At 38.1% G+C, this 60,106-nt stretch overlaps 1 protein-coding gene across 8 annotated transcripts; it reads right to left on the bottom strand.

Moving 5' to 3' along the window:
• Positions 1-7,499: 7,499 nt before the first annotated feature.
• On the bottom strand, positions 7,500-33,733 carry LOC131156298 (uncharacterized). 8 transcript variants are annotated; one of them, XM_058109858.1, is made up of 6 exons: positions 33,129-33,671; positions 31,863-32,003; positions 31,591-31,671; positions 31,337-31,452; positions 24,004-24,071; positions 7,500-7,749 (listed from the first exon to the last, which is right to left on the bottom strand). In XM_058109858.1, the coding sequence occupies exons 1-6, from the start codon at positions 33,445-33,447 to the stop codon at positions 7,737-7,739; spliced, it is 738 nt and encodes a 245-aa protein (XP_057965841.1). In that variant the 5' UTR covers positions 33,448-33,671; the 3' UTR covers positions 7,500-7,736. The 8 variants fall into 8 exon arrangements, with proteins under 8 accessions (XP_057965841.1, XP_057965842.1, XP_057965845.1 ...); XM_058109859.1 differs by lacking the exon at positions 24,004-24,071; XM_058109861.1 differs by lacking the exons at positions 7,500-7,749; positions 24,004-24,071 and adding an exon at positions 30,788-31,064 and having other exon boundaries at positions 33,129-33,733.
• Positions 33,734-60,106: the final 26,373 nt, after the last annotated feature.

Raw genomic sequence — 60,106 nt, 5'->3', positions numbered from 1 at the left:
CTAATAGATTGTGCTACTTTGAACTCCACATGGCCTTAAATGCTTAATCAAATTAAAGCATACATGGAATTTCTAAATGGGGCTTAACAATATGACATATAATGATTAAAATTGTTTTATAAAATTAAGTTCAAACCTTACGTTCAAATTTCATTCAAGCTATTTATTTACTTGTTGTGCATGCATTGAAATCTCCATCCTAGTTCATACAAGCCTCTACATTTGAAATAAACAATCCATACCCCATTCAAGCCATCATTCAACTTTAAAGATACGAAAGTGAGTAAGAACCTGAGATTCTAGAGCTTAAATGTTGTGTTCTTTGCTTCTAGTAATGTGAGTCCTCTTTAAGATTTTCTTCTTTTCTCTTCTTCTACTTGTTCTTCTTGCTCTTCTTTTCCTTTTTCTTATTCTTCATGTTCTTCTTGCTCTTCTTTTCCTTCTTCTCAAAGCTTCATGTCTAATCTTCCAATGGTGGTAAAGGATTTTAGCGTAGAGAGAGAGAGAGAGAGAGGTTGTAGCTTATACGTAGATCTCTCACTTCCCAAAATAAGCTCCACCTTGGAACTTGCCTCCAATACTCTTAAATAGGGTTCCCCTTCCCATTTTATTTAATTTTTATTTTCAATAATTCTTGCAACTAGTTGGAGGGAATCTCCAAATTAGCAATTATTTTTCCATTATTTTGTGTTTCTTTTGAGTGAAATAAAAAAATGAGATGATGCTATATGGAAAAGTGGGTTAGATGGAATATACTTAGGGTTGGGGGGGGGGGATATGGTGTGGTTGAGTGTATGAGAGCTTGAGTATGAGCTCTAGGGAATAATTGGGTGCATACACATGCATTTTAGTGCAAGTTTGTGTGGTTAATTAGTTAAATAAGAGGTTAATAAAGTGTGATTTAAGGACTTTTGGGCGATGAAATGTGCAAAAAATGAATCGAGTGAAATTAGGGATAACATGTGAAATTCTATATGAAATTGTATGATTTAATGTGAATTGTGGGTGTGTAGTGTGTGAAAAATGTGTGAACTGAGACAAATATGTTGTTAACTTGCATTCAATGCTCGAGCTTGGTATCAAATTGAGTTTGAAATGCGGATTTGGTTTAGGGTTTTTTTGGGGGGAGGGGGGGATTCAAGATTCAATTGAACTCAATTTGAAAAATTGAAGTTCAATTGGGTCTTAATTTTCAAAATCAAGGTTCAAATTGACCCTAATTTTGCAATCAAATGGTCAATTAAGCCCTAATTGTGAAAATTGAGGTTCAATTGGGTTACAATTTAAAGTTTAGAACTTAATTGAGTCTTAATTTGGAAAATTGAATCAAATTCAATGAAAGTGAAGTTGAGCATTTGATGTTTGTATGAATTTGTTATGTTTTGAGTTCTATGTGAGCTTTTATGATTGAAATTTGAATATGTAGTACATGTTATGCAGGTGAAAATGTCATGAAGATGGATTTCATTAATTTTGTGTTGATTTTGTGGTGTTTAGATAGAATATGTATGCTTTGAATTTTGAAAATGGCTTTTGAGAAGGTGAAGGCGTAGCATGTGCACACAGTGGAGAACAACATCCCTTTGTTTTGTTTTTTTGTTTTTTTGTTTTTTTTTTTTTTTTTTTGAGGAAAAAGTGGGAGGATGAATGAAAAGAATGAAGCATTAAGCATGACTGAGTATGGAAAGGCTCTAAAAGAAGCTGAGAAGCCACTAAAAACATAGGCAAACAAGTGGAAATTAGAAGAGAAAAAGGATGTTTTTGTATTTTAGTGCTTAAGGGAAAACATTTTTTGCTTTCTAATCATTTAAGACTTAAACAACAATAGAAAAGGGAATTATGAAAGTTTTTATTCAATCGTAAAGAAACTAACCTACTAGAAAATAAAATGATGCAAAACGCAAAGAAAGAGCAATGAAAATGGTTGAGTCCTTATTTAAAGAAATAGAGCTCAATCCTAAAAGGTGCCTCTGAGAGCTTAAAGTAGGCCCAGATAAAATTTGATGTTTACACACGGTTTATATTTGTTACCATGTTGATGACCCATGCCAGAGGACATTTGTATGAGTTTTGCCAAGGGGCATTGTGTTGAATATCATTATAGGGTATGAGGTTATGATGACTAAGGCAAAAAAACAAAGGTCGAGTAAAAAGAAGAGAAAGAAAGATTTCCGAGGGGAATCTTCTCAAATGGAGGATGCCCTTGTAGTGGAGTGCCAACCCCTACCTCAGGTGAATCCGTCCGTGTCTGGTTTTTCAGGAGGGCACATCTTTCATGAGCCTACGCTTTCTGGTCCTACCCTACGTCATGCGGTGCACGTTGAGGACCTATTAGAGGCCAAGATGTCACAACCTAATCATCTGTCTGCCACACCATTCAGCATACTTCCTACCAGGTACCTTTGTTAGTTTTGCCTACGAACTTGTTTTTTCTGCTCGTCAATTTGCGCTAACTTTGCATTGTTTTCAGCTAGCGACTATGTTTTTGGCACAAGAAGAAAAGGTAGCTGAGATGTACCGGATCAACCTTACGTGTATGTGACTGAGAATACTTTAAAAAATGGCTTTTGGGGGTACACTAGTTATGTGTCCCACTACCCCTTGTATCCTGTTGGCTTCCAAGTGAGCAACCGTAAAGAGCACTTAGAGGTAGGATTTTGACATAGTCTAGGGATGCCTTAGGCTTTCGGGTGGGATTTAGAGCCCCACAGACGATCTATTTGGGAATGGGGTTAGATGAGTCTCTCTGGCAAAGAGGCTTGGAATTATCAAATAAAAACCCAAATAGTATAAATTGAGCTCACTCTTAAAATATTGAACATAATCAGGCCTTTAATTAAAATTATAATCTTTAATGCATAAATTTAAATGTCTAATAACACAACTTTGACGCGTAATCAGCACTCCAAGAGGAGATAGTGAAGATTCGAAACGGGAAAATCCCTACTGTTGCTGTTGCTGCCGTTAGTGCCGCAGTATCAGAATATCGAAACTCCAAGAAATTCATGATCAATACTTCTAAGACTTATCGCGCAAGCTTCCGGAGGTTCCAAGTGTAGGACAAGATGATGCATCCTGACCTTCTCTCTGATTGGCGTATGCTCGTACGGCTATGGCAACGAGAGCCCAGAATCAGGGGAGGAGATGGACGAGACTGAAGAGCTTGAGGAAGAGGAGGTTGGAGAAGGAAGTAAAGCTGATGACTAGAAAGTTCAGCTCATCATTTTATTACTTTTGATATTGTACTTTGGCTTTCCCAGCTTTTTAACTCAATTGTACAACTTATGCGAAATGGAATTTTAAGGGTAGTACTTCTTTAACATATCAGAATTCCACGTGTTTTTTTTTATCTCCCTTCCCTGTAAGTCTTTTAAGGTGTATGCTCCCGACTTGATTTTTGATGCAATTTGGTATGGTCCCTCCTAATTGGGCTTTAGCTTGCTTAAACCGAGTTCTGCGGGGTTGTTTCGCACCTTCTTGAGGATCAGATCCCCTATGTTAAATGTTCATGCCTTAACTTGAGTATTGTAATACCTGGTCACCTTTTGTTGGTATGCCGCGACTCTTGTCTGTGCTTGGTCCTGTCTTTCCTCCAAAAGATCTAATTCCACTCTTAATTCTTCATTATTGCTCAGCTCGTCAAAATGTTGCCTCCGCCAAGAGGGGATTCCAACTTTTGTAGGGATGACTGCCTCTACTCCAAAGGTGAGCACGAAGGGGGTTTTCCCTGTAGCTACTCGTCGGGTTGTGTGGTATGCCCAAATAATTAGTGGAAGTTCTTCTACCTATTTTTCGTGTGAAGCCTCGAGCCGCGTTCTTAGATCGTGCAGTATTGTCTGGTTCATGTTCTCCATATGTTCGTTACTTTGCGGATGTGCAACAGATGCGAATAGAAGTTTTATGCCCAAGTCAGCACAAAATTTTTTGAAACGGTTGTTGTCGAACTGTCTCCCATGGTCTGTGATTATAGCCTAGGGGATGCCAAACCTACAGACCACCTAAGTCCACACGAGTTTGGTGATGTTGCGCTATGTTATATAAGCCTAGACTTCTACTTCTACCCACTTAGTGAAATAGTCAATAGCTACCAATAAAAATTTTCTTTGTCTTATCGCTTAAGGCAATGGTCCGAGGATATCAAGTCCCCATTGGGAGAAGGGACAAGGACTCGTCAGGGGGAAGAGAAAACTGGCCGACAGGTGTGGTATTCCAACACACCTCTGAGACCTATCGCACTGTTTAACCTTGAATGTGTCTTTCCTTATGGTGGGCCAATAGAACCCTTGCTGCAAAGCCTTGTGGGCTAAGGCTCTACTGGCGAGGTGGTTTCCTCATATCATTTTGTGAATCTCCTTTAGCACGTGTTCTCCTTCTTCGTTACCTAAGCTTCGCAAATATGGCAACGTAAGGGATCACCTATACAACTCTTGGTTTATGAGTGTATACCTGGCTGCCTTCCTTCTTATCTTCATGGAGTGCTTCTTATCATCTGGTAAGGATCCGTCTCGGAGGTAATGTATTAAGGGGGTTCTCCATTCTCCTTCGTTAACTTCCACCACTGCCAAATTAACACCGACCTCCTCATAAGAAGGCTTCTCAACTTTTTCTAAGTAAATGGCGCTCTTCCAATTTGGCTTTGAGGCTGAAGCAAATCTTGCCAATGCATCAGCTTTTGCATTCTCCACTCGTGGTATGTGCTCTATAGAAAATTGAGCGAATGTTTTGATGTACTTTTGTGCTTTTGCTAGATATTGCATCATCTTCTAATCCTTTGCCTCAAATTCTCCCTTTACTTATTCAACCACCAATTGAGAAACGCTCGAAACATGAAGTTGAGCTACCCCGAGCGACTCTGCTAGGCGTAGACCTGCCAGCAAGGCTTCATATTCTACATCATTGTTAGTTGTTGTGAACTCCAACCTTAATGCATACAGCATTTTCGAACCGTCTAGTGCCATAAGGATTAACCCTGCTCCTTCTCCGACCCTATTTGACGACTCGTCCATGTGTAGTATCTAAGCCTTTGGCTCCTCTGTTCTTTCGTAGGTTTGTTATACCATGAAATCAGCCAGCACCTGAGCTTTGATAGCAGGCCTCCGCTTGTAATCTATATTGAATTCTCCTCGCTCGACTGACCACCTCATCATTCTCCCCAAGGTCTCTGGCCGTTGGAGGATCTATCTCAGCGGTAAGTTGGTCAGCACAATTATCTTGTATGGTCTTAACTTTCATGCCGCACAGATAATGGAAAAGGCTGCCTTTTTCGCTGTGGTGTAATTTATCTCAGCCCCGCCTAGCACTTTGTTGGTGCAATAGATGGACTTGTGTTGCCTTCCCTCTTCTATAACCAGGATCGAGTTGACCGTGAGTGGAGTTGAGGCCACATACAAGTAAAGGTCTTCTCCTGCTTTCGCCTTTGTTAACAGTGGGGGGGGGGGAACCAAGGTATTGCTTAAGTTGTTCAAAAGCATTACCTTATTCCTCCCCCTACTCAAATCCTCCTTTTTTTGCAACACATTGAAAAAGGGTAGGCTCTTATCTCCCAAACAGGATATAAACCTACTGAGCGAGGAAATTCTTTCAGTTAAGACCTAGATCTCCTTCTTTCTTTGGGGAGCCTTCATTTCCAATAGCGCCCGTATCTTGTCAGGGTTAATTTCTATCCCCTTGTGTGTCACTATGAAACCTAGAAACTTTCCTACAAAGACACTAAACACACATTTAGAAGAGTTTAACTTCATTTGGTACCTGCGCAGCAACTCGAACGCCCCCTTTAAATCTTTGCAATGCTCTTCCGCTTTTAGGCTTTTCATAAGCATGTCGTCAACGTATGCCTCCATTTTTTTTCCCAGTAGATCTTTAAATATCCTATTTACCAGGCTCTGGTACATTGCCCCCCCCCCCCTCCCCAATTTTTCAACCCAAAGGGCATCACCTTGTAATAGTAGAGCCCCCTTTCCGTGATGAACGACGTTTTTTCCTCATCTCCTAGGTACATTGGGATTTGGTTGTATCCCGAATATGCATCCTTGAAACTCAAGAGCTTGTGTCCAAATTTCGATTCTACCAGCTGGCCGATACAGGGAAGGGGGAAGCTATCTTTTGGAAATGCTTTGTTCAAATCCATGAAGTTAATATAGGTTCGCCACTTTCCATTTGGCTTCTTTACCAAGACCACATTGCTTAGCCATTTTTGATAGTTGACTTCCCTGACAAATTTGGCCTTTACTAGTTTTTTCACCTCTTCATCTATCACCTTGACCCACTCCAATGTGAAGCTCCTCTTCTTCTGTTCCATAGGCTTATGGTTAGAGCCTACGTGCAACCTGTGCTCCATTATCGCAAACTCAATCCCTAGCATGTCGTTGGCTAACCAAGAAAAGACATTTGCAAACTCACTCAATGGTCGACTCAGCTCTTTTTTCAAAGTGTCTGATAAGCGACTCTCAATTTGTACACACTTCTCTTGATTGCCATTTATGGGAATGTTCATAAGGTTTTCGTCAAGCGTGCGGTTTTGTGGATATTCTTCCCCTACCTCTAGGTCTTCGACAATTAGGGCCTCCTGTGCCTCATTCTTGCCTTTCAATGCCATTACATAGCAATTTCGGGCTGCCATCTGATCTCCTTTAATCATCCCAGATTCGTGGGGGGTAGGGAATTTTACCTTTAAGTGATAAAATCCAACCAATGAGGTGGAGATAGGTTTCAGGTGTTCTTTACCGATTTTCATCTCTTGGAGCACCGACCAGAATATTATATTGGTCGAGCTCCCGTTGTGTATCAGCATTTGTCTTACCTTGTAGTTGGCCACCAGTAGCGACACCACCAAAGCATCGTCATGAGGCTATTGCACTCCCTCCTCATCTTCACTGTTGAAGGTGATAGTATCTTCTTACTTCTGTTTCTTGTTGTTCAGCTCCCTTCCCTCTATTAAAAGAACCTATTTGGCATATCTTTTTCAAGCACCACCATTATCGGTTCCACCAAAGATCACGACAATTTTTCCGACGATCTGCTTTTCCTTCTCTTCTACATCAGGCTTTTTCTATTCACAAACTTCCATTTGGCGATCCCATTTTTTCATGAACCCTGACAGATGCCCTCTTTTAATCAAGGCCTTAATTTCATTTTTGAGGTGAATGCACTACTTCGTATCGTGCCCGTGATCCCGGTGGAACTAATAGAACTTCAACATATTTCGCTTATACAAGGGTGTTCACATAGGCTCGGGCCATGAAACATATCCCTTCCCTCTTATGCGCATTAGCACGTTGGTTCGAGGTGCGTTTAAGGGAGTATAAGATTTAAACTTACAGGTATGTCTCAATCCCCTATAGCTGCTTTGTGGCTTGCTGCTCTTGTAACGACCTGCTGCTTAAATCATTTTTTTTTTTCATAACATATATATATATATATATATATATATATATATATATAACATAAATACCATCTGTCTGAAATACTACTAAAAATATCCCAGGCTCAAAGGAACACTGAGGAAAACTTTATATGTCATACACCCCTAAGTAGCGGCATACAAAAAGTTGTAAACTGTCAAATACACAATTACCAAAAAACTATAATACTCTGAAGTATATTTACAATACAAAGTACCCAGTGACAACATCCCAAATACCTGGAATCTATCCCAAAACAAGGGCACAAAAAATACACCTACCCTTCTAGTAAGGGCAGCACAAGAAAACCTCTACCCACGAACCTGATTTGCTCGCCTAACTGGATCTCCTGAAAAATAGTAAGTCACTGAGATGAGACAATGCTCAGTAATAGGAAATATGCTATCACTAGTGTGTGGCGGCTGAGTTACATATTTAACATACTAAAATAGTACTGATACTGTAAAACGAGTAAGCTGATATACTGTACAAAACACTTGTAAAGCAATTTAAAATATAACTGTGTATCTGAGTTACTATCTGTACATACTGCTAATATGATAATATAACTGCTACTGTGTAATATATCTGTACATAAGAATTTCTGTTATACCCTGGGATTCTGTATATCATGATATAACCCCTCATAATAGGGTTGTGCGGCCCGTAGGCTGGACTTACTTTGGTTGGCCTACTAGGCAAGTCAATTTATATCTATAACATCTGCCAATCTAGCTCACTGCAATCTCTCCGAGCAATCTCCAAATCTAACATCGTCTAACCGGCCACCTCAACCCAGCTCACTGAGGAAACTACAATCTCTTCTGACACGGTTAAACAGAATCCGCATAGTATGTGAGTTATGTGGTTGCACTCTATCTGTAATAGCAACGATATCGTGCTCTGTTGTGTATATATATATATATCTGTCTGTAATTTCCACAGGGATCTGATACTGTGTAATACTATATATATAAATATATATTTATCTTACTGTTTTAACATGATTTCAAAACAACCATAACACTATAAATCTGAACTGAAATATCGGTAATATCTGCATTATCTATCTGAAATATCTGTAATGTATGTCTGTAATATCTATCGGCAATATTTGTAATATCTACCGGCAATATCTGTAATATCTTTCTAAAATATCTGTAATATATGTCTGAGTGTTATGGTTTAGAAATCATGTTACTCTGAGAAATACTATAAATATTACTTTCTGCTAATAAACTGTATCATTGGGTATGTGTAAAATTTCATAATCAACATATTAAACTATAATAAACTTAGGTCACACAACTGTGTAATAAAAATTTCATGCTTCATATCTGTAATTTCTCTAAAATAATAATACTCATGATATTCTGAAAAATAAACCGATCATCATGCTTGTAAATATACATACATAATCTGCCATTAAACATTCTAAAAATGCCCTAACATAGCATATTTCTCTTACCTGATTTCTGAAAAACTCCTACTGTATTCTAACTCTACACCTGCAGGGTTCCCCACTCAACACCCTGAAAACAACATCTCTCAAAACAAAATATCAGTATTTCTTCATATACTACATTTCTTATAACTGTGGGAAACACAAATATTGTGTAAAATGCCTTATCCTAAGATTGGAACGAAATTCAAACCAGCCCCACCAACGATCCGCTCCGGCAAACTTGAAGAGAACTTCCCAGGAGCGTCGTGGTGGCATCAGATCGTTGAATCGACAAGAATTCGGCCTGAAAACTTAGAGAGAAGGTGAGAGAGACGAACAAGAGAGAGAGAGAGAGAGAGAGAGAGAGGGGGGGAATTTTGCGTGAGAATTTCAGCTGAAAAATGAAATTCAGGCTATTTATACACTGGTCTTTGTCGACGAGGTCAAGTACAACGTTCGTCGATGATGCCTTCCCCTCATTGCCAAAATTCAGAGTTCAGAAAATAACCTCTCGGTATCTTCTTGTTGACGAGACACCTCCCCGTCGACAAGACCCTCATATGTGCTCGTCGACGAATCCCCTGTTTTCATCGACGAGACCTTGTTTAATTTCCTAATTTTAATTATTTTCCTCTCTTTTCCTATTATTAAATTATGAAAATTATCCGGGTCTCTGCGTTCTCCCCTCCTTATAAAATTTCGTCTTCAAAATTTACTATTCGTACCAAACCTTATTCTCCGAAGAAAAATTATCTACTTATTTTATTATTTATCCTCACTTATGGTAGAGGAACATCGTGATTACATTTTAAGTTCTAGGAGATTACATATAACACTAAAAGACTACTTACTAACTAAATTAATATATGTACTTGCAAAAGAAACATTACTTAACTACTTACACTTTACCTGATTATCACTAAACCTCTTGGAATAATTGCGGGTATTTCTGTCTTATTTGTTCCTCAAGCTCCCAAGAAGCTTCCTCTATAGCATAATTCCTACACAAAACTTTTACTAACTGAATTTCTTTGGTATGCAATTCTTGTGTCTTTCTATCTAAGATCTATACTATCTTTAAGTTCTATTTCTGCATAACAGATCATGTGGGATGGATCTGGGACATACTTCCTCAACATAACTACATGGAATACGTCGTGTATTTTAAACAAAACTGGCGGCGAGGCTAACTTGTAGGCAACTGGCCCCACTCTCTCTAGTATCTCAAAAAGGTCAATATACCTAGGGCTCAACTTACCCTTCTTTCCAAATCTCATAACCCCTCTCGGAGGAGCTACCTTCAAGAATACATGATCTCCCACGTCAAACTCTAATTCCTAGCAGCGAGTGTCTGCATAGCTTTTCTGCCGACTCTGTGCAGTACTGATTCTTTCTTTAATTAGTCGGACCTTATCATACGCCTGCTGTACTATCTCTAGACCCAAGACTCACCTCTCACCTACTACATCCCAAAAAAGAGGAGAACAACATCTCCTACCATACAATGCCTCGTAGAGTGTCATACCGATACTAGCCTGATAGCTGTTGTTATAAGTAAATTCAACTAGTGGCATAAACTGAGTCTAGCTACCCCCAAAATCTAGCACGCACGCACGAAGCATATTTTCTAATGTTTGGATCGTCCTCTCAGTCTGACCATCTGTCTGGGGATGGAAACCAGTGTTGAATGCTAAATATGTACCCACAGCCTCGTAAAAACTCTTCCAAATCGTGAAGTAAACCAAAGATCTCGGTTTGAAACTATGGATACTGGTACACCATGGACACGAACTATTTCCTGAACATATATTTCTGCCAACCTGTCCATGGAGTAACCGACTTTAATCGAGATGAAATGAGCGGTCTTCGTTAGACGATCAATAACCACCCATATTGCATTCAGTCCCTGTCGTACTGGTGATAACCTAGTAATAAAATCCATAGAGACGTGATCCCATTTCCACTACGGAATGAAGAGTGACTGCAACTACCCTACTGGTCTCTGATGCTCAACCTTAACCTGCTGGCACGTCAAACATTGCTATACGAATTCGACAATTTCTCTTTTCATTCAACTCCATCAGAAATACTTTCGCAAATCCTTATACATTTTAGTACTACCAGGATGGACGGTGTATAGTGATCTGTGAGCTTCCTCTAAAATTGTTCTTCTAATATCTTCATCTGCCGGCACACACAATCTGGTGTGAAATCTCAGAACTCCATCATCAGAGATATTGAAATCCTCTCCCTGACCATCCCGTACTCTGGCTATTACCTTTAATAACTCTACGTCATCACCCTGAGTGGCTTTAATCCTATCATATAGTGTAGGCTGAACAACTAGGCTGACAACAAATTTTTATGGATCATCCTCTACCAACTCCACACCAAGTCTCTCCAGATCCATCAGGATCAGGTACTGAACCTCCATAGCTGCCAGTGCTGGACCCACTAACTTCCTACTCCGAGCATCTGCCACCATGTTCACTTTCCCCAGGTGGTAACTAATATGACGTCAGAGGTTGAATACATGGCCGACCATCGCTGGTGTCCATATTTCAAGCTTGCAAGTAAAAAATATTTCAACGGTGATGAGCGGGGAAAAGTTGCACTTCCCACCATATAGATAATCGCCTTCCAATCTTGAGGGCAGACAGCACGTATGCAGGCGAGCCTCCAAATCAGCAAGCCAGATAAGTTTTCCGGAGGCTTTAAGCGATCTTGACAGATACGCGATAACCTGGTCCAGCGGCATCCAAGAGCACCCAGCCCTTAGGGACACATCATTATGATTACAAACCAATCCTCCCTGATGGATACACGCCACACTAGGCAGTACCAAACTCTAGTTCACTCGCGACAAAGCTCGCTCACTAGATCTTCACAAGGCATCAGTCCAAGTGATGTCACATGGGGGGCCGCATAAGTCGCGTCAACGTGCCGAAGAAATCGTGAAAAAAAACTCTCCAACAGTAATCACCGCGATAAAACCGGCGAACCCTAGAAACTTCGAACTTCGGGAGCAGTTCCTTTCCGGGCCGTACCCAGGACCGACGGCCCGCGGCGGACACCTGGGGTCAACTAAAGTAAACTAATGATACCCCAGAATTAATCAGGACCCTCATGAAGACAGGGAGTTCGGCGACGAGGAATAACCTAGGACCTCATCACAAGAAGACCGAGATGGGGGTGGTTGGAAGTCCGGAAATTTGGCGATATGAGGGTGTAAGTTCGTCGACGACGTTCTTCAAAGACTCGTCAACAATCCGTGGCAGAAATTGAGACCCGGATAATTTTCAAAATTTGCACCGCAAACACTCGCGCCTCGCTCCTCTCTCTCAGCTCTCTCGCTCAAACGTCGTACACTCCGGCGATGGCGGCGAATCCCAGCCCCGGCGCTCGGATCGACGATCTGAAACCACCACGAGACTCCGGGAAGGTCTCAAGTGTGGAGACCGGGCAGAGCGGTGGGGGATTATGTGAAATTCATCCCAAACTCAAGTAAACCTTGTTATTCAAAGGACGGCTCGACTGTGAGAAAATGGGGTTGCAGAAAATACTGATGTTTTGTTTTCTGGGGAATGTCGTTTTTAGGGTGTTGAGTGGAGAACCCTGCGAATATAGGGTCAGAGTATAGTAGGGACTTTTCAGAGATAAGGTAAGGGAAATATACTATACTAGGAGATTTGATTATTTAACAGAAATTTTACATATATATATATATATATATATATATATAAGCTATTATGTAATTTTACAGAATATGAGTTTTTTTAAAAGTATGCGTGACCTGAGTACATATTACCGATATAGAGTTTTATACAGTTTTTTTTCTAGTATATCAAGTCATACAACATGTACAAATAAAGTCAAATATTATACAAACAGATGTATGTATATCTCCATATTCAGTTTGTAATTCAAGAATACGCGATAAATAATATTAACTAAAGATACAGATGTTTATTCAAAGCGAAAGTAATAGAAGTAGTTGTAGAGAAATTATGGGTTCCTCAGGCAGAACACTCAAAGTATATAGACAAAGTATGATATATAAGATTATACAATATAGCATCAAGAGGCTACAGTAGTCAAATACTACATTATTGTACAGTACAGCAAAGTATAGTGTTGATGGTTATTTTTGAAAACCGGACAAAACAGCCTCAAATAATATACATATAGATATTATCGCTAGGGAATCTGGGATATTAAAGATCCCCGTGAAAAATTACATACAGATACAGTTTACAGAACGGTAACTCATGCTTATACAGGTAGAGTGCAACCACATATCCCAGATAGTGTGTGGGTGCCTCAAACCATGGCTTGGGACAGAGGATGTACTTCCCTATTTGTGGGTGACGGGTGCGACTTCTTGACGAGTGTAGCACTATCCCTGTGCTTAGATGAGCAATTTTGGCTGGCCGGAGTAAGTGAGAGTTATTGACTTACCGGGATGGCCGACCAGAGTACTCCCCTGCCTACGGCCCACAACTCTGGCATGAGAGGTCAAATCATGACATACAGAGTGCCAGGAAAGGGATACAATTGTATGGTATATGTATATATGTTTTATAGACAGTTGTTAAATATAATATTTTGATTTGCGTATGAATGAATAGAAAGGCAGATGATACGTTATATTTAAAACTACTATAATGAATATCTTTGTTGTACTATTGTGTCAATTATACAGGTTTAAATGAGTATGACTATGCAACGTGGGTTGCCACACACTAGTAATAGCGATTCCATTACTAAACGTCGTCTCACACCCCATTACCTAACATGTTGGTAGGGGGAAACCATCTAACGAGCAGATCAAGCTAGAGGTTACTCGGGGGCTCCTGCGTAGTGGTTAGGGTGAGTTTTGGGCAATAATTTGGTGTTTGGGGTAGTTGAAACTGGGAAGATGATGGAATATATAGCTAGGGTTGAAAATACGAATTCGTATGTGTATATGCGTCAAGAGGTGCAAGGAATTTATTGTCTTTCGTCTGTGCGAGGATGGGCGTTATGGATCATGGAAACAAGGCCCGAGTGTCGCGGTAGGGCCCGAGATACGAGCAAGGGGATCAGAACAATATATGAAAAAAATGACGTAAATTTGAGGTCGTTACATTTTGGTATTTGGGAGCCTAGTTGCTAGGGTCGGTAGACTTAAGTGCACGGGAACAAACCACAATATATGAACGATTTGAGGTTTTACATGTGATCTGAACAAGATTTTCTCGACATCGGTCTGTGATTTTCCTGGAGGACATTGTAAAAGGCCAGTAGTAAATATCAACGAGGCATGTGGTTAGATTGCAGGATTTGATTTGGTCAGGAACATGAGGTATATGTTAATCAAAGAATCTGAATGTAGTTGAAATAAAATCAGGTTGGTTTGTAATGGAAAATAGGATTTCTGAAATGGTGTTCTGTTATAAGTAGAAGATGGACCCCGAGCAATAGCACTCACGCTAGAAGGGACGGTGTACTGAGCCGTCTACTAGGAGGGCGGAGTTAGATGTTTGCTACGTAGTGTGGCTCAGCAGTTTAGGCTGAGATAGGGCAAGCTCTAGAGATAAGAGGTCCATCTCCAATTCCAGGATGTACCATAGAGAAATTTTTGCGATGAACCCGTCGGTGCGTTCTCTAAAGCAGCTGACCCGGGCACTTGCAGTCAGTATTGGTTTGAGGAAGGTGAGAAGATCTGACATACATCACTGCACCGATGAGCAAAGAGTTTTATATGCCATGTATAGATTCGTGGGGGAGGCCAAAAGACGATGGGCAGCCACCAGATTGTTGGAGGAGCAGATGGTGATTCCAATATCGATGACTAGGGCTCGATTTAGGGACGTATTCTTTGATAGATACTATCTTGCCTCAGTTAGAGAGGCTTGGGTAAAGGAATTTTTGTGTCTGTCCCAGGGGTCATTGACAGTCCAGCAGCACGCGGCAAAATTTTCGAGCTCTCGTGTTTCTACTCGTATATCGTCACTGATGAAATAAAGAAGGCCAGAATGTTCGAGAGAAACCTGAGGCGAGATATTTACAGGTAGGTGGTGGTACTGAGCGTCCAAGATTTTACAAAGTTGGTTGATAGGACCATTATAGCAAAAGAGAGTCTACTAAAAGAGACTGAGACACAGAGTCAGAAGAAGAGGACCACACCCTCGAGTTTTCAGGTGAGTCCCAGCCAAGGCCCTTGGAGAGGTGGTAGATCTGGCAGAGGTTAGAGACAGATGATAGAGCAAAGTGGATTTCAGGGTGGTCAGCCCCCCACCATTTGTACCAAATGTAAACGGAGACATCCTGGTGAGTGTCGATAGGGAGGGAATGTTTGCCATGGCTACGGGTATGGCTCGATCCTGTCAAATGCCACCAGGTTATGTGTCGACTCCTAGACCATTTCGGGGTGAATACCAGGCACCCCACGGAGGTCAGCGGAGGAACACTGCGCCGACGAGGATTTTTGCGTTGACACCGGATGACGCTGAGACGGCTAGAGACATAGTTGCAGGTATTCTTATCGCTTTACCATATAAAGTTATTGTTTTATTTGATACAGGTGCCACACATTCCTTTATATCGGCGGGTATATGAAAATATAGAGACACAGCCATTAGATGTAGAACTGTTGTGGGTACGCCGATGGGATCTATGGTAAGATGCAGGAGGGTACTTCGGAATTTTCCAGTAAGTATTCAAGAGATAGTACTACCAACTGATCTAGTGGTCCTAGATATGCAGGGGTTTGATGTGATACTGGGCATGAACTAGTTAGCTATACATCACGCTAGCATTGATTTCCATTAGAAAGAAATGATTTTCAGACCCCCTAGCGAGCAAGAATACAGATTTATGGGATCATGCGTACGTGCCTCGCCACAGCTGGTGTCGGCTATTCAGGTGAGGAGACTGCTACAAGGTGGTTTCTAGGGGTATGTTACATATATAAAGGAATCTTTGAAGGAAGAACTAAAACAAACTAATATATCAGTAGTGCGTAAATTTCCAGATGTCTTTCCGAAGGAATTGCCTGGCTTGCCACCATACCGAGAGATTGAGTTTACTCTAGATCTGTTGCTAGGGTCAGCACCGGTATCTAAAGCACCATACCGTATAGCTCCAGTCGAGTTGAAAGAATTGAAAGAACAGTTATAGGAATTGTTGGATAAAGGTTTCATCAGGCCCAGTGTATCGCCCTGGGGAGCGCCAGTTCTATTCGTGAAAAAAAAAAGGACGGGACCATGAGGTTGTGTATCGATTATAAGGAGATAAATAAACTGACAGTCAAGAATAAATATCCTCTCCCTAGAATCGACGATTTATTTGATCAACTCCAGGGGACCCGGGTTTACTCTAAAATTGATCTGCGATCAGGTTATCATCAAGTGAAAGTTAAAGTAGAAGATATTTCGAAGATCGCATTCTGAACCAGATATGAGCACTATGAGTTCTTAGTGATGCCATTTGAGTTGATTAACACACCAGCAGTATTCATGGATTTAATGAATTGGGTGTTCCATCAATATTTGGACTAGTTTGTGATTGTGTTTATTGATGATATACTGGTCTACTCGAGAAGTTGTGAGGAGCACAAGTATCATTTAAGGCTGATGTTGCAGATGTTGAGAGAGAGAAAATTGTATGCAAAATTAAAGAAATGTGAGTTCTAGTTAAGGCAAGTTAATTTTCTCGGCCATGTGGTCTCTGAGGCAGGTATATCCGTTGATTTGAGTAAAATAGAGGCAATGGTGAATTGGGAAAGACCAGGCAATGTTCAGGAGGTCAGGAGTTTTCTGGGATTAGCAAGTTATTACCAGCGTTTCGTAGATGGCTTCTCTAGATTATCGGGTTCATTAACATGACTTACAAGGAAAAAACATGAAGTTTGATTGGACCATTGATTGTGAACAGAGTTTTCAGAAGTTAAAGTGACGGTTAGTTTCAACTCCGGTACTAGCTATACCATCAGGGGAGGACGATTTTGTGATATATAGTGATGCGTCCCTAAAGGGACTTTGGTGCGTATTGATGTAGCACGGCAAAGTTATTGCGTATGCGTCTAGACAACTTAAAAGAGTATGAGAAGAACTATCCCGTGCATGATATGGAGTTAGCTGCTATGGTGTACGTACTTAAGATCTGGAGGCATTACCTATATGGTGGAAAGTGTGAGATTTTCAAGGATCATAAGAACCTAAAATATTTCTTTACCCAGAAAGAACTGAATATGAAGCAAAGAATGTGGTTTGAACTCATTAAAGATTATGACAACACCATTAGTTACCACCCAGGGAAAGCAAATGTGGTAGCTAATGCTCTGAGCAGGAAATCCGGGGGATCGGCACTGGCAGTCATGGAGATTCAGCACCCAATTTTGATGGATTTCGAAAGGCTCAGCATAGAGTTAGTGGAGGATAGTCTTTAGGCATTTATTACCAATCTAGTGGTACAGTCTGCACTATATGAGAAAATTAAGACAACTCAGAGTGATGACGCAGAATTGGCAAAGGTGATGGCTAGAGTGCAGGATGGTCAGGAAGAGGGGTTCAACATATCAAATGATGGAGCCCTGTGGTTCCGTATTAGGCTATGTGTTCCTGCAAATACTGAGATCAAGAGAACTATATTGGAGGAGGTTCACAGATCCCTATACACGATTCATCCCGACAGTACTAAAATGTACAGGGATTTGCGAAAGTATTTCTGGTGGAGTGGAATAAAGAGGGAGATAGTTGAATTTGTGTAGCAGTGCTTGACGTGCCAGTAGGTTAAAGTTGAGCACCAGAAACCGGCAGGATAGTTGCAACCATTGTTCATTCCAGAGTGAAAATGGGATCACATTTCGATGGATTTTGTTACGGGATTACCACTAGTGCGACATGGGTTGAATGCAATTTGGGTGGTTGTTGATCGTCTAACAAAGACCACTCATTTCATCCCCATTAAAGTTGGTTACTCCATGGACAGATTGGCAGAAATATATGTTCAGGAGATAGTTCGTATCCATGGGGTACCAATATTCATAGTCTCCGACCAAAACCCTTGAATTACTTCGTGGTTTTGGAAAAGTTTTCAAAAGGCTATGGGTACACAGTTAGCATTTAGCACTGCTTTCTACCCTCAGACAGATGGTCATAGTGAGAGGACGATTCAGACACTAGAAGATATGTTTCGTGCTTGTGTGCTTGACTTTGGAGGTAGATGGACTCAGTTTATGTCATTAGTCGAATTTGCTTACAAAAACAGCTATCAAGCTAGTATCGGCATGGCACCCTACGAGGCATTGTATGGTAGAAGATGTCGTTCTCCTCTCTTCTGGGATGAAGTAGGTGAAAGGCAAGTGTTGGGTCCAGAGATTATACAGGAGGCGTGTGATAAGGTCCGACTAATTAAAGAAAGAATCAACACCGCGCAGAGTCGGTAGAAAAGCTATGCAGACACTCGCCGCCGAGAGTTAGAATTCAATGTGGGAGATCGAGTATTTTTTAAGATAACTTCTCTGAAAGGAGTTATGAGATTTGGGAAGAATGGCAAGTTGAGCCCTAAGTATATTGGCCCTTTTGAGATACTAGAGAGAGTTGGGTCAGTTGCCTATAGGCTAACTTTACCACCAACTCTGACTAGAATTCATGACGTGTTTCATGTTACTATGTTAAGAAAATACGTCTCAGATCCTTCACACATAATCAGCTATGCAGAAATAGAACTTAAAGATTCACTAGCTTATGAGTTAGTACTAATACAGATTTTAGATTGGAAGACACAAAAACTGCACACGAAAGAAATTCAGCTATTGAAGGTTTTGTGGAAGAATCATACTATAAATGAAGCTTCATGAGAACTTGAGGATGAAATAAGACAGAAATACTCACAATTGTTCCAAAAGGTTTAGTGTTAACAGGTGAAGTATAAGTAGTTAGATAAAGTTTCTTTTGCAGGTATATGTAATGATTTAACTAGTAGGTAGTCTTTTAATTTTATGTGTAATCTCCCAGAACATAGTATGTAACCACAGCATTCCTTTGCCATAAGTGAGAGTGAGTAATAAAATAAGTAGACCATTTATCGCTTGGGATGATAAATTATATAGATGATGTTCAACATGAATAATAAATTTCGAGGACGAAATTTTATAATGAGAGAAGAATGTAATACCCTGAGAAATTAATCAGGACCTCGTCGACGAAAACAAGGGATTCGTCGACGAGGATACATAAGGACCTCGTCAACGAGGCAAAACCGAGGCGGGGGTTTTTGGAAGTCTGAAATTCGTCGACAATAGGTGCAGGTTCGTCGATGAACTTTCTTCAAAACTCGTCGACGAGATGACGTGTCTCGTTGATGAATCCAAGGCTATAAATAGTGAAGATTCGGATTAATTTGCAGAATTTGGCGCAGCAAACACACTCTCTCTCTCTCTCTCCAACGTCTTCCACTCCTTCTCTCTTCGATCTCGGCCCCGTTTCTCACCGGATTGACGATCTGAAGCCACCACGACGCTACTGGGGAAGTTCTCTGCAAGTCTGTCGGGGCGAATCATTAGTGGAGATGATTTGAAATTCATCCCAAACTCAAGGTAAGGCATTTTATTCAAAATATGTTTTCCCTATAGTTATAAGAAATGTTGTATGCAGAAAAATACTGATGTTTTGTTCCGAAAAATGTCGTTTTTTAGATGTTGAGTGAAGAATCCTGCGGATATAGGGTCAGAGTACAGTAGGGACTTATCAGAGATAAGGGAAGGGAAATATGCTATGCTAGAAGATTTGATTATTTAACAAAAATTTTACATATATATATATATATATATATATATATGTGTGTGTGTGTGTGTGTGTGTGTGTGTGTGTGTGTGTGTGTGTGTGTGAGTGTGTGTGTGTGTCTGTCAGTTATTATGTAATTTTACAGAATATGAGTTTTTTTTAAAGTATGTGTAGCCTAAGTACATATTACCTGATATTGAGTTTTATACAGTTTTTTTTTTTTCAGTATATCAAGTCATACAGCATGTATAAATACAGTTAGATATTATACAGACAGATGTATGTATATATACAGTTTTTATTCAGAGAATTACACAGATAGATAAATATATAACTATATACAGATGTTTATTCAGATCAGTAAGTATAGTGTTTATAGAAAGTTATGTTTTCCTAAATGTCATAGCACTCAGAGTATACAGACAGAGTATATATACAAACTATACAGTATAGCATGAAGATGCTACAGTTATTCAGATATTACAGTATTTACAGTACAGAATTATAGTGTTATGGTTATTTTGAAAACATGACGAAAACAGCAAATATATATATATATATATATATATATATGTACTTATATAGTATCAGATCCCTGTGAAAAAATTACAGACAGATACAGTTTACAGAACACGGTACTATTGCTATATACAGATAGAGTGCAACCACATATCTTAGATAGTGTGTGGGTACCGTCAAACCGTGCTCGAAGAGGATGCAGCTCCCTAGTTTGAGTTGAGGGGGCTGATTTGACAAGGTAGCAGTCAATCCCGTGCTTAGGAGAGGATACAGTTTGACAGGGCTGAGGTAGTGTAGAGTATATTGACTTACCTAGAGGGCCGACCAGAGTAAGTCCCGCCTACGAGCCGCACAACCCTGTCATGAGGGGTCAAATCACGACATACAGAGTCCCAGGGAAAGAGTACAATTATGTATATGTATACAGTTTTACAGCATTTATTAAATATAGTATGTTATTAGCACTATGAATGATAGAAAGTCCAAATGATACAGTTATATTTTAAACTACTATAAATGAGATATATGTGTTTTACTATTTTGTCAAATTATACAGTTTTAAATAGTATGACTATGCAACTTGGTTGCCACACACTAGTAATAGCGTATTTCCACTTACTAAGCGTCGCCTCACCCCATTACCTTAACATTTTCTAGGTGAACCAGTTAGGTAACCAAATCAAGCTCACAGATAGAGTTTACTCGTTTACCCTGATTGTAGGGTGAGTTTGTGTAAGAATTTTGTATTTTGGGGTAGTTGAAACTAGGAAGAGATGTAATATATAGTTATGGTTTGAAAATACTGAATTCTGGTATTATTGTATGATATGTATAGGTGTATGATTTATGTTTTAGTTGCGTAGGTATGGTCATTATGTACAGGAACACCCTAGTGCCTCTTTAGGGCCTGAGATTACATAGAAAGGGTATCAGAATAGTATATGTTAAAAAAAATGACATAGAATTTGAGGTCGTTACAGATACACCTGCCTCAAAGATCACATGGCCAAGAAAAAAAATCTACCTTAGTCAGAATTCACATTTCTTGAACTTTGCGTACAACTTTCTCCCTCTCAACGTTTGCAATACCAGTCTCAAATGATGCTCGTGCTCCTCAAAACTCCTCAAATGGATCAGTATATCATCAATAAATACAACCACAAACACTGGTCCAAATACTAATGGAACACTCGATTCATTAAATCCATAAATATTGCTAGTGCGTTAGTCAATCCAAATGGCATCACTAGGAACTTGTAATGCCCATATCTCATCCGAAATATCGTCTTTGAGATGTCTTCTGCCCTAACTTTCACCTAATGATACCCAGACTGAATGTCAATTTTAGAATAAACCTAGGTCCCTTGAAGTTGATCAAACAAGTTGTCGATCCTGAGAAGAGGATATTTATTCTTAACTGTCAGTTTATTATCTCTCTGTAATCTATACACATCATCATGCTCTCATCTTTCTTTTTCACAAATAGAATTGGTGTTCCCCAAGGTGACATGCTGGGCCTGATAAAGCCTTTATCTAGCAATTCCTGCAGTTGATCTTTTAGTTCTTTTAACTCAGTTAGGGTCATCCGGTAAGGTGCTTTAGATACTGGCACTAACCCCAGTAGAAGATCCACAGTAAATTCAACTTCACAGTCTGATGGTAAACTAGGTAATTCTTCTGAAAATACATCTGAGAATTCTCTGACCACAGGGATATTAGTTTGTTTCAATTCTTCTTTTGGCAATTCCTTTATGTAGGCAACAAATCCCTAGCAGCCTTCTTTAATCAGTTTCCTTACCTGAATTGCTAACGCAAGCTGTGGTAAAGAACGGACACGTGAACCAAGAAACTTGTATTCTTGCTCACCTGGAGGTCTGAAAATCACTTCTTTCAAATGATTATCAATACTAGCATGGTTAATTGCCAACCAATCTATACCCATAATTATATCAAACCCCTGCATATCTAACATCACAAGATCGGCTAACAATACCTTTCCCTGAATAATCACTAGAAAGCTCCTAAGTACCCTTCTACATCTCACCACTATTCCATTTGGTGTAGTTATAGCCAACCCAACATCCAACAATCGTACCATTTAGCATACACCGATGAAATAAAAGAGTGGCTGGTGCCTGTATCAAATAAAATAACAGTTTTGTATGAAAAAACAGTAAGGGTACCTGAAACTACGTCTCCAACTGCCTCAGCATCTCCCGATGTCAACGCATAAATTCTAGCCAGTGCAGTGTTCCTCTGCTGGTCTCCACGGGGCGCCTGATAACCACCCCAATACGGTCTGGAAGCTAGTTCCTGGACTGGCAATCCCTCACACAACCAAGATCTGTGCCCAGGTCTCCCACAACAGTAGCAGATCTCCTCTCCCATTATACATTCACTTGGATGTCTCCGGCAACATCTAGTATAGGTAGGAATAGCTCGTCCACCCTGGGATCCACCGCGGCCCGTCATCTGTCCCTAACCACCTCCATATCGATCTCCTCTTCATGGCCCTCAGCTGGAACTCGCTTGATAACCCTAAGGTGCGAACCTCTTCCTCTGACTCTGTGCCACAGCGCCTCTCTGCAAACCACTCTTAATAATAGCCACTCTATCCACCACCTCTACAAATTTCTAAGCCCAAAAGCCGATGACTTGCTCAAATAAATTCTGTCTCAAGCTTTCTTCAAACTTTCTTGCTTTCTTTTCTTCATCTGGTGCCAAGTGTGGGGCGAAACGGGACAACTCAATAAACCGTGCAGCATACTACGACACTATCATCTTCCCCTAAACTAAGTGCAGAAATTTTGCTACCTTTGCGCTTCGAACAATAGCAAGAAAATATCGGTCGAAGAATAATTTCTTGAATCTATTCCATGACACTGGCACTGGATCCGACCTCTGTTCCTCAATCAACCACACGATCTCCACCATTGCTTTGCCTCTCTTGTCAGTTTAAATGACGCAAATGATACCTTCTGCTCATCTATACATGCCAACACTGCCAAGATCTCTTCAACGTCCTGAACCTAGTTTTCAGCTATGATCAGGTCAAGTCCTCCAACAAAAGACGGAGGCTTCATCCGCGTAAACTGCTCAATCGTGCAGCCACGCTCTCCCCCGCTCTTAGCCATCTCAGTCATCACCTACTGGGTGACGCTGCGCAATACTACATCTGTATCTCCACTTCCCACACTGGAGGGTCCTGGTCTATCATCTCCCACATTTGTACCACTGCTCCCTAGATCTATCCTAAAAATACATAAAACACCATTTCAAAATCCTATCTCTCGTACAGATCTAATTTATTCCGTTCAACTAAAATTTCAAACTCTCTATTAACAATCTCCCATGTTCCTAACCCAAAATTCAATCCTACAACCTAAATACATGACTCGTCAATAGTTTACTATGACTTTCCTAGAATCGTCACCCTAGGAAAAACACAGAAATCACCACGAAAATCATGTATCTAGACCACAGAACAAATCTCAAATTCTTCTCCTATATTCTAGTATTGTTCCCGCTGCATTCTAGAGTCTACAGAATCTAGCAACCTAAACTCTAATACCAAATTGTAACGACCTGCTGCTTAAATTTTTTTTTTTTTTCATAACATATATATAAAACATAAATACCATATGTTTGAAATACTACTGAAAATATCTCAGGCTCAAAGGAGCACTGAGAAAAACTCTGTATGTCATACACCCCTAAGCAGCGGTATACAAAAAATTGTAAACTATCAAATACACAATTACCAGAAAACTATAATATTCTGAAGTATATTTACAATACAAAGAACCCAGTGATAGCTTCCCAAAAACCTGGGATCTACCCCAAAACACTGGCGCACCAAAAATACACCTACCCTTCCAGCAAAAGCAGTGCAAGACAACCTCTACCTGCGAGTCTAATCTGTTCGCCTAACTGGATCTCCTGAAAAATAGTAAGTCACTGAGATGAGGCAACACTCAGTAAGAGAAAATATACTATCACTAGTGTGTGGCGACTAAGTTACATATTTAACATACTGAAATAGTACTGATACTGTAAAACGAGTAAGCTGATATACTGTACAAAACACTTGTAAAGCAGTTTAAAATATAACTATGTATCTGAGTTACTATCTGTACATACTGCTAATATGAAAATATAACTACTATTATGTGATATATCTGTACATAGGAACTTCTGTTATACCCTGTGATTATGTATATCATGATATAACCCTTCATGATAGGGTTGTGCGGCCCGTAAGCTGGACTTACTCTGGTTGGCCTACCAGGCAAGTCAATCTATATTTGTAACATCCGCCAATCTAACCCACTGCAATATCTCTGGGCAATCTCCAAATCTAACATAGTCTAACCAACCACCTCAACCCAGCTCGCTGGGGGAGACAACAATCTCTCCTAACACGGTTAGATGAAATCCACATACTATCTGAGTTATATGGTTGCACTCTATCTGTAATAGCAACGGTATCGTGCTCTGCTGTATATATATTTGTCTGTAATTTCCACAGGGATTTAATACTGTGTAATACTATATATGTAAATATATATTTATCTTGTTATTTTAACATGATTTCAAAACAACCATAACACTATAAATCTGAACTAAAATATCTGTAATATCTTTCTGTAATATTTGTATTATCTATCTGAAATATCTGTAATGTATGTCTGTAATATCTATCTGAAATATCTATAATATCTGTCTAAAATATCTGTAATATCTGCCTGAGTGTTATGGTTTAAAAATCATGTTACTCTGAGAAATACTATAAATATTACTTTCTGTAAATAAACTATATCACTGGGTATGTGTAAAATTTCATAATCAACATATTAAACTATAATAAACTCAGGCCACACAACTTTGTAATAAAAATCTCATGCTTCATATCTATAATTTCTCTGAAATAATAATACTTATGACATTCTGTAAAATAAACTGATCATCATGCTTGTAAATATACATACATAATCTGTTATTAAACATTTTAACAATGCCCTAGTATAGCATATTTCCCTTAAATGATTTCTGAAAAACCCCTACTGTATTCTGGCTCTACACCTGCAGGGTTCCCCACTCAACACCCTGAAAATAACATCTCCCAAAACAAAATATCAGTATTTCTTCGTATATTACATTTCTTATAACTGTGGGAAAAGCAAATATTGTGTAAAATGTCTTACCCTGAAATTGGGACAAAATTCAAACCAACCCCACCAATGATTCGCTCCGGCAGACTTGAAAAAAACTTCCTTAGGAGCGTCGTGGTGGCCTCGAATCGTTGAACCGGTAAGAATCCGGCCCAAAAACTTAGAGAGAAGGTGAGAGAGACAAATAGGAGAGAGAGAGAGAGAGAGAGAGAGAGAGAGAGAGAGAGAGAGAGAGAGAGATAGAGAGAGGGGGGGAATTTCGTGCGAGAATTTCAGTTGAAAAATAAAGTTCAGGCTGTTTATACACTGGCCTCGTCGACGAGGTCAAGTAGGACGTTCGTCGACGATGCATTCCCCTCGTCGCCGAAATTTAGAGCTCAGAAAATAACCTGTAGTGATCCTAAAAAAATTAATTAATTAATTAATTATTATTATTATTAATGGAATAATATAATATAATATTATAATAATATATGTTATGTTGATAAGAAGCAAATCAATCCTGAGATTAAAATCTCAAGATTGACAAATAGAGAGTCGCCGCCTCCCCCTCTGCGCAGTTTCCCTTCTTCATCTCCTCGTCTCTTTTCTCCCACTCTCCTCCATTTCGTCTCCGTTATCCGGCCGATCAAAAATCTGAAAATACCGTTGGGTTCTGCTCGTCGCCATCGACATTTCTACTGGAACGAATCTATCGTGGTAGCAGCGTAGGCATATCTCCTAGGTAAGGTCAAATCTCAAACTTACCTCAATTTCTCTTAAACTATAAGCCCCATTAACGAACGAAAATTTTCAGGAGACTCGTGGGGAGATTCTCTACAATCTAACTGGAGCGAGTTTTCGAATTGGAGTTCCGGGGTACCAATCCTAAATCAGGGGTAAGTTTAATAATTTAGACTTTTATTATGATATTTAGGGTATTCAGAACTTAGGGAAATTTTAGAGAAAGTTGCTCTAGGGATTGTGACGAATAATATAGTAAATTTTGAATTTCATGGCTCAGGGATTTTTTAACGCCTGGAGCGTATGCCGGGGTATTAGCGGGTTTTTTTAGAAATCAGGTAAGGGAATTAAGTTAAGTTAAGTCAGTAATTTTATAAAATTTGAATCCATTTAACTATTATGTTTATATATATATATATTTATTTATTTATTCATTTGGAAATTTAAAGGCTATTTTGAAAACCAGTCGTTCGAAATGGGTTTTACAAACGTAAGATATATGGTATGATATTTTTGAATAAAATGAACGGTGGAAAGTTTGTTTATTTATATGGATATGTTAAAATGTAGAAAATTATGTGGCAGATGATTTAATTTGTATGGATTATTGTATATCTGAATTTAGGATTTTGAAATACTGGAATTATTGTGAAAAATACTGAAAATGCTTGTGGAAATACTGGAACTGTTTATGAAATGCACGGGTTTGAACTAACGGCCAATGGTCGGGCATCGTTTGATTGGCCAAGGGCCGGAATTATTATTTGACGGTCGAGGGCCGAGTTTTAATTGATGGCTATATGCCGAATTGTATTTTTGGTTGGGAGCCGGATTTTTGGAATAACAGGAAATATATGTGAATTGATATTTTAAATGGTATTTTCTATTATCTAAATTACATGATATGTTTTAGGAACCCTGGGGACCAGTGTAGTGTGAACACGGTACCGTTACTAGAGATTTGTTATGTGACCGTGTGCGCCCACACCTATGCTGAGAGGTGTAGGGTGGCCTTGTCCGATTTGCCTACGTGAGGAGAATGCCCCCCTCGGTGAGGGCAATCGGACCAGCAATTGGAGCTGCGTGTACCCGCGGAGTATGTTAGCGAAGAGTATTGATGACTTCTATCTGGGTGGATCCCTCAGGACATTAGTCCAGCCTTCGGGCCACACAACCCATGCCATGGGGATGTAAATGGCGTGTTTGTCACAGGGAGTGTCTTATATGCATAATTTTTAATTTATGTATATACGGTTAATTAATAAGATAACTTCAAGAGCTTACTGAGAAAGGTGAGTGTCCTAGTAGTAGTAATGGTACTAGAGTAGAGAGAAGCTACTTGTATAGGCGGGTAATCTTCCCTATCCTCGGCTAATGGTGTGTGTGTGTGTGTGTGTGTGTGTGTGTGTAAATTAAGAATATTTTCATAAATGTGTTTATTTACTTAGTGAACTGGTTATTTTCTATACACTAAATACATGTTGGTCACACACTAATATTAACTTAGTCTTTCCCTTACTGAACTATGCTTCACCCCTACTTTACAAACTATCTTTTCAGGAAATCTTAGAGATCGAGTCTAGCAGACTAGAGGAACCGAGCTAGAAGTGTAAATTTATGTAGGTAGTGTGTAAATAGAGATTTTATTTTTGTTTAGTTTTATGGGATATAATTATGTGAAAATGGATATATTTGTGTATAAAGCTAGTTAGAACTCTGGTAATGTAATTTGAGGATTTTATATTTTATTTCCGCTACATATGTGTGTTTTATATTTGATGAATAAGGTATCAGGTACACTGACATCACTAAAGTAGCACTCCGAACCCACGTGGCGAGTCGGGGTCGTTACATAACCTTTCGGTATCTTCTCGTCAATGAGACACGTCCCCATCGACGAGACCCTGTTTAATTTCCCAATTTTAATTCTTGTCCTCTCCTTTTCCTATTATTAAATTATGAAAATTATTCGGGTCTCAATAGCTCTCCTGTCTTTTCCCAGCTCCAGAAGATTCACCGGTATCTCTGGCACCCTTTCTTTTCAACTTGGCCCGGTCTCTCCTTATATCCATTACTTTCTCCAAGTTGATATATTTTTGTACCCTAACCATCAGTTCCCCCTTGTCAGCTGAAGGCTCCTTCCTCGCCAAGTATAGGAAGTCTCCAGATTAGAGGGTCGTGGTTAGGGCCGCCAGCGCAACCCTGTGATCCAGATTGCGGATCTCCAGGGTTGCTGTCGCGAAGCAGTGTATAAACTTTTTCAGCGTCTCCCGTTCTCCTTGAACCAAACTCATAAGATGATCCGAGGTTTTGGCGATCCTTTGACAGCTGATGAAATAGCCAGTAAACTGCTACTCCGTCTCAGAGAAGGAGCTGATCGATCTAGGCTTCTGGGTCTGGCACCACGCCCTTGCATTACCTTTAAGAGTGGCAGAAAATATACAGCACATGATTGCATCGAGTGCGCCCTGCAATTGCATCAATACTTTGAAGGAATCTAGGTGATCAACTAGGTCAGTCAAGCCTTCATACCTTTCAAAATTTGGCATTTTGAACTTGTTGGCCAGCGGAACCTCCATCACTTCTTTGGTGAAAGGTGGATCCACTGAATTTAATGAGGTTTCTCTATAAAAGGGGTTGGTTCAACCCTCTTTCATCATTTTTTTTTTTATTTGGTCTATCTGTTTTATTCTCTCCTCTAACTCATTCGATCGTCGCTCATTGACTCCCATATTGTTCGCGTCCTCCACCTTCTTTGTGGGGTTGGTTTTCCATTGCTCTCCTTTGGGTTTTCTACTTTCTCCTGTGAGTCAGGATCAACCGGCTGTTAGCAGGGGACAAGTTCTCTATGACTCTTTTGTTGTAAGAGCATGTTGAACATGTCCTCCATCTTCTTCTGGGAGACTTCCATTCTCCTTTGGAAGATAAGGAATTCCTCCCTTATAACTTCTGAACAGTCTCCGAACATAGAGTGAACAAACTGGGTGATTGATCACCCGCAGTAGGGTCGGACCTGAAATTGGTGGTTGTTGCCATGATTCAAGAATTGAGATCGAAAATAAAATGTAACACCTCTCATAAGCGTTCCCACAGATGACGCCAATTGTTGCAAAATAAAAAATCGAAGGACCTCTGATGAACCTTCCAATCTCGATCGCCTAAAAAAGAAAGAAATGAGTGGCTTGGAGAACCCGAGGTGTACTCCGAGGGATCACTCTGATGCCTAAGTAAGGGATTGCTCTTGAGAAATTGTAAGCAACAGTAAATTTGGGTTAGAATGAGATACCTTTGCCTCTCCGCGATCCCCCCTTTTATAGTGGCGAAATTTGACTTTTGGGAGATCTATCATTATAGCACTTAGCATGGATCACTCCGGCCATTACAACATCAGCGCGGATCTCTCTAGTCATTATTGGGTTGGAGCTAATTGCTCTGTCCGAGCAATTGACTTGGGTAATGATCGCTCTCATCAATGCTGGGGCTTAACTTCATTTTACTTTGAGGTTGATATATTTAGGGCATATCACATACAAACAAAGATATTGTTTTCAAATAATTGATCACAAATTAGAAGGGTTCATCACTTTGGTAGAGTGAGGTTGAACCAAGATTAGTATTTTGTCATTTTAATTTTGCTTCAATACGTTTCTTAACTTTTAGCAATTTTTGGAGACCATAACTTTGAAACTTCCTACTCTATTAATTAGAGAATCTTGCTTCTTATCCATCACACATACTTTGCTTTGAATGTCTTTTATATATATATATATATAAAAGACATTCAAAGCAAAGTATGTGTGATGGAATTATAAGAGATGGTCTAGTAGGTGTAGATGGCATAATGGTAGATTACTAGTTAAGTTCTTTTCTTTTTTTTTATCAAATCCAAATCAAACTTAACAAACCTAGAGTCATGAGAGAATGAACATTATAAATGTAAGGTTGTATTGAAGTAACTCTAAAAGTCAACCTTCATTTTCACAAGCATCCTATTGATCAAATGTCTACAACAATGAGAAAGATTTCTTGTTAATAACAAATACTATATGATTCAACATAAAGATTAGAAGATTAATTCGCCTTCTTTTAACAATTCCCTCAGGTTTGATTTTTGATAATCCAAATATAACTTTCCTGCCCTCTTTAAAATTCCCCAAAGATTGAACTCCAATATATTAGGGACCTCAAATACATTTGCAAATGTCTTTTGCCTCAACGTCCATATGCACACAACAAATATAAGATCATATAGATGCTTCAAGTAATCCTACTCGTTCCAAATTAGATTAAAACAGATGTACAAACAAAGAGATTGATTCATGATAAATGTCACGACTTTCACCCAACCTTGAGCTTCAAGTTGCTCCTTCAAACCAAAGCCTTTTCAAAGAAACCAAAATCCACAATCCACAGTTGAAATGCATCCTTACAAGAAAAGATACCCAAAAATTTTAATCCTTCACTAAGGGTAAATAATAATCAGCTTCTATACCTTTTAAAGTAGAAGCAGGAAACCTTGAAGTCATCTCATCACCGTCTGAGAAATTACTCTCAACAAGCTATTCTTCCCCACTTTGGGAGCATAAGATTGAATAGGAGTTTTAGTTGGATACTCATCTGTCTACCTAAGCATTGATCTGGAAGTTCCATAGTTACCGTCTTTCGCTGCGTTGAAAATCCTTCCCCTAAAAATATACTCAGCTAACTTTACAATTTTGAATCGGCCTTGGGAAACAATGAGGAAAAGAGGAAGAGCTTGAATTGCATCCAAAGAGATTCATATATTTCAACCATTTTGCATTTTTCAACTTAATAACCTTTTTTCCCTTTTCAAAGGGCAAACTATCATCACAAACATATCATCATACTTTTTCCAAGGGCACAGTTTCATGCCACAGAGGGGATCATAAGTCAAAACTGCGCCCTAGCCATGACCATCTCCTCATCTCTCATCCGTCACTTTTTCACCCAGATGACTGCATGGGAACCACGCCTTCAAGATTGAGCTGCAAAGGGCCCTCATTACTTCCTTTCAAATCTGGAATCAATTAACCCCGCAAAATTAATGCATCTTCATAAATAAAGTGTTTTAAGGTAAAACAAGAGACCTGGTAAGCCTTTTGGGAATTAAGAACTACATCATCGGTTGCCAAAACCATAACATTGTGTTTGCCACCATGAATTTTGGGCCTTGCATTTAAATTTGTGTGAATTTGAACAAAACTAAATATGATTTTGTAATCAATTTTGTCCAAATACATGTAATTTTAAATTCATAGTCCAAACTCCCAAACATTAGGTATTGCTTACTCTCATCGAAGTAGTACCGGTGTTTGTCTCGTCTATTCTCAACCTCTTGCTCAGGTTTATGCCTTCCAGCCATTGCTTTCTTTTTAGGCCACTATGGTTACCCCCGTCTTCAAATCCTAAAAGAAACCACAAATTAAGTCGCCATTTTTCTGAAAGTAGGAGTGTTTTACTTCCAGAAACAATAACTAATGCAACACAAAATTCATGCTTTAGAAAACAATGGTGTCTGAAAAGACAAAAGAACCAAATGATACCCAAGTTGGCTGTTTCAATGAGCCCATTTGGTGTGATTTGATGAGAACTCGAGCAAGACAAATTAGAAGGTAGGCAGGTATCTGTGATGGAGAGGATGAGAGTGTTACAGTTCGCTAATAAATTCAGTTCATGGTCTGCATAACATGAAGGAACTAAATGAAATGAAATTATTCTTTTGTTCTTTATAATTTTACCTATTTGCCATACAAGTTTTCACTTCCAATCTATTCCATTTCAGTATAGCTAGCAAAGTCAAGAGTAAAGATACTACCTGAATTGCCTTCCCGCAGTTTCTTCTTCCTGAGCAAGTTGGTTTCTTCAGGATCTGGTTTTCCATCAGTACTGAAATTCTCAAGTTCAATAATGCTATGAATATGGATCCCAGAATCAGCATCTGCAGAATCATGTGCTCCTGCACAATCACAACCTAGACACATCAACAATAATACTGTCACAAGAAACACACCATTTTTTTTTTTTGGTAAGGTCAGAAACACCCCACTTTCCCATGTCTGAGCCATGTATATCTAAGGTCTCGGATTTTGCGATAAGAGATGAGTCACATTATGATATTATTCCGATAGATAAGTCGAATAACCAATGGGTTTGGCACCATTATTTCAAAATATTAAAAAATAAATAAAAAATAAAGCATCATACAAATATACAAAATCTCTGAAGAAAAATTAAATTAACTGTAATCATTTTACTCAATTAAAATGATAAGATGAATTTTAAAAAAAAATTAAAATAAAAATGTGCATGAAGCTTTAAAAAAAATTAATTATAAAAGCTACTTACAAAATATTTTTATTATTTTTCAATCTTCATGAATAATAAAATTAAGATGAATTTTGAAATACAATAAATAAGTAAAATAATATTCATAATTTCTATCTCTATTATGTTGTACTTTTATTATTTTAATTACATTTTTTTAATTATTATTTGATTCGAAGAAAAATAAATAATTATTTAATCCAAATTTTAATTTATTTTGATTTTAAAAATATTAACTAACCAAGTTGTCGAGTTTTCGATTTTTTTTTTTTTGGTTTCAATTTTTAATTTTCAGTGATACCAAATAACCCAGAATTATTTCTTTCCCCAATCATTCCGAGGAACCAAAATGCTGGTTATATTCAAAACATCAATTTCGAATACCCTTTTATATTTTCTCGGCAACCATAATATAAAACAAGTCTTTTTCTATTTTTTTGGGGTCTTGTCCTAAACTTTCTCGGCAGTCGGCATAGAAATTAAGGTGGTTCAATCTATCTCCCGGGTCTCAAAGCAATACAAAAACTCAAAAAATTCCAACTCCTCATCCATGTTTTCCTTCAATCCTCAGGAACCCAACAAGTTAGCCCCGCATCACACAAATTCACAGTCTAACCATTATCTATTTTAATTAATTTCCCACACTTTACTTTCCCGGCGGCCAAACAGAGAAAGCACGGCAAATTAAAGATCGAAAATATATATATATAAAAGAAACTAACATAAAAAGGGGAGGGACAGGCACAGAGAGACTTACGTTTACAACCAGGCTTGCAGAGCTTGCCGTCAACGATGAGGGGGTGGGAGTGATGGGCGCCGGTGGAGAGGCCGCGGCGGGAGAAGAAGGAGAGGAGGGAGTTCCAGGTGACGGAGGAGGCGAAGAGGTCGGCCCCTCTGCTGACGAAGTGGCCGTTCAGCTTCAGGGTTGCGGGGTCCAGCCCAAAGGTGCGGGCTATGGAGCCAAGGTCCAGCCTTTCCTCATCCCACGCCGCCAACGTCGCCGCCTTTGACGCCGCCGGGCACAATAGCTTCACTATTCTCCACCGCCTGCTGCTTTCTCTTCTCTCCCCAGACATCTACTACTCTCTCTCTCTCTCTCTACATGGCCAGATGCACGCAGTGGCTTATGTGGATCTATGGGGGCTTCTGAGTTCTGAGTAGTATTATTTAGGTTCCAACGATCTCTGGAAGTTTCATAAGGCTTCTACAATCTCTAATGGGACTATTGAAAGAGGCATTAAGGTTCAGCAGACGATCGACCGGGGCAGCGACAGATGTGATTTTGGGTTCAGGTTGGCTTAGGGGTTTCGGTTCGGTTGTCTGGCTGGTTCATTCAATAATGATTTTCGATTTTCTTTTTTCTTTTTCTTTTTTTATCTGCTTAGGAGTCGGAACATTTTACATCGTTGCTAGTTTACGAAAACAAAAATCTAAAATGAAAATTGTAAGTAAAAATAAAAATTAACAATATGTTTCGATACTATTTTCAAAATATAGAAACATGTTATAATATAACATATAATTATTTTTGATTAGGCTCGTTCATGGTTTGGTTTCCCAAATCGAATCTAAGCAAGATCGAAGGGTTCGATTCAGTTTTTTTTTTTTTTTGTGAACCGAAACTAATTCAAACCCTTCAGTTAATCAATGATCTGGTTAATCCACAGTTCAATTGGATTGTACTATTCAAATTAATTTTCAAATTATTATAATTTTTTAAAAGAAAAATGAGATATTTTACTTAGGTTCTGATTTAATGTATGGATGTAGGTACACTTTATTTAATTTATATTTGTGCATATTATTTTATAACTTTAAGATATAAATAATATATATTGTAAATAAATACATATATTGATTTAGTTCGAGTTCTTCATAAAAATCAAACAAACAATCAGTCAGTCAAAATTTCAATTTAATTCAAATCGATTCTTAAATATTTTTGAACAATGCTAATGATAATTAGTTTACTTAACACTACAAGAACCATAAAAAAATGTGTTTTTCTCATATTTAATTTCATGCTTCAAAAGGAGCCCCCCGGGGGGGTTCACCTTTTTTTATCATTTAAGCTGTTGTTTTTCCCTTGCTTCCTTACTCTTGCCTATTTTTGTCTTCCTCCATCTCAATTCATAAAATTATTTCCAAATATTTTTTACCCTACTCCTTTGTTTAGGAAAATATTAAATTTTTAATTAAAAAAATAACACAACTATATAACTGTGAGGGAACTAATCACAGAAATATATTAAAGTAAAATCAACTTTTAGATAGTCAGCTTCATTGCGTAACCTGATTATCCAAAAGTCAATTTCTTTAAAGCATGCATGGTTGTTTGGCTATTATACATGTATAAATCGACTTTTGTTATAGAAACCCGAAAAATTATAGTAATTAAATAATAAAAGGAATAAGAGAAAAAGAATTTTAAAAAGGGATTGAGCAGGGTCTCGTCGACGAGTGCAGAGTGCTCATCGACGAACAGGCTTCTTGGACTCGTCGACATGGACGCGTGTCACGTGGATGAGAATTTACCGAGAGGGCTATTTGAAATTCGTCGACGAGGAGTAAGTGTTCGTCGACAAACTTCCTTCATGGACTTGTCGACGAAGTGACGTGTCTTGTCGACGAATCCGTGTTTTATAAATATCCTAAGCTCAAGATTTCAACGAAAAATTTTGCATGCAAGTCTCTCTCTCTCTCTCTCTCTCTCTCTCTCTCTCTCTCTCTCTTTAAGTTTTGCCTCTTCCTCCTTCTCTCTTCATTTCCGTCTTCGTCCTTCACCAGCTCGACGATCGGAAGGTGCCACGCTACTCTTGGGAAGATTCTCTTCAAGTCTACTGGAGTAGTTCGTTGGTTATGCCAACTTGGGCACCATTCCAAAGTCTGGATAAGTTGGGTATTTTAAGTTTTATAAGGTATTTGGTATTTATGGATTGAGGAAAATGCTTTAGATAGAATAATACTGAAATTTAGTTGGGGAAAATGTAATTTCAGGGTGTTGAGTTGGGGATCACATGGGTAGGTTTGGAATATTTTGTGAGCTTCTCAGTAAGCCAAGTAAGGGGATAAATTAAGTCAGCCTTTTTCATGAAATTATTTATTATTATACAACATTTATTTTCAGGAAAATATGTTTGACCTAGAACTATGTTTCGAAATACTATTGTTGAATAGGGAAATTATTTAATACATTTTATATGGAAATATGATTTCACAGTAAATTATGAGTTTATAAGGCTATGTACATTTGTGTGGCATGAGTATTACATTTTCATGAAATTATGTTATATTGAAATATTATGATTTTTCCAAGATAAGTATGTTATGACAGTTTCAGGAAAACCCTAAAAATAGTACCGAAACTATGGTTTTAAAAAATTATGACAAACAGTGCAAAAATTTATGATTATTACGTTACGAATTATACCGCCGTAAATGCTGTGATTTTTACGTTATGAATTATACCGGCATAAATGCCGTGATTTTTACGTTATGAATTATGCAGGCATTGACGTCGTGATTATGTATAATATGTAAGAAATTATGAAAAATGTTTATGTTATGTTTACCCTGAAATATGAAACTGTTATGTTCAATATCATGAAATGTATTATATGTTATCACAACCCGAATAGCTTAGTTTAGTTTTACGAAACACGGTACCGTAGCTGTATGTTTACGTTTACGTTTATGTTTATATTAGTGCTACCACACATCTTATGTAAAGTGTGGGAGATGGCAGTCGATGTAATTTTATGAGAGTGTCGTAGTTCCCCTAGTAGTCTGGCATAGGTGGAACATGTTAGAATTGGTGCAACCCCAAGAGGGGGGTGAATTGGATATTTAAAAATTATCGCCTAAGTCAATCGGTTTAACAACATTATTACACAACCTAGGGTTAGTCTATGCAATCAATAAATAAACATACACGTGCTAATAAAGTAAAGTACGGAAAAAGCAAACGATACACGCGATATGTTATCGAGGTTTGGCCAAAGTGCCTACGTCCCCGCCTTGGCTACACCAACACAACGATTTCACTATGGCTCACTTAAACGAGTGGAGCAGCACCTAATACAACACGTCTTACTAGGGTGACGCACCTAGCTTTCCTAATCGGGTCTAAGCCAGTCCGGGACTATTACACAAGGTTAGTCTCCCTCTTTAGGCCCACGCCTAGAATACAACAAATGATATGAATTTTTTGTACACAGAAATATGCTTCTTCACAAGCAGATATGTACACCAGAATAGCTCAAGCAATAATACAAGTGTTGAAATTGGTGTATTCCCAATAAGGGGGTGAATTGAAATTTTAAAATTTATTCCTAAGTTTAGCCAATCTAACAGCAGTATATTTGCAACATAGGGTCTGTCTATACAATTCCAAATGCGCAAATAAATAAAATGTGCAGAAATTAAACCATGCGCAGCATTCACAATATAACATACACGTGTAGTAAATAAATTGCAGAATTATAAAGAACACGCACAATATGTTATCGGGGTTTGGCCAATACTGCCTACGTCCCCGCCTCTAGCTCGCAAGTCCGAGGATTCCACTAATGCTCACTTAACAGGTGGAGCGGCATCGGTTACAACCAGGTCGATTCAAGGGGCTGACCTCAACCAACACGCCTTACCAAGAAGGCGCACCTAACTTTCCTAATCGGGTCTAAGCCAGTCCGGGACTATTTACCAGGGCTAGTCTCCCTCTTCAAGCCCAAGAGCACCGATCGATTGGATGCAAGGTTCGGTTGACCAAGTGACAAAGTTCAGTTGACCGAGAGAAATTTGAATTGAGAGTTTGGTCTACCGGTCTAAGTGTCCCAAGGGCAATTTTTCCATTTCCGTGCGGTTCGGTCGACCAGGTATTTTGAACTATGAAGTTCGGTCGACCAAGAAATTGGATTCTCCCTTGTGGTGGTTCGATCGACAAGAGTGTTGCCCGTATAAATTTGATCGGTCGATCAAGGAGTCAAAGGTTGACCTGGTGGGAGTTCAGTCGACCAAGTTGTGTGAACTAGGCAAGGTACGGTTGACCGAGCTATGGTCAAAATGTTGATCGCTGACCGGTTCGGTCGACCGAGTGATTTACACTATGAAAGTTCGGTCGACCAAACATGCATTTTTAATACATTTCGGTTCTAATCCCTTTGTATATAAACCCTATTCATATGATGATTAAATTTAAAAAGATATGGCATATTTTTATAAATTATAGGGACTCCTAAGGTCAGTCTAGGCCTTTTTTAGGACACTGAAAAAATCCGGCATTGGCCAACTTGTATAAGGTCATTTGATTTTCAAGTGATGTGTAGGGATCTAGTGTAACGACCTGCTTAATTTACTACATAATCAACCATATTAATTATCATTAACTTAAAACATAACAAAGTCAACCCGAACCCGTGGGTAACGGGAACACGCCTGTTATATACAACGGAAACCTAAGCAGCAGTAAACATAAATTTCATCCACCCAACTATATAACACAATATATCAGAGTTACTAGCATTCCACCATGTTTCTGTAAATGTATATATATACAATCCTCAAAAACACCAAATGATAAAACTTGGATCTTACATCAAAACCCTACTAACCCTAGCACAAAAGACTCACCCTCCTAACTGGGTAGTACAGCCGCCCCAACGGCATGGGGCTCGGTCCACTTGTCTTTCTGGGTTCCCTGAAATGGTTTAAGTTAGGGTAAGACACCTCTCAGTAAGAGAAATAAACTAAATACAATTTTGTGGCAACATGAATATTTGCATGTTATAATAAATATACAGTACATGTCTCATGCTTGAAAATACTGATAATATCATAACTGAGTAAACATACAGATTCATAGGGTTACTAAAACATATTGTATTTTACTATTCATAAAATCATCTTATATAACTAGTAATTCTGAAATTTACCCATAATGAATAGCTAACTGATGTCATGTATTACCCCCCATGACGGGTTGTGCAGTCTGAAGGTGGGACCCAACAATGGCTGGTCAACCACTGCCGAGTCAAAAATGTTTATAAGTATGATAGAATCGCCACACCCTGGTCTGGACTGCCAGGTGGACGTCTACAACTCTACACTGAAAGTTACATCGACTATCCATCTCCCACCCCCTCTACTGGCAAAGGCAGTTAGCATAAGTCTGAACTGACATGAACTGTATAGCTACGGTACAGTGCTCCTGATAATTGATCTGAACTATCATCTAGATTCTGATAACATATAGTACATGATAATATATTGTTTTAACATAAATAGATTGATAGCATTTTTGAATTCTGTAATGACATAAATAATTACGGCCTTGCACCGAATACAATCATAATTGCAGCCTTGCATCGAAAACATGCATAACTACAGCCTTGCTCTGGCTATCAATCACGGCCTTGCGCCGAATATATCATACATACTGATCTGAATAAATGTATTGTTTATCATATATTCTGAAATATCATGTTATTCCTGAAAATAATTGAAACATGTTTTTTCTGTAAAATTGGCTTAACATAATACAATATGCGTAAAATAATATTCATGTCACACAATACTGAATAAAATCATGAATTCTATTCTAAAATCACATTTTATGACATTTCATACTTAAAAATATATATTCCTGTGAAACAGCAGTATTTCCCAAATTTTCATTTTCACAAATATATTCATATATAATACATGCTTTCTGAAAATTAATATGTTATTAAATAATAATGATTTTCATGGAAAATTACTGCTTTAGTTTATTCCCTTACCTGACTACTGGAAAGTCTCTATAATGACTAGGCCTACACCCGCAAGGTTCCCCATTCAACACTCTAAAAATAACATCTCCCTGAACAAAACTTCAGTATTTCTTCGAGTACTACATTTTCTACAACTGTAGGAAAGTCATACACTAAATAAAAAGTCTTACCCTGAATTTGGGACAAAGTCCAAGTTAGCCCCACCAACGATCCACTTCACCAGACTTGAAGAGAAACTTCCCACAAGTGTCGTGGCGGCCTTGGATCATCGAACTGGTAAGAGACCGCCCCAAAATCTTAGAGAGAAGGGAGAGGGGACGAACAGGAGAGAGAGAGAGAGAGAGAGAGAGAGAGAGAGAGAGAGAGAGAGAGAGAGAGAGAGTCTGTTTTGTTTGAGAATTCTACGCTGAATTCCGAGTAGCACTCGTCAACGAGACACGTCACCTCGTCGACGAGGCCACGAAGGAAATTCGTCGACAAATTCTTATTCATCATCAATGAAATTCAGAATTGAAAAATAGCCCTTGGTATCTACTCGTCGACGAGACGCATGTCCTTGTTGACAATCCCATCAAGCGTGTTCGTCCTTGTTGACGAGACCCCTGTTGAATTCCAATTATAATTTATTTTCTTTTCTCCTTCTATTATTTAATTAATATAATTCACTGGATCTCTACATTCTCCCCTCCTTATAAAAATTTCGTCCTCAAAATTTACTATCCATATGATTCACTATCCCCTAAAGGCAAACAGTCTACTTATTTTATTACTTACCCTCACTTATAACGGAGGAATACCGTGATTACATTCAGACTTCTGGGAGATTACATATATAAAATAAAATTCTCCCAAAACCAAAATACTACTCACTAACTAAACTACTACATATACTGACTAACATGCAAAAGAAACATTACATAATTACTTACACTTAACCTGATTATAACTAAACCCATGGAACAATTGCGAGTATTTTTGTCTTATCTGTTCCTTAAGTTCCAAAGAAGTTTCTTCTATTGCGTGATTCCTTCACATGACTTTTACTAGAGAAATCTTCTTATTACGTAATTCTTGTTCTTTCCTGTCCAAAATCTGTACTGATACCTCTTTATAAACTAGTGAATCATTGAACTCTAATTCACCATAACTGATTACGTGAGAAGGATCTGGGATGTATTTCCTCAACATAGAAACAAGGAATACCTTATGTATCCTGGACAACACAGGTGGTAAAGCTAACCTCTAGGCAATTGGCCCACTTTCTCTAGAATATCAAACGGGCCAATGAACCTAGGTCTAAGTTTACATTTCCTTCAAAATATCATAACCCCTTTTAATGGAGCTATTTTCAAAAACGCATAATCACCAATATCAAATTCCAATTTCCTGCAGCAATTATAGGCATAACTTTTCTGTCGGCTCTAAGCTGCATTGATTCTATCTCTGATGAATCTCTAATGAACCGAACCTTATCATACGCTTGTTGCACTAATTCTGATCCCACAACTCTCCGTTCACCCATCTCATCCCAATATAGAGGAGAATGACATCTTTTACTGTAAAGTACCTCAAACGGTGTCATGCCAATGCTGGCTTGATAACTATTATTGTACGCAAACTCCACCAGTGGCATGAACTGTGTCCAACTACCCTCAAAGTCCAACACGCATGCTCGAATCATATCTTCTAATATCTAAATCGTCCTTTATGTCTGCCCGTCTGATTGAATATTTTATATTTTATCTAAGTGCTGAATATCTTAAAACTTGAGTTGTGCTTCTAAAATAATACTTGCATTGTGCTTAAGATAATTTTAAAGAAAATGCATATTCTTAGGGGGAGCCATTTCACTTTAAAGTCATACGGCTCTAAGAAAATTAAATGTATTTTGTTAGTGCAACTACCGTGTCATTTACCACTTCCTGAGTGGTTGTCTCATTTTCCCGAGATTCTCCATATTTCCTTTCAAATTCATCCTAGATTTCCTGTGCACTCTTACATGCCACAATTTCACAAAAATATTAGAATCTAAAGCACAGTATAATACCTCCACGGCATAAGAATAAATTTATATCATTTTCATTACCTCGCATACAAATTCCATTCACAATCACATGCCAGGCCCTCCAATTCATAGATTTTATGAAAACACTTATTCTAATTTTCCAGTGGATGAAATTTTCACCACAAAATATAGGAGGGCGAGTAGGTGACTATCTCTCACCAAATGGGGATACACTGTAACGACCCCGGCCCGCCACGTGGGCCCGGAGTGCTACTTTAGTGACGTCAATGTACCTGATACCTTATTCATCAAATATAAAACACACAAACACAGCTGAAATAAAATATAAAATCCTTAAATTACATTACCAGAGTTCTAACTATCTTTATACAAAAGTATCTATTTTCATATAACAACATCCCATAAAACTAAACAAAATTAAAATCTCTATCTACACACTACCTACATAAATTTACACCACTAGCCTGGCTCCTCTAGCCGGCTAGACCCGATCTCTAGGATTCCTTGAAAAAACAGTTTGTAAAGTAGGGGTGAGGCACAGCTCAGTAAAGGAAAGACTAAGTTAATGTCAATGTGCGGCCAGTATGCATTTAGTGTACAGAAAATAACTAGTTCACCAAGCAGTTAAACACATTTATGAAAACATTCTTATTTCACACTCACACACACAATTAGCCGAGGATAGGGAAGATTACATACCTATACAAGTAACTTCCCTCTGCTCTAGTACCATTACTGCTACCAAGGGCACTCACCTTCCTCAGTAAGCCCTTGAAATTAACTTATTAATTAACCGTAGTCACATAAATTAACAGATATGCATATAAGACATTCACTGTGACAAACACGCCATTTACATCCCCATGGCACGGGTTGTGTGGCTCGAAGGCTAGACTAATGTCCTAGGGGATCCACCCAGACAGTAGTCATCCATACTCTCCGCTAACATACTCTGCGGGTACACGCGACTACAACTTCTAGTCTGATTGCCCTCACCCAAGGGTGCATTCTCCTCACGTAGGCAAATCGGACAAGGCCACCCTACACCTCTCAGCACAGGTGTGGGCGCACACGGTCACATAACAAATCTCTAGCAACGGTATCATGCTCACACTACACTGGTCCCCAGGGTTCCTAAAGCATACCATGTAATTTAAATAATAGAAAATATCATTTAATACATTAATTCACATATATTTCCTGTTATTCCAAAAACCCGGCCCCCGGCCAAAAATACAATCCGGCATATAGCCATCAATTAAAACTCGGCTCTCGGCCGTCAAATAATAATCTTGGCTCTTGGCCAATCAAACAATACTCGGCCACTAGCCGTTAGTTCAAACCCCTGTATTTCATAAACAGATCTAGTATTTTCACAAGCATTTCTAGTATTTTTCACAACAATTCCAGTATTTCAAAATCTCAAATCCAGATATACAATAATCCATACAAATTAAATCATCTGCCACACAATTTTCCACATTCTAACATATTTATATAAATAAACAAGCTTTCCACCATTCATTTTATTAAAAAATATCATACAGTATATCCTACGTTGTAAAACCTATTTCGAACTGTTGGTTCTCAAAATAGTATTTAAATTCTCAAATGAATAAATAAATAAGTATATTAATTTAATTGGTTCAAATTAAATAAAATTCTTGACTTAACTTAATCCCCTTACCTGATTCCTTCAAAAAGTCCACTAGCACCCCAGCCTATGGCCCAGGCGTTGAAAAACCCCTAAAATCCGGAAATTCAAATTTCACCATATTATCCATCATAATTTTTAGAGTAACTTTCCCTAAAATTTCCCTAAATTCTAAATGCCCTAAATAGCCCAATAAAATCCTAAATTATCAAACTTACCCCCGATTTAGGATTGGTACCCCAGAGCTCCAATTCGAAAACTCGCTCTAGTTAGGTTGTAGAGAATCTCCCCACGAGTCTCCTGAAAATTTTCGTTCATTAATGGGGCTTATAATTTAAGAGAAATTGAGGTAATTTTGAGATTTGACCTTACCCCGGGAGATATGCCTACGTCGCTCCTACGACATATCCGCTCCAGAAGAAATGTCGGTGGCGGCGAGTAGAGTCCAACGGTATTTTTGAAATTTTGATTGGCCAAATAACGGAGACGGAATGAAGGAGAGTGGGAGAGAGGGAACGAGGAGCTGCGTGAACTGAGAAAGAAACAAAGAAGAAGAAGAAGAAGAAGAAGAAGAAGAAGAAGAAGAAGAAATAATATAAAAAAAAACAATCAGTTTCCTAATCCTTCAGGAAACTGATATATATATATATATATATTATATTATATTATATTATTTAATTAATAATAATATATTAATTAATTAATATTATTTTATTATTATTATTTTTAATTAATTTAAATTTTATTTTTATTTTTATTTTTTTTATTACTACATTCTCCCATCCTTACAAAAATTTCGTCCTCCAAATTTGTTTACTATTACCAATTATCTCCTTAATTCACGATCCTTGTCTATAGAAGAGTCGGTAGCCACCCACATAGTGGCCCCGTCCCACGTTTATTAACTACCCACACTTATGGCGGAGGAATACTGTGGTTACAATACTACCTTTGGGAATTTTAATAATCACAACAAATTTTTTTTCCAAAGATTATTCATAACTAAAACTATACACAACTAACCACACAACTTACTTTAATCCCTCTATATACAACCATACCTTTACTCGTCTGGCACTAACCCTCGTTGAACAGTTATGGGTATGTAGTGACCCGAAAAATAATAGCATTTTAATAATAATAAAGAGGGAGAGAAAATTGATACAGAAACAAAAGGAGGCAGTAGACTTTGTCGACGAATATAAGGTTTCGTCCACGAAGGTTTAAAGGATTTCGTCAACGAATACAGGGTTTCGTCGACGAGAAAATACCGAGAAACGGTTCGGACTATTCTGAATTTTGTCGACAAATTTACTAAAAGACTCGTCGACGAGGTGACGTGTCTCGTCGACGAATCTGACCCTATAAGTAGGAAAAGCTAGGATTTTTAGCATAATTTCCGGCTTCTCTCTCTCTCTACGTCACTCTCTCCCTTCTCTCTTCGTTTTCGGCCCCGCCAAAAGCCGGATCGACGATCCGAAGCCACCATGACGCTCCCGACGAAGTTCTCTACAAATCTGCTTTAGTGGATCGTTGGGGAAACAAAGTTGGATTTCATCCCAAATTCAGGGTAAGGCCTTTTAGCCTATTTTCAGCCTTATGGCAGTTATAAGAAATGATGTAGGTGATGAAATACTGATATTTAGTTCTTGAAAATATTATTTTCAGAGTGTTTTGTAGGAGGCCATGCGGGTGTTAGGCTAGTATTTCATAAGGGGCTTTTTAATAATCAGGTAAAAGAAATATGCTATGTTAGGAACTTTTAAAATACTATACAGTTTATTTAATGATGAAAATTATGTATTACAGTATCATGTGGCTTTTGAATATGAATATAGTACGAATATAAGTTTTACAATATTTCAGTATCCTGATTTTACGATATTTTAGTACCATGATTTTATGGATTTTAGTACCATGATTTTATGAATCTCAGTACCATGATTACACGAATATCAATATTATGATTATACAGTTTCAGTATTATGATTATGCAGTTTCAGTGTTATGATTATACAATTCTCAGTATTACGACATATGAATTACAGTACAATTATGCAACATCATGGTTATTTCAGTACCTCAGAATCATGGTAAATCATATAGATATATATATATATATATATATATATATATATATATATATAGAAATATATTATATGATATCAGACCCTGTTGGACTTGCAGCTACAGAGCACGGTACCGTTGCTACAGATACTATGTTACTTTATGAGTGCAACCACCTATCTAGATAATACGTGGAAAGGTCGTTCACCTAGGCCCTTGAAGAGGTTAGGCTCCCTATCCAGATATGGGTTGAGGTGGGCAGATCGACTTATGGAGTATAGTGATTTATTCCTGGTTGGCTAGCTAGGGTAAATCCAGCCTACGGGCCACACAACCCTTTCATGAGGGGGTAAGTCATGACACACAGATAGCCACAGGGAACACTTTCAGTTATTATTACGTATGTATAGATTTGTAGAAACAGGGAACATACTTACTTATACTAGAAGTATTTTGAATAATAAACTCCAATACTGTCATGTTAAGCAATAGGGACAGGGGTGGTGAATGTTATTACTTATACCGTACTTACATATTCAGTTATACATGTTTACATGAAAACAGATTCCATGATATATAGTAGCTCATTTGCCACACACTAGCAATAGCATATTTCTTCTTACTGAACGTTGGCTCATCCCAGTATTGAATTATTTTTCAGGTGATCCAGGTAGGCAAGCAGATCAAGCTCGCAGGTAGAAAGGCTTCTGTGGTGCCCTGTCAGAGAGTGAGTACATTTTTGGGAATGATTTTGTATACCCTAGCTAGTTGAGGGTGCTTTGGGAACAGAGATATGTGTGTATTTTTGGGAAACATGTAGCACTCTGGTATTGTGTGGTATGGTATTGTATATATTTACATATGGATATGTTTATTCAGTTTCTGCTTCTTACTGCTTAGGTTAATGAATGGGTTTACCCCCCCCAGTATGGTATTAGAGTATGTAAAGTATATATATATCAGTTTATTAAGCAGGTCGTTACAGGGTACTTCTGGCATATTTTTGTTTCTAACTCCCAAGAAGCCTCCTCAACTGCATGATTTCACCACAGCACCTTCACTAATGGAATATCCTTAGTACGTAGTTCCTATATTTTCCGATCCAAAATCTGAACTGGTACCTCCTCGTGTGCCAGAGTATCCCTGATCTCCAACAATTCGTAACTAATCACATGCGAGGGGTGTGGAACGTACCTCCTCAACATGGACACGTGAAACACGTCGTGTATCCTAGACAGCGCTGGGGGTAGTGCTATCCTATACGCCGCCAAACCAATCCTCTCCATAATCTCAAACAGTCCAATGTATCTAGGGCTCAGCTTGCCCTTTTTTCCATACCTCATCACTCCCTTCATCGGAGCAATCCTCAAGAAAATCATATCACCTACTTCAAATTCTAGTTCCCGTCGGCGAGTATCCGCATAACTCTTCTGCCGACTCTGGGCTGCCCTGATCCTTTCCCTGATAAGTTCGACCTTTGCAGAGGCTTGCTGAACAAGCTCTGGTCCCAAAATCTGCCGCTCGCCTACTTCATCCTAGTACAACAGAGATCTGCACTGGAGACTATACAAAGCCTCATATGGTGCCATTCCAATGCTAGCTTGGTGACTGTTATTGTATGCAAACTCGACCAACGGTAGATATCGGATCCAACTGCCCCCAAAATCTAACACCTATGCCCGTAGCATATCCTCAAGAATCTGAATGGTTCGTTCAGACTGTCCATTCGTCTGAGGGTGAAATGCAGTACTAAAAGTGAGTTGAGAACCCAACACTCCCTACAAACTCTTCCAGAAACGGGAAGTAAACCCCGGATCCCGATCTGAAACGATGGACACGACCACGCCATGTATTCTAACTATCTCCTGAACATAGAGCTCTACCAGCTTATCCATAGAATAACTAGTTCTAACCGGAATGAAATGGGCAGTCTTCGTCAATTTGTCAACCACTACCCATATGGCATTCTGCCCTTGCAACGCTGAAGGCAATCCTGATACAAAGTCTATCGAGATATGCTCCCACTTCCATGTAGGGATGTCCAGTGGTTGAAGTGGTCCTGCTGGCCTCTAGTGTTCTACCTTCACCTGCTGACATGTCAAGCACTGTCGCACAAATGTAGCAATTTTCCTCTTCATGTTACTCCACCAGAATGTTTCATGCAAGTCTCTATACATCTTCGTGCTACCTAGGTGAACGGTATAGAGAGAACGGTGAGCTTCCCCCAGAATCGTCCTCTTTATCTCTGCATCGTCTGGCACACACAATCAAGTGTGAAATCTGAGAACTCCATCCTCAACAACATTAAAGTCTGTGTGCTGCTCATCCTTTATCTTCTCTACAACCTCCATCAACTCTGCATCTTTCAACTGAGCTGTTATGATTCTTTCCCGTAAAGTCGGTTGAACCACCAGACTTGAAATGAGCGCCTGATGATTCCCTTCTACTAATTCTACACCCAACCTCTCCAAGTCCATCACGATATGATGAGAAGCCACAACTGCTGAGGCTTACATACCTCTAGATTTTGGCTCAATGCATCGACTACCACGTTCGCTTTCCTGGGTAATAGCTAATGGTGCAATCGTAATCCTTTATCAACTTGAGCCATCTGCGCTGCCTCATATTCAACTCCTTCTAGGTGAAGAAGTACTTGAGGCTCTTATTGTCAATAAAGATCTCGCATCTTACACCATAAAGGTAGTGTCTCCAGATCTTCAATGCAAACACCACCGCTACAAGCTCCAAGTCGTGCGTAGGATAGTTCTTTTCGTACTCTTTCAGCCGATGAGACGCATATGCAATGACTTTCCCCTGCTGCATTAGAACACAACCAAGTCCCTTTTGTGATGCGTCACTATAAATTACAAACCCACCCTCACCTAATGAAAGGGTTAACACTGGGGCAGTGACTAGACGATGCTCTAATTCCTGAAAGCTCTGCTCACATTCGTCGGTCCAATCAAACTTCACATTCTTTCTCGTGAGTTGTGTCGAAGACCCTGATAATCTGGAGAACCCCTCAACAAATCGGCAGTAGTATCCGGCAAGACCTAAAAAACTTTTAACTTCCTGCACGTTCTTCAGCCTTGCCCAGCCAACTACAACCTCCACTTTGCTCGGATCCACTGAAATCCCTTCCTTGGATACCACATGACCCATAAATGCAACCTACTCTAGCCAGAATTCACATTTCTTAAGTTTAGCAAATAACTTTTTTTCCCTGAGCAGCTGAAGTACTAGTCTCAGATGAGCTTCATGCTCCTCAAGGCTCCTCGAGTAAACCAAAATATCATTTATGAACACAATAACAAACTGGTCTAAGTACTCATGGAATACCTCATTCATCAAATCCATAAATACCGCTGGAACATTCGTCAACCCGAACGACATAACCAAGAACTCGTAATGGCCGTACCGAGTTCGAAAGGCAGTCTTCGATACATCATCTGATCTAACCTTCACCCGATGATATCCAGATCGTAGATCAATTTTAGAGAAAATATGCGTACCCTGAAACTAATCAAATAGGTTGTCAATTCGGGGTAATGGATACTTGTTCTTCACCATTACTTTATTAATCTCTCGGTAGTCGATGCACATCCTCATCGACCCGTCCTTCTTCTTCACAAACAACACCGGTGCACCCCATGGCGATACACTCGATCTGATAAACCCCCCGTCTAGAAGCTCCTTTAGTTGCTCCTTTAGCTTCTTTAGTTCAGCTGGAGCCATTCTGTATGGGCTTTTAGAGATTGGTGTTGTCCCTAGAATCAACTCTATTGTAAATTCCATCTCCCAATCATGAAGCAACCCCGGTAAATCTTCTGAAAAAAAATATCAGAGAACTCCCTTATCACTGGGATATTTTCCAACTTGAGTTCCTCCTTCAGCGCTTCCTTCACCATTGCAAGGTAACCCTGACATTCCCCCAAAAGTAACCTCTTTGCCTAGATAGCCAAAAGGATCTATGGTGCCGAACGCACACACGACCCAACAAATTCAAACTCCTGCTCCCCAAGAGGTATGAATACCACCTCCTTCCTGCGATAGTCAATGCTCGCGTAGCTGGATGCTAGCCAGTCCATGCCTTTAATAATGTCAAAACCATGCATATCAAGGACTGTCAAACTAGCAGGCAGCACTCTCCCCTGAATCTCTACTGGATAATCCCTGATCTCCCTGCTACATATTAACACTGACCCTATCGATGTGCTCACTCCTAACTCAGTCTCCAACAATTGAGCCTCTAACCCACATAGTTTAACAAATCCCCGAGACACAAACGAGTGGGTTGCACCTGAATCAAATAATATAACGGCACTATCTGACAGTGTGTAAATAGAATATAACCTGACTTAGAAATTTCACCTTTAACATAATTAATGCAAATATGGAATAATGAAATTGATATAATATATAGGTTCTAATTTAATAATTCATACTCCAATTCTATCACAAACCCTTGAGGTAAAAATTTCCATCCCAACATTAACTTCACACATATACCCACTCATCCTAACATTCCAACCCAAATTTTCGGAGTTCAAGTCCCTCAACCTAGATATGAAACCATCGATTGATTTACCATGGTTTTTTGAAACTCGCGACTAATTTAGAAAATCACAGAAGTCCGTCAATAAATTTTTGCCTCCAAGCTTCCAGACCAAAACCCATCTTAACCTACCCAATCCTATCCCTATCTTATCTCAACCTATACTCTGATAATTATCAATCCTCAAAGTTTGCAGAACCTAACAAACTTAGGCTCTGATACCACTTGTAACGACCCCGACCCGCCACGTGGGCCCGAAATGCTACTTTAGTGACGTCAGTGTACTTGATACCTTATTCATCAAATATAAAACACACAAACGCAGCGGAAATAAAATATAAAATCCTTAAATTACATTACCAGAGTTTTAAATATTTTTATACATAAAAGTATCTATTTTCATATAACAACATCCCATAAAACTAAACAATATTAAAATCTTTATCTACACACTACCTACATAAATTTACACCACTAGCCCGGCTCCTCTAGCCCGCTAGACCCGATCTCTAGGATTCCCTGAAAAGACAGTTTGTAAAGTAGGGGTGAGGCACAGTTCAGTAAGGGAAAGACTAAGTTAATGTTAGTGTGTGGCCAGTATGCATTTAGTGTACAGAAAATAACCAGTTCACCAAGCAGTTAAACACATTTATGAAAACATTCTTATTTCACACTCACACACACAATTAGCCGAGGATAGGGAAGATTACCCGCCCATACAAGTAGCTTCCCTCTGCTCTAGTACCATTACTGCTACCAAGGGCACTCACCTTTCTCAGTAAGCCATCGAAATTATCTTATTAATTAACTATATTCACATAAATTAACAGATATGCATATAAGACACTTCCTGTGACAAACACGCCATTTACATCCCTATGGCACGGGTTATGCGGCCCGAAGGCTGGACTAATGTTCTGGGGGATCCACCCAGACAGTAGTCATCCATACTCTCTGCTAACATACTCCGCGGGTACACGCGGCTACAACTGCTGGTCCAATTGCCCTCACCCAAGGGTGCATTCTCCTCACGTAAGCAAATTGGACAAGGTCACCCTATACCTCTCAGCACAGGTGTGGGCGCACACGGCCACATAGCAATTCTCTAGCAATGGTACCGTGCTCACACTACACTGGTTCCCAGGGTTCCTAAAGCATATCATGTAATTTAAATAATAGAAAATATCATTTAATACATTAATTCACATATATTTCCTGTTATTCCAAAAACCCAGCCCCCGGCCAAAAACACAATCCGGCATATAGCCATCAATTAAAACTCGGCCCTCGGTCGTCAAATAATAATCCTGGCCCTTGGCCAATCAAATAATACCCGACCACTAGCTGTTAGTTCAAATCCCTACATTTCATAAATAGTTCCAGTATTTTCACAAGCATTTCTAGTATTTTTCACAACAATTCCAGTATTTCAAAATCTCAAATCCAGATATATAATAATCCATACAAATTAAATCATCTTCCACACAATTTTCCATATTCTAACATATATATATAAATAAACAAGCTTTCAACCGTTCATTTTATTCAAAAATATCATACCGTATATCCTACGTTTGTAAAACCCATTTCGAACGGTTGGTTTTCAAAATAGTATTTAAATTCTCAAATGAATAAATAAATAAATATATTAATTTAATAGGTTCAAATTAAATAAAATTCTTGATTTAACTTAATCCCTTTACTTGATTCCTACAAAAAGTCCGCTAACACCCCAGCCTACGCCCCAGGCATTTAAAACCCCTGAAATCCTGAAATTCAAATTTCACCAAATTATCCCTCATAATTTCTAGAGTAACTTTTCCTAAAATTTCCCTAAGTTCTGAATGCCCTAAATAGCCCAATAAAATCCTAAATTCTCAAACTTACCCCCGATTTAGGATTGGTATTCCGAAACTCCAATTCGAAAACACACTCCGGCTAGATTTTAGAGAATCTCCCCACGAGTCTCCTGGAAATTTCCATTCGTTAATGGGGCTTATAATTTAAGAGAAATTGAGGTAAGTTTGAGATTTGACCTTGCCCCAAGAGATATGTCTACGCTGCTCCTACGACATATCCGCTCCAGTAGAAATGTCGATGGCGGCAAGCAGAGTCCAACGGTATTTTTGGATTTTTGATTGGCCAAATAACGGAGACGGAATGAAGGAGAGTGGGAAAGAAGGAATGAGGAGCTGCGTGAACTGAGAAAGAAACAAAGAAGAAGAAGAAGAAGAAGAAGAAGAAATAATATTAAAAAAAAACAATCAGTTTCCTAATCCTTCAAGAAACTGATATATATATATATATATATATATATAAAATATAATATAATATAATATAATAGTATATTATTTAATTAATAATAATTAATTAATTAATAATATTATTTTTTATTTTTTATTAATTTTAATTTTAATTTTATTTTATTTTATTTTATTTTTTTGGATTACTACAACCAATGTGAGCCACCTTGATCTTTTAGCAAAATAATTTAAGTCAATGCTACGAGACTCTGATACTAATTGTTAGTTTTGGTGTACTCCCAAGAGGAGGGGTGAATTGGGTATTTAAAATTTATTCTTAGGTTTAGCTAATCCAACAACAGTATTTCACAACCTAGGATTCTTCTATATACATATATACCCAAATGCGCAGATAAATGTAAGATATAGAAATTAAATCATACGTAGCATTCACATTATAACATACATGTGCAGGAATATAAACTACGGAAATATAAACAGTGCACACACGATATGTTATCGAGGTTCGGCCAACTGTGCCTACGTCCCCGCCTCTAGCTCGCAAGCCCGAGGATTCCACTAATGCTCACTTAATGGGTGGAGCGGCACCGGTTACAACTAGGTCAATTAATGGGCCTGACCTCAACCAACACGCCTTACCAGGATGTCGCACCTAGCTTTCCTAACCGTTCTAAGTTAGTCTGGGACTATTTTCCAGGACTAATCTCCCTCTTCACGCCCACGCCTGGAATACAACAAATGATATGGAATTTTTTTGTACATAGAAATGTGCTTCTCAACTCAGCAGGTATGTACTACAATACGCACAATATAATCAATGCACCTCAATGATGTATGAACTATAAGCTCGGTGCTCTATGTGTGCAACCAACACTTAGTATAGTGATTATCTCAAGTCAAGCACATAAGTGTTTATACAAGATAATCTTTGAAACTAGGCAATGATAAACTCTCAATCTTAGTTTAGGGTTTCAAAGATTCAAACTAATAGAAATCGAGAATATATCCAAAACAATTTTCTCAATAACAATGCACAATGAGATATTCAAATCTGAGCTTGTAAAATATTTTTGCACAAAAAAAATTATAAGTCCTAATGAGTCTTGCAATGACAATGCAAAGACCCACTTAGCTATAAGAGTTTTCCCACACAAAGATTTATCAAATAAAATTGGGGGGAAAATCAAGCTAAACCCTTAATATGAAAATCACAAGCAAAGCAAGTGAGGATTTCTCAGCAATTTAAAAATGATTAATAAAACACTCACAAAGTAGGATTTCTGAAAGGAATGAAGGCATTTGAGTGTTATGGACTTAGTAGGAGAAAATAGGATTTGGAATTTTTTAGAGAATTTTTGCTTAATCCTATTTGCTAATCTTTTCTTAATTTTACAAATGAAGAGATATATATAGACATAGGCAAAATTATGACCGTTGGGGACACCAAGGGTATTATTAAATTTTAAAAAAAAACCATTAAGAAAATTAATCCTGTTTACTTAATTTTACCCATGGTAAAAATAATGTTCAACCCGAGAGCACTGGTCGATTGAACGTGAGGTTCGGTTGACCAAGTAACCAAGTTTGGTCAACCAAGAGAAATTTGAACTGAGAGTTCGGTCAACCGGACTAAGTGTCCCAAGGGCGATTTTTCATCTAGTGCGGTTTGGTCGGCTAAGTGATTTTGAACTATGAAGTTCGGTCAACCAAGATGTTGTGGCATCTCCCGAGGACTTTCGGTCGACCAGGGCGTTGAAGTACTTTCCTGGTTAGTCAACTGAAAGGTCAAAGTGTTGATGAGGGGAAGTTCGTTAGATCAGCATAATTGAACTAGTCTTGTTCGATCGACCGAGCCATGGTCAAACTGTTGACCTGGTGACCGATTCGATCCACTGACAGATTTACACTAGTACAGTCAACCGAACATGCATTTTTAATGCATTTCGCTTCTATTTCCTTATGCAATCACCCTATCCATATAAGCATATATGTTTATTCATGCATGTGGATCCTGTGGTCATTTTAGGTCTTTTTTAGGATACCAAAAAAATCCAGCGTCGGTCGGCCGAAGTCTTGTCTAAGGTCCTTTGATTTTCAAGTGATATGTAGGGACCTAAAGTCATTCTAAGGTCTGTGAGCTTTTAGTTCCTACATGCATGATATGCATTAAATATTACAGACCTTTTTATTTTAATTACTATTACAGACCTGAATTGAATAATAATGAAATACAATAAAAATGATCTTCAGGGTCTTCATGGTTTATTTCATGTATCATCAGTGTATCTGCTAATATAAACGTGCACATGAACTCGATAGCCACTAAATACTTGAGTATTTATCATTATCAAAACCGGGATATGACCCATAGGGTCAACAATCTCCCCATTTTTTATGATGACAAATACTTGCCTACTTCTTCCCCTTTTAACGACGGCAAAAAAGGTCTAAATAAACATTTAAGTATATAGGCAAATAATCATTTGAATACAAGATATGTTTGGGAAATTTTTTTTAGAAAATTTGGCAGCATGCCGTTTGAAAATAGAACATATTTTCCCAAAAATACCTGTGTACAAGTAACCTAATTGAGTAATATATTGACAATATATCCACAACTACTTACTCAAACAGTGCAGTATTCTCAACACATAAAATAGAGGTATAACTTTTAGTCATTCAAGAAATATAATAGCCATACAATGCAAAAAGAATGACAAAGATAACCTCAGTAATTAAGCACACAAACAATATAAATTGTCATTTAAATGATTTAAATGACATGAAAACAAGGTTAGGCCATAAGCATACACAAACCATTTGCAATTGAAACATATCATAAGACCCATGGAAGATTTGAGTTAAAGGTACACGGCATATGATACCAAAAAGGAGGTTTGAGTATAAAAAGAGTCTAACAAGTTTGCATGTATTTTCATATGAAATTACCGAACCAGTTATGCAATAAAAAAACGTATAGTATATAATGATAGTAAGGCAAGAGATAAAAAGTTTTTGTTTTGGAAGGAATTCTTGCCAAAATTTTATATATATATCCCCTTTTGCGATGTTGTCAAGAGATACACAGGGTGTGCTTGTTAAAAAAAATTTTACTTTAAAGCAAGCAAGCACAAATTTTCTGGTTTGTCAATTAAGCACATACCAAAATATAACCAGAAAACCACAACCATAATGATCCCAAAAATTTAACAATCATATGCAAGATCATATGGCAAGTACAAACAACTGTGGCAATATAAACAAAGATTTTCAACAATATCATTTCAGTTAAGCACATGCCACACTCAATTCAAAACAGATCTAAGCTAAAAGGTGTTGGTGAGCATAACATGATAAACATTTTAATTTAAGATGCTCCCCTTATCAATTTGAATTCTAACTTAGATGCAACAAACTGCTTATACTAAATGGAGAATTATTTCATTATGCCTAGTAGTATAAGCCATCAATCTAAATCTTTAAAATCAACTATACTGAGTATTTGTCAATTACATCTATCACCTGATTATTTTAGTTGTTCCTATAGACCATAGATGCATCAGAGAATATATATTAAGGCATGCAATAATGTTCATGACCCAAGAACATTCCATATCAAATCATAGAACCTCAAGTGTTGGATATAATGTTCAAGGATTTCAGAAGAGCCTCAATATTTCAGTAGACGAAAGTGATGCATATAAATCATTTATGTTCTTCCTAAAGGATGGATCGGAGCCTTTCTAAACGATTGATGATTATACTAGGATGAAGTTTAATTTTCTATTTGAGTTTTCACTCATCCTTTCAAAAAATATTTTAACGTAAATTTTATTATAATCATCTTAAACACAAGGTTTTGGTTTGGAAAAATTCCTGTCAAAATTTTGGCAGCATGTCGTCTGTAAATCAGACATTTCTCAAATTTTCATGCACCAAAACCTAATAGATTCAAGCAACCAGTTCAAAATAATTCAAGTTGAGCTTGCGAGAACCTATATCCACTACCAATATGCAATACTCATCAACTGCATCTGCCATGCAGGAGACATTTTAGACTAAGCATGCAATCAGGTAACAATCAATAATTCATAAAATGTAATCTATCCATCAAAGAATATAAATAGTAGAGAACAGAGGATAGATATGAGTTCAGTGCAATGCTGTAATTCATAAAAGCATATGGGCATAGGTATTATAAGATAATAAGAGCATTTAATTTTTATAGTCATGAAAGAGTAATGCTCCCCCTGAGTTATGCACACAACCAAATCATGCCTTTTCTATTTTTCAAATTATTTAGCCAAGTGTTTTAAGATTTTCAATAATTATATCTTGGCAATAGATGCATAGGCTTTAAAGGACCCAAGGAGTCACAATCAATATTCCTTCAATGAATAAAGCCTATAACTGCCTCTTTTCTTACAATCTTCAAAATGTGAGAGGCACAAGTTCAAATGACATTAAACTTTAAGAATTGTGCATAGGTTTCTTAGAACTTTGCTATGTTGAAACCTAAACCAATCATGTTAGCCATTTAACTTAATTCACGAAGATGAAGCTCTAAATAATTTTATGTTAATGTTTGAGAGCTTATGAAGCTAGCAAGGATAAATACTCTTAAAGATTAAATTATTAATATGTTTAGAAGAGTATTTTGAAGAAGCATGACATAATTTAAAAATGTTTTCGTGCTAGTAAATATGTCCAACTCATCTTGCCAAGAGCATTTAGGAGTATACAAATTTCATGAACAATGCCCTTTGAACGATAGAAAGTATCCTTTAGACATGATTATAATTGTGAGCAAGGATATGAACCAGGGGATAGGAAGACTCTTTGCCAAATATGATCGTGAAAGGACAAAGAATTCCTATGAAGGAGAAAGCTTCTATATAAATCAAAATTAGAGAATTTTTACATTTAACCCTCAAAGGGATTTTATTATTATAATTCGATGAACAGTTTGAATCCCTCCTAGGCTATTTCTAATTTGATTGAGAATGATGATTTTTAAGAAGCACACTATAGATATGGAATTTTGATAAACAGTGCTTATACCAAGAGTTGTGACTCTAACTTGTTCAAGACTTTTAAGTTCAAGGATGGGTTTAGGATTATGTGATATATAGTGTGAGATGGATTCCCTAAACCACAAGCTTGTGCAATGGACAATATATGCTTAACTTAAGAATTGTACATTCAAGTATGGATTAAGCATTTGAAATTTATTACCTGGCAAAGATGCCATGTCCATTTGGAAGTGGATTTCATTTCAGCAAACTGCCAAAGTTTTCATATTTTCACTAATTATTGTGATATATATGCATTAAGTTCGAATTGGATATATTACAAGTATTTCCACACTAACGTTATTTTCTAAAGATTCTTGGTAAAATGATATTATATAGTGAAAGCATATACCAAGATTTGATATTTTAAGCAAAGACCACTTCCTAGCCTTTTGGTCATCACTACCCCTAAACCTAGAACTAAGGGAAGATTGAAATATTTATGTAATTGCTATGGGAACCCGATCTTCCTTAGATCCTACAGAGTTTGCCTTGCTAATTATCCATGTCATTTCTTTGTATAAGCCCCCGACACCTCCAGCTAAACAATTAAACCCGATGTGCCATTTTCTTTTATGTTGTAAGTAAGTTTTGAATTTTCGTGAAAGGTTATGCTTACTAATCTTATGTTTTATCGATGAGGCATAAAAGTTTGTATGGGATTTATTAAGTGACTTTTTGAAAAGATTTTTTTTTTAAGACTTGAGGGTTTATCATCTCCCATTTCTTCCTCCTGGAAAATTATTTTCAAATTTTCTTCATGTTTTTCTTCTCTAAGGTGGTATGAAAAGCTTTCAATTCTTTTAATTGTTTTACCACCTTTTTATTTTCATTTCTCATGAAGATTTTATGTTTAGGTATCCTACCTAGAAGCTTATATAGTTTAAATGAAGCCTTTTCTAATTTTCTATACATGGGCATGCTTTCATCAATCAATTCAGCACAAAATTCATCACAAAATTTAATACAATAATTGTTACTAGAATTAGTGCATGCATTATAATCAGCCAATATATCATAAGATTTAGCAGATGATTCATCACAAGTTATATCACAAAATTCTTCACAAGAATCATTGCATGAATTAACAACAGAACTATCATTATTTTCAATAGATGATTCAACATAAAATGTATCATAGAATTTAGCAAATGAATCATCTATAGAGGTTGAGATAAACTCATATACCTTATGTTTTGTTAGTGCAACTACCGCGTCATTTACCACTTCCTCAGTGGTGGTCTCATTCTCCCGGGATTCTCCATATTTCCTTTCAAGTTCATCCCAGATTTCCTGTGCACTCTTACATGCCACAATCTCAACAAAAATATTAGAATCTAAAGCACGGTATAATAACTCCATGGCATATGAATTCATATGCTATAAATTTATATCATTTTTATTACCTGGCATACAAACTCCATTCACAATCACCTGCCAGACCCTCCAGTTCATAGATTTTATGAAAACACTCATTCTAATTTTCTAGTGGGTGAAATTTTCACCACAAAATATAGGAGGGCAAGTAGGTGAATGTCCCTCACCAAATGGGGATACACCAATGTGAGCTATCTTGATCTTTTAGTAAAAACGTTTTAGTCAATGCTACGAGGCTCTGATACCAATTGTTAGCTTTGGTGTATTCCCAAGTGGGGGGTGAATTGGGTATTTAAAATTTATTCTTAGATTTAGCTAATCCAATAGCAGTATTTCACAACCTAGGATTTTTCTATATACACATATACCCAAATGCGCAGATAAATGAAAGATACAGAAATTAAATCATACGCAACATTCACACTATAACATATACGTACAGGAATATAAATTAAGAAAATATAAACAGTGCACACACGATATGTTATCGGGGTACGGCCAATTATGCCTACGTCCCCTCCTCTAGTTCGCAAGCTCGAGGATTCCACTAATGCTCACTTAACGGGTGGAGTGGCACCGGTTATAACTAAGTTAATTAACGGGGCTGACCTCAACCAAAACGCCTTACCAGGATGACGCACCAAGCTTTCCTAACCGGGTCTAAGCCAGTCCGGGACTATTCAACAGGGCTAGTCTCCCTCTTTAGGCCCACGCTTGGAATACAACAAATTATATGAAATATTTTTGTACACGAAAATGTGCTTCTCAACTAAGCAGGTATGTACTACAATATGCACAATATAATCAATGCACCTTTTTCATAAGCTCAGTGCTCTACGTGTGCAATCAACGCTTAGTATAGTGATTATCTCAAGTTAAGCACATAAGTGTTTATACAAGATAATCTTTGAAACTAGGCAATGAAAAACTCTCAATCTTAGTTTAGGGTTTCAAAGATTCAAACTAATAGAAATCTAGAATATCTTCAAAATAATTTTCTCAATAACAATGCACAATGAGATATTCAAATCTGAGCTTGTAAAATATTTTTGCACACAAAAAATTATAAGTCCTAATGAGTCTTGCAATGACAATGCAAAGACCCACTTAGCTATAAGATTTTTCCCACACAAAGATTTATCAAATAAAATTGGGGGGAAAATCAAGCTAAACCCTCAATATGAAAATCACACGCAAAGCAAGTGAGGATTTCTTAGCAATTTAAAAATGATTAATAAAACACTTACAAAGTAGGATTTCTCAAAGGAATGAAGGTATTTGAGTGTTATGGACTTAGTAGGAGAAAACATGATTTGGAATTTTTTAGAGAATTTTTGCTTAATCTTATTTGCTATTCTTTCCTTAATTTTACAAATAAGAGATATATATAGATACCAAAGGTATTATTAAATTTGTTTTAAAAACCATTAAGAAAATTAACCCTGTTTACTTAATTTTAACTATGGTAAAAATAATGTTCAACCCGAGAGCACCGGTCGACCGAACGTGAGGTTCAGTTGACCAAGTGACCAAGTTCGGTCAACCAAGCGAAATTTGAACTAAGAGTTTGGTCAACCAAACTAAGTGTCCCAAAGGCAATTTTTCATTCTAGTGCAGTTCGGTCGACCAAGACGTTATGGCATCTCCTGAGGACCTTCGGTCGACCAAGGCGTTGAAGTACTTTTCAAGTCGGTCGACTAAATGGTTAAAGTGTTGACTAGGGGAAGTTTGGTCGAACAGCATAAATGAACTAGTCTTGTTCGGTCGACCGAGCCATGGTCAAAATGTTGACCTGGTGACCGGTTTGGTCGACCGACAGATTTACACTATGAAAGTACGGTCGACCAAACATGCATTTAGTTTTCTTTGAGGACACCAAAAAAATTCGGCATTGGTCGACCGAAGTCTTATCTATGATCATTTGATTTTCAAGTGATGTGTAGGGACCTAGAG

The sequence above is a fragment of the Malania oleifera genome, chromosome 5, assembly GCF_029873635.1.
Source record: "Malania oleifera isolate guangnan ecotype guangnan chromosome 5, ASM2987363v1, whole genome shotgun sequence".
Classification (NCBI taxonomy): Eukaryota; Viridiplantae; Streptophyta; class Magnoliopsida; order Santalales; family Ximeniaceae; genus Malania; species Malania oleifera.
This window is presented reverse-complemented; position numbering and strand designations above follow the sequence as displayed.

Coding starts and splice junctions, on each gene's coding strand:
- LOC131156298 (XM_058109858.1), bottom strand. CDS start 33,447: ATGTCTGGGGAGAGAAGAGAAAGCAGCAGGCGGTGGAGAATAGTGAAG. Junction 32,004..33,128: donor CTGCAAGCCTGGTTGTAAAC/GTAAGTCTCTCT, acceptor GTGATTGTGCAG/GAGCACATGATTCTGCAGAT. Junction 24,072..31,336: donor CCGGTACTACTTCGATGAGA/GTAAGCAATACC, acceptor ACTATTTTTCAG/GAGATCCAGTTAGGCGAACA.